Source organism: Asterias rubens, chromosome 11, assembly GCF_902459465.1.
Source record: "Asterias rubens chromosome 11, eAstRub1.3, whole genome shotgun sequence".
Taxonomy (NCBI): Eukaryota; Metazoa; Echinodermata; class Asteroidea; order Forcipulatida; family Asteriidae; genus Asterias; species Asterias rubens.
The window spans coordinates 9,516,824-9,588,282 of record NC_047072.1 but is presented as its reverse complement, the minus strand read 5'-3'; the positions used below and the strand labels follow the sequence as shown (position 1 = coordinate 9,588,282).

The following is a 71,459-nucleotide window of genomic DNA, read 5'->3' as shown; positions in this document are numbered from 1 at the left end:
TCCACAGCACCAAATTATTTCTTAAAGCTACTTTCGCGTACACCCACTTCAGATGTGATAATTCAATTTCAGTAATAATAGGCCCTAATAATAATAATAATAATATCAAAGTTCTTATACAGCGCACGTTGCACGTATAAAACAGGGTACTCTGACAATAATCTGGCACTGTATTTGTAAAAAGAAAAAAGGTAAAAATCTACTTTCCTGAGGTACATGTATCATGAATTTTTTTTGTTTTTTCTTCATGTATGGCTGATTATGTTTCTGTTGGCAAGGAATTTAGCTATCCAGTCAACACCATTTGCTTTTAATCATCAAACTCTGAAATAGGACAAAAGGCAGCCTCCTTTTTTATGAATTATTGTTCGCAGTAGCTGGATACAACAACTTTTTAAAGATTTTATCTTGGAATCTTATTTAGGGAAAAATATAACAGAAAACACACAAAGTAACAGTGAATTAATTTTCAATTGTTGGTGGGGAGGGCAGGGGGGGGGGGGGCGGTAATATCTTTTATGCCTCAACAAGGGTTACATCAGCATTTATCAAGGGTGTGTGGAATTCTGAATGAAAAAGTTTGGGACAAAATAATATTCGGGGTGATGACTTTGATTAATCATTTACCTTGGTCAAGGATTTATCACATTTAGCACAAATTTGACCCCAAATTATTTGTTGTTTAGACAAACTGAACCAATCCTCGGAGTTACTTCTTTAGGCTTTCCTACATGTTCAGGTGTAGTTGACATTAAATTTATTCTTATTTGTGTCTATAGTCAAATCATTATTCAGTCTAACTTCGGTCCTCTATTAGGTATTTAGAAGTAAGCTAAGGACATGGTAGTTTGGGTGCTTTTTAAAATACAATAAACAAAGTTTTCTTATCCAGTGATCAGTACTGGCTGGCATGAATGTTTTTCAATTGAATCTCATATTCCTTTCTTGTGAAGGAAAGTGAAACAGGCAATGTCCTACCTCCATGATACATGTATGTCCTAAAGGTAAACAAGTATAAAATCAGTTTTAAGAAAAATACAAGTATGAACACTGACTCCTTCAAAGATTTTGTTGTGTCTTTTTACAATTAATTTTTTTTAAAGTTTAGGATTTTAATTAATAACCTGAACATCATTTTACCATGTCTTTAGTTATCAATTCTTAGTAATGTACCTCATATAGTTTAAATACAATTCCAAACGTTGAGAAGCCTCAATGATATTGCTTTGACAGAAAATGGACTATTCCAAACAAACTGATATCACCATGAATTCCAGCTAAGCAGTAATATACTTGCTGAATATTTGCTTCAACCCCCAAGAAGTGATATTTGAAACTGAGCAACATAAAAATTAATCAGCTTATTGTTGTTTTATTATTGTACAACATTTCTAGAATGGGCTTTTGAGGGATACCCTCAGATACCAATTCCATTTAGTAATTAGATCAAAACAATAAACTAAAACTTTCACTTGGGCGGTGGGACCTAGCTTGTTTTACCGCCAGTCAGTGCTAAAACTAATATAATAAATAGTTGTTGAATGTCAACACACAAACAAATCGAATACCTTAATTGGCCAAAAGAAAAAACAGTCTTGTTAATTCTATAAAAAAAAAATGAAGAAAAAAAAAACGGTTATTAATATTATATGAAACAACTTAAGGCAATTAAAAATTTTGTAAAAATATCTTTTGTTTGTATTTCCAAACAATTCATTTTTCACTACCTTGTGTTTATTACATCCACCTTGAATTGTTTGTGTGATGGCATTCTTCTAAGTCTCTCAATGGAAACTTAAACCTTTGGTAAGGCTGTGAAAACAATTGAAGAAACAGTTGTTGAAACATCAAAGTTTCTCATTTCAATTCTTCCAAAACCTTCCTATACCGTTTTGACAATTCAAATGTTCGCTTTCGTAGATGAAATAAACGATAAACTATAGATGCCGGTCTTTGATAACAAGATAAGGTACGCATTTAAAGACTGACACAAGTGTCAAGACCTGGACTCGAACCCATACTGCTGATCAGAAACACAAGCGCTAGCATCCAATGTGCTTGACTGCTGCGCTTCATCTACATAGTACACACGTGTATACAATTAGCTATAGTTGTCGAACATAAGACAACTCTCACTCCAACATAAGACAACTCTCACAGTTGAATGGTTGAAGTGATTGGACAACTTGCTGAAAAATATTAGAACAAGTCTGGATAGTTTTTGAAGATCAAGGTCACATCTTGCCGCTTACAGTCCAGAGAATTATTCTGAAAGCTGTTGTTAGCAATGACTTCAATGTTTAGGATATATATCTGGTTGAGTACACTGAAATGATTTGTTCTGAAAGTTGTGGTTAGCAATAACTTCAATGTTTAGGATAAACAGATCTTGTCATGCAAAAAATAATAGTTTACCCATGGTTTAAGTTTCCTGTTTGAGATTTTTTTTTGTGTGGCTTGTCCAGTACAGTGGAACTGATAAGGAATTTTATGGAGGGAATTTATCATGCTTCTCCACCTTTAATTACAATTATACAAGCATGGTTTCAATCTTGATTTTGAATTGTATAATTGTCAAAGAGCCAAGGAAACTTGACTCTACTTTTATCAAAAGTCAAATTCCAGAAATCGTAAGCATCAAAAACAATCTTCGACACAACTGAAGTAATGTTGATTGAAATGTACATAAATTATAAAATGAGAAAGTTGGTTCCTACAATCGATGGTGACTGAGCATGTGATACATACACTTTAGGTTATAATAGTCAAAAACAAATTATTTTTTTATTTTATTTTTTTGGTGATAGTTATCAGACACTTATGGTTAACGAAAAGAAAGTTGATTATTTTAAGAAATAGGTAGTAACGGAACTCAGATCCTCGTGTCGAAGTTTATCGGGATAATGAGTCAAATCTCTGACTAAAAGTTACAAATGGAGATATTTAGAATGGTCTCTTTACTGCAAAGAGCTAATATCCTCAATGAAATCAATGTGCAGTCAATAACTGGGCTAAAAGAATACAACGCCCGGCTGCAAGTACATGTAGTCTACAAACAAAATGAAATGAGGAAAAATCTTTAACTGGACTTAGATTTTTGTGGCGAAGGTCATAAAAATAATTAGTTCATTCTTAGATTCATGTACATGTAGACTACATGAAAAAGCAGAGTAATGTACAAGATATGGTAATAATAATAGTCAATTTTTATATAGCGCTTTATCACAGCCCGAAGGGCGTATCAAAGCGCTTCTGACATTATTACCCCTGGTCACTGGGCCATATTATTTAATATGATGAGTATACAGCCGGTGCTGCGAGTTACTGCGCTCAAAGCTTAGCATTCACATGAACCATCTCTGCCCTCTCACTGGTACCCATTTTACCTCTGGGTGGAGAGAAGCTTACGGATGATCAGTATTATTGGACTTAGATTCTTGTGGTGATGGCCATTGGAATATTTAGTCTGACTCCTTACTGCTCTACTCTGTCTGTGTGTCTAAAACCCATGAAGGTTTTGCACAGTTACTTTTTTCTATTAGATCATGATTAGTTTTCTCCATCCAGAGTGGTAACTCGTCGCATAATTCACACTGCATATTGTTTGATAACTATCACCTTAAATTGCATAGATTAATTGTTTTCTTAATCAGAAATGTTTCTGTTTTTCCAAACACACTTGATCTTAAAAATTAAGGAGATGTTCACATGAAGGAGCAACTAACACATTACTCTTGTTTTTGCAGCCAGTTTTTCAGGGGAGGGGAAATGAAAATAGATGACAAATGAAATGTAGAATTTTAGTGAATAATGAGACAACTACTATACGTTGTCTCAATAAACTGTTTTCACTGTACTGCACATGCCTCAAAAGACAAACCACTAAGTTAAGAAGTTTTTTATTATCAACTCTTTCAGTGCTCTTAAAATGTATCTTGCTAAGTGATACTGCCCTTTAGTGTGTATTATGGGCTGTACATGAATGACTGAGGACACTTGTTAAACAGGGCTACAAAAATTAGATTGAACATACGATAATACATGTAGCTTTCTGAACACATAAGCTAGAACAGTACACCTGCATGTACAACCTTGGCACTGAAAGAGTTAAATACTTTTTAGAAATGTAATATTATAAGCTATGTATTATTTGCAAATCAGGCTCGAGTTAGATTGCCACATGCATATTGGAATCTGAACATAAAGATAAAATAGCGTTCAACTACAGTTCTTGATTCAAATTTATTCCAACCTTTACAGCTCTACTTGTACGAAGTTTAATAGAACATGATTTCTTTAAGATTCCCTTGAAAAAAAAATTGTTTTACATATCAGTTTTACGTTTAGACTTCTATACACACTTTTTTGTTTGTCATAAGAGAGAAAATAAACAATCTCAAAAAAGAGCACAAACAAAAATTACGGCTATTTGTAGGAATGTAGAATATTTCTTAACAAGCATGCAGATTATTAATTATTATTATTATTAGTGCTATCCTGGTCACATGTTACTAAGGGACTTTGTAAGGGTAGCGGGTAGCAGGAGCTACTTCAGGATTGACACTCCTGCCCACGCAATGTTACAGGTCCACTTTCCCTCGGTGGTTCCACCTGGTTGGGCCCTACCCAGGGTAACGGGTATCTTGACAAGCTCATCACTAAGCGTTAAAGACTATATTGTTGTATTGGTTACAGAGCTACACAACTACTAATCTCATGGCAGATGTACATTTACACACAAAAACGCAAAGAGCTCAGACAACATGGATTAAACATTAAATCGCTATCTGATTTTAACTAGTCAGACGGGCCATGGATCATTTTTGAAATGAGAAATCTGACACTACCTCTGAAACTGTTCCAACCAAGGAAAGACTTGCCAATGATGCTGCAGTACAATGACCTACTTTGTACAGTGCGATGCACAGATGGAGGGTTAAAAATGTATCCCTTGCTAACAACTGTTAACAGCAGCAGTGACAGGATACCTTAGCTACATGTACCTAATGTTGCATTTGATAACATGGATGAAAGAAAAACGTTCACTTCTACCGAGAGAACTTTAATCAACTACCAAAGGAGAACTTTCAGACTGCAAACTGTTGATGTCAAGGAATTGGAACACATTTGCTAACCTCATCACAACTGCTAAAAAAAGCAAGGAGATTGTTACTAATTTCAACCCTTCAGAATGGAAGACTTGGAAGGGGCTGAGATTGGACGGTATTAAACGATCGAGAGAACTGTTAGCCATTTATCAAAGGAGACTCTCCAGACTGCAATGTGTTGATATCAATGAATTGAAAGGTTTTTGCTAACATGATCAAAGCTGTTCCAACAAGCAGACGAGACCCTCAATTCTGTGAATGGATGGATTTGCAACAAACTTTGTTAAAAGAGCTTAACAGAACTTCAATCAGTAACCGCAACCCTTCAGAATGTGAGACTACATGGTTGTTGAATGGTTTCATAGAATATCAATAGAACTGTTCATGCTATCATTCACCAAAAGGAGGCACTTTAGAGTGCAACATGTCGATATCAAGGGATTGAACGGCTTTCGCTAACATGATCAAAGCTGTTACAAAAATCAGAGGCAACCTTCAAGACTGTGAGTGGATGGATTCGCAACAAACTGTATCATTGGAGCTTAACAGAACTTCTATCAATAACCACAACCTGTCAGATTGTGAGACTGCAATTGGATGGTTCCTGTAGAGTGGAATGAATGAAGAATTGCTCAGCTTCACACCAAAGACTGCATTGCATTCCATCAATCCATCCAGAAATATTGTAATCATAATGAATGCATGTGACTGGGTAGCAATTAAAATTATTGTTAAATTTTGAAAACTCTTTCATGCACCGACCGGTTGCTAGCGACAGGTTTAAATCTCTTCAGAAAATAGTAGATCTCACGGCCACACAGTTTTTAGAATAAAGAGAGGTTCGGAGGGTTGCTGTTTGCAATTGCAAATAATGGACAAACAATTGATGAGTCCATATGATCAAATTATCACTAAAATAAATGGTGCATGAAAGGGTTAAGAAATGTCTTTCTTTTAAAGGGAATCTAATTTTACTGCATAAAAACAACATCCAACTCCTGATTCCACCAATTGAAGCCTTGATTTAAACTTTCTTAAATTCTGTTGTAACCCATGGTGGGAAATATTTGCTTGAAATTTAAAAAATGACAGTTTTCTTCACAACCCACAGTAAACATGAGGTGCAAGTTTTTTCAATGAAACTCATTTATCTTTGTGCATCTTTGTGCACATCTATGCAAGTACATTCCCTTTAAAAGAATTATATGCCCTAACGTTGGATTTACAGGTAGACTGAATAATAGTATTGATTGACAAAGTGTTAATTTTCTTGAAATTGAAGTAATTCGTTTGGATTGGTTCGGTTTGTTCCCAAATTACTCGGTCCGAAGAAATCAAATTTGAAATGCAATTTTAAATAAATGAATTGAATCATTACGTTGATTGTCATATCCATGATAGAACTATGGTGATAGGTCTTATAACAATGCACTTGGGGAAATTTGTAACTGTTTTATATTGAAAAGAAAACATTGCAATCATTCACAGGTTTTTTCTTTAAATACTTAATTTCCTTTGATGGAACACTCTTTGCCTTTCAGTTTCAAAGACCAAATTTTATCTCAGTATCCTTTAAAATAACACAGTTTTGATTGCCAGTCTCTTTTGAAATATCTTGAATTTCCTCTCTCTGTCACGCTGAAACATGATCCTTTTCTTTATACTCACTGAATGGTGATCTGAAAATGTGATCTATTCTATCACTTTGAATCACAGAAATCAACATCATTTATTGAACACTCCTTGCCTTTCAGATCCATATTTACCAATAACCAACTTAAATATCCTTGGAGCATGGATTGCCATTCCCTTTTGAAATGTCTTGAATTTCTTCCCTCTCCACTGAAACAATTTCCTTTTTCTTGAACGTTGATCTTGTGTCTATGCCACTTGGGTCATCTTAATAAATGTGAAAAGTCATGCCAGTAAACAAAGGAACTTAATTTTTCCTCACAATATGAAACAATATTACTTTTGTTTTGGGAAAATTTTTATCACTTTCAATCACAGAATTCAACTCACCTATATTGGAAATTAAGATAATTTCTTTTGATCAAACACTTCTTGCCTTTCAGCTCCATCATAGACCAAATCTAATATTTCAACTTTAGTATCCTTTAGAATTACAAAGCTTGGATTGCCAGTTCCTCTTTTTATTATCTTGAATTTCTCCTCGGTCGCACTGAAACAGTTCTCTAGTGGCGGATTGTTGATCTTATGTGTACACGTATGCCATATTTGGAAATAGGAGAAGTCACGCTAATGAACATAGGCCTACACCTTTTTTCACAATGTAAAAACAGTTCAGTTTGTTTAAAAAATAAATTATCACTTAAAATCACATCTGCCTACAATGGAATTTAATACAGATAAATTTAGCTTGTTGTTATGATGATGCCATCTGTCCTCAATTCCTGCCCACTTTCCCAAACTCCATCTGTTAAAGTTTTTAGAAGATCAAAACACACACAAAGAATTGCCTCAACTTTGTCAAATAATCTAGTCAGCTTTATAATTATGATATTAGGATTCATCGAATCCTGTGATTGTTATTGATATGTTGCAATGGTTCAAATTAGCCAAGGATTGTTAAACTCAAAACATGTTATAATGGAAGACTGCAATTAGATGGTTTCATGTTTTTAATATCGGGGGCTCCATATCTTATCCCCTAACTTCTGTCATTTATAAAACTTTGTTCATTAAAAAACCTTTTTCATGGATGTTGATTTGAGGATCGGTTTTATAGAACTTCTTTGGCAATGAAATATTTGTGTTCATCCACAGCATCTACTTCATCCACAGCTGTGTATAGTACTGCTGGCGCGTGCCCGTATCGTACGGCAATTTTTTTACATGCCGACTCGTAAACATTAACTGAGTTGGAGTCTAGCCAAGCTTCTTATGAATATGGTAATTACATACTGGCCAATCACAGCGCGCGGAATATTGGTTAGGTTTGGACTTTGGACCCGCTCTATTGTATTGCACATAACACTATGTGTTGTGTGCATTGATGACTGGCGGGCGATCGATCGATGTTGGGCCGGTTAATACTTACTACACAGAGTACCATTTAGTTATGTGCGTGCTATACATTTGTATGAACGATTGCGATCACGATCGCGGCCACATATAAAATATTGAGATTTGTCAAACCACTGTACAAACCTAAAAATAAACTCTCATTGCTCGCGGCGAGTGTTACTGGAGCAATATTAAACTCGCTTTTGAGTCTCTTTTGGTGTTCCAGGGGCGAATTAGCCCCTGTACCCTGATAATATCATTGAATTTAATGGCATTCGTTAACATGATCAAAGGTGCTACAAGACCCAAACTTTCCCAAGGTCCATCTGATGGAGTTTTTAGAAATTCAAACCAGTTGGTCTTACATTGTATACTTTGGTCAAATAATCTAGTCAGTCTGAATGATATGGTTTTAGAATTTAAACATAGAGACACTAGTTATTATGTTATTGATATAATTATTGCATTGGTTCAAATTGACCAGGGCAGGGTACAGGAATGTGATACTCAAACAAACTAAAAAAGACTGCAATTAGAAGATTTAATAGAATATACCCACAGAACTGTTTTCAAATTCCTTGATCAAATGTGTTAGAAAAAGTTGACTTCCCAAGCTCTATCTTATGGAGTATTTAGAAGTTCCAAAGACTGAGGATTGCCCTCATTTTAATTAATTACTCTGGTCAATGTATGCTTGATATGATTTCAGAATTTAAGCCTATAAAGAAATTAGTTATTATGTTATTGACCGCAAAGGTTTAAATTGGCCCTGGCAGGGTACAGGATTGTGACATTCAAACAAACTAAAACATGTATAATTACATCACCTGAATGAAATGCAAAGAAGTTGAAACCCTTATTTCACCAGTGACTATTTCAAACAACTAAAACTTTAGCAACCAATCTTGCAGAACTATGAGAAGAGATAGTGGATGTTGTAGTTGATAGTGGATATTGTTGAGAAACATATGATTGTGCTACTTTCATACTAGGGCATTCGATTGAAGTTTCTGAACTTCCGAAGCGAATTGTTACAACAAAACTAGACTGTACCCTGCCTTTCATTTATTGAATCAACACGAAAGTCTAACTCTTGTAGCTTATATTGTTTGCAGTGAGCTGTTGGTATAGATGAGATGGATCAGCTGTGGATGGATCAAACCTTGATCATCGATGTCTCATCTCACTTGTCCGGATCTTCAGTGAAATCTGCAAAACGACCTCCTCTATTCTACACTAAACAACAAGACATTGTGAGAGTTTTTCATACGAAAGAGCAAATCCATGGCAATGGGGGGACACTCAGATTCATGACACATCTCAGTTTAAAAAAATGTGATTTCAGCTAACACTGTTCAATGAATTGTACCTCATTTTGATTCTCAATGTTTGACTCTCCTGCTTATCAGCTGTCAAGCCCTGAGAATATCCAACAGTATTCATTCTGGTTGTATACACCGATGTGTGTTAGCACTGTATACTCGGAGTCAGTACTTTCCCGAGTTCTGTGATAAAATTGCAGGCATATTACTCGGGTGGGATTGGAACCCACAACCTTTGCAGTTCTAGAGCAGTATCTTACCAACTAGACCACTGAGATTGCCATGTATCTAACAGTGTTATACATTGTTGATTATGTGACACCAACAAGTTTTGACACTTAAAGAGTTCTGATTGTCTGACCCCCATTGACATGGATTTGCTGTTAGTTGGTTGGTCTGATTCACCCTTGAAGAGGGTAATGATTAAATGTCAACTCCATAATGCCAGGCACATGGTATGAAAGGCCTTAGATTTTAAGGTTATGTTGATGCCAAAACCCAGATACATGTTAGTAAGAATTCACATGTATTTTATCCAATTCCTAAAAACAATGGAAGTATTACGGCAAGAGATCTTTCTGAGATGTTGACTATAACCTAGTTAATATCTGACTGACAAAAACTGCAACAGTCTCCAATGACTAATGCTGTAACTTTGTTGTAATTTCTGTTCTGGCCAAGCAGAATTTATAACACAAAGCAAAAGAAAAAGTTAACAATTACAGTCATATTGTCATTATAAACTAGGACCTTGGAAGCAAACTTGGAAATGTTGTTATGGGGTTAAGGCTTATACACTCTCCCCATGTGCCTGGTTGTAAAGCCAAAGTGCAGCATCAACTATATTCTTTCCAAAATGGATATTACTCTACGTAAGTCCCTCAGTAAAACCAGTATATGCCAGCTTTGAAGAAAAAAGAAGCATTCATGACCTACTTAACAGATACACACAGGAGTGTGAAGATCTCGAAACCAAGGTTAGATACAATCCTGCAACCTTTGCAAGACATTCATAAAGAATTATCAAAACTTGACATTCATCATGTTAAGTGTACTGTTCCAACCAAAGGAGGAATTAAGCAAAGGAGGAATCAAACTTGTCCTCTTGCTCTAGCAATACTGTCTACTCTAAGTTTCAATCTGATTCAAGAACAGCTTATTGACAATACAAGAATACGTGTTTGATGCTGGTAATTTGAGTACATGTACTTACTACTGGCAAAGTTGCCTCTTTATTCCAATGTAACGATGCTGCACTTTGGCTTTACACAAACTACATGTTATTTAAAGGAACGATCTGACATTGAATTTGAATTTAGTTTGTATGGTTAAATATAACTACTTTGAACTTAGCTTTAGAACTGTTAATGTTTATCATGATATAATGTACACTGGCACATCATACTTAAACTCAAATAATTACCTTAATTAATTTAGGCTAATTAGCCTAAACATTGATACACTGTGTAGAAATAGTGTGGTGAACTTATCTGGTAGACAACATTGATTAACTTGAATCCCAAGCAGTAGTTGTGAGCAACTCCCAAGCAAAATAATGTACATGAGTCCAAAACACTTAAGCTAATGCATTGCTAATGGACAACATGGCCAACAGTTTTGCAAGAAACAACAGAGCACTATAGCTGTGCAAAGTACATGTACATCTACATGTAATAGACATGCCCACAGCTCATGTGATATGTGAAAGTAACACTTGAATCAAGCCTCAACACAATAAGCCTAGTCATATATTGACATGTACCTAACTTGATTAGATACTGTGCTGTATCATTCCTCTCACTGATTGCAATATCATAATGAGTCAAAGCATTCTTCAAAAGATGCATCTAATAGAAATATTAAGATATTTCAGAATGAACAGGTAACGATTGCAGTAACTCTCATTGTCGACCACCACTGACTGCAGCGCTACAAAAACTGCCAAATAGTATTAAGCTGTCCCTATGAAAACGGTTCAGCTGAATAGATAACCAATATTGTTTTCTGAAACTATCAGTTTTATATGAACTGAAGGTACACACACTGTCCATACAATGTAGATGAAAACCGATGAAAACTTGAAGACAAAAATTGTGAAAGCCTGCATCTTAAAACACGTTCTCAAAACAGACTTTCAGATCAGTTTACTTGAAAGACTTGAATATACATATCATTTGAATTTTATTTGACCTTGTCATGAAAGAAACACTTTAAAGAACCAGTGTGTGTACCAAAGTTTAATATGATGTGCCAGTGTACAAAGTGTTTATAATGTAATAAAAAATGTGTATGCTGTTTTATTTTACCCTGATAATAATACCATTATTTGAAATGACCCGGATTCCGGGTCAAATTTGAAATGACCCGGATTCTGGGTCATTTGAAATGACCCGGATTCCGGGTCAAATTTGTAATGACCCGGAATCCGGGTCATTTCAAATGACCCGGAATCCGGGTCAAATTTGAAATGACCCGGATTCCGGGTCATTTGAAATGACGCGGATTCCGGGTCAAATTTGAAATGACCCGGATTCCGGGTCATTTGAAATGACCCGGATTCCGGGTCAATTTGAAATGACCCGGATTCCGGGTCATTTGAAATGACCCGGATTCCGGGTCAAATTTGTAATGACCCGGAATCCGGGTCAAATTTGAAATGACCCGGATTCCGGGTCAAATTTGAAATGACCCGGATTCCAGCTCATTTGTAATGGTCATTTGAAACGACCCGGTAAAAGAGCGGTAGTTGAGAAAATTCACTCAAAATTCATTTGATTTTTACTCAAAACCTGTGAGATGGTTTTTCAAGGAAGCGAAAGATTTTTATATCAGTGGTGCTGGGGCCAAGGATACGGAGTGGATTGGACCGATTTATGGGGCTAGCATCTATGGAGTATGGGTGGTACAATTACAACAAGTCACAAGATATTCGGTGTGGTGAGGAAATTTTGACAAAAAATAGTTTTAAAATATCCAAGATGATGGGATAATATATGCTATGCCGACTTCATTCAATAACTTTTTTACTTGTTCAATAAATAAATTATTATACCTGGCAGTTCGAACTTTCATTGCTATAGCACTTGCTGCAAGTTTTGTTTACAAATTTCTTAATAGACTGTTGCCCACCAATCACCCTGATAATAATACCATTATTTGAAATGACCCGGATTCCGGGTCATTTGAAATGACCCGGATTCCGGGTCAAATTTGAAATGACCCGGATTCCGGGTCATTTGAAATGACCCGGATTCCGGGTCAAATTTGAAATGACCCGGATTCCGGGTCAAATTTGTAATGACCCGGAATCCGGGTCAAGTTTGTAATGACCCGGAATCCGGGTCATTTGAAATGACCCGGAAACCGGGTCAAATTTGAAATGACCCGGATTCCGGGTCATTACAAACTTGACCCGGATTCCGGGTCAAATTTGAAATGACCCGGATTCCGGGTCAAATTTGTAATGACCCGGATTCCGGGTCAAATTTGAAATGACCCGGATTCCAGGTCAAATTTGGAATGACCCGGATTCCGGGTCAAATTTGAAATGACCCGGATTCCAGGTCATTTGTAATGGTCATTTGAAACGACCCGGTAAAAGAGCGGTAGTTGAGAAAATTCACTCAAAATTCATTTGATTTTTACTCAAAACCTGTGAGATGGTTTTTCAAGGAAGCGAAAGATTTTTATATCAGTGGTGCTGGGGCCAAGGATACGGAGTGGATTGGACCGATTTATGGGGCTAGCATCTATGGAGTATGGGTGGTACAATTACAACAAGTCACAAGATATTCGGTGTGATGAGGAAATTTTGACAAAAAATAATTTTAAAATATCCAAGATGATGGGATAATATATGCTATGCCGACTTCATTCAATAACTTTTTTACTTGTTCAATAAATAAATTATTATACCTGGCAGTTCGAACTTTCATTGCTGTAGCACTTGCTGCAAGTTTTGTTTACAAATTTCCTAATAGACTGTTGCCCACCAATCACCCTGATAATAATACCTTTATATGCACGGGACGGCTAGGTACCAACCAAATGTTGATGAAGCACAAAACTTGAATATTGTTTCGAACTTACCCAACGAAATTCTGTCCATTTCTCTCTTCAAGGTCTACAGTCTATCCCAGTAAGGACTTGATGCTTATTAGATCGAAGTTATATACATCAACAAAGACGTAACCGAAGGAATACACGAATTATTTCGCCTGAACTCCGGGATCCAATGCAAAACAACAACACATGGTTCCTCCAAGCTCTGCCTCGCTGCCTCTCGCGTGCTCTTGTCACTCAGCAACAAGCACGCCCTCTCGTGATTGACAGCCACCACGCTTTACACGCGTCTTCATTCATAATATTGGCGCCACGATAAACAAAACACCTTGTTTGGCACTAACTGGGATTATTATACCAGGACTGCTGCTTTCTTTTTATAGATAATCTAAGAATGGTAATGTTAACAATTTTGTCCCTGCCCACATTTTTCACCACCTAGAAAGTCCTACTGAATGACCCTATAAAGTCATCAAAATGTGTTTACGTCGTTTCGCAAGATGACAACAAACATCAAAACGGGTGAAGCTTCTTGGACTATTGAACCATGGAGGAATAAACATGCAAACTGAAGTAAAATGCAAACCTAGGGTAATGAGAATATTGTGATTGACTGACTGCATCATGACCTTTTGGCCTACCTCTTAGACTAACTTTGGTTGAAGACGATTATGTAGACGTCTTTAAAATCAGATAAATTATATGAAATTTTTAAAATGAAAATAATTGGTAATAATAGAACATGATATTTAAAGGCAGTGGACACTATTGGTAATTACTCAAAAAAATTATTAGCATAAAACATTTCTTGGTGATGGGGAGAGGATGGTGGTATATAAAACATTGTGAGAAACAGCTCCCTCTGAAGTGCCATGGTTTTGGAGAAAGAAGTAATTTTCCACGAGTTTGATTTCGAGACCTCAAGTTTAGAACTTCAGGTCTCGAAATCAACCATCTAAACGCACACAACTTCGTGTGACAATGGTGTTTTCTTCTTTCATTATTATCTCGCAACTTTGATGACAGATTGAGCTCAAATTTTCACAGGTTTGTTATTTTATGCATTATGTTGAGATACACCAACTGTGAAGGCTAGTCTTTGACAATTACCAATGAAGAATGTAGATGGAAACACAATTTTCAAACAATAAAAAAGAGTTTAATTATTTGGCTGGGGTGCCCATTGACAAAATTCAGGTAGCCTGAACTATTATTTTGCAGACTCATCCTGTGATTCAATGCGGCACAATAATACACTTCAAAGACGCCGCACCATAGCTAGACTTACTACACTTGACAAAGAAACTCACTCCAAAACTCCATCCAACCATGGAGGAAGAATGCAAAACAACATTAGTAATCTTCGCTGCAACCAAGGAAATAGACAAACAACTCGTCCAACTCAGACTCTAAATTATAACAATATCTCACCAAACAAAGACCGACTGCTACCGTTTACTCCTTCCTTGTGTTGTATCCGATAACATTACCAATCTGGAACTCACTCCCACCACAAGTTAAATCAGCCCCTGACGCCTATAATTTTAAAACCCTCCTTGAAAACATAACAATTTGAGAAGGAGCATGCATGAGAGTCTGCACGTTTCCAGTGGCGGCGGTTTGTGCAGTACAGACAAGTCAAGTCAAGACAGTGTCATTTATTTGGTAAAAAATAGCCAGGGGAAGGCCTAAAACATTGTATATAATAGGGTTGTGAAACAAAGCTCTGAAACTTGGGAGAGGGTGGGGGGGGGGAGGTGGTTGAAAGAATGTTCAAAGAAAATGTCAAATAGCTTCATGTATGAAACATTGCACTTAAAATGTTGTTTAATAACACTTAATTTCAAACACCAGTACCATGGTACCTCAATAACAGTTATTGTATCATTATTCAGCTCAGCCTATAAGATCATTAATGCATTATTAATTCCCTAGTCAAAAGGTCTTTGTATAAAAAAATTCCTATATATTTACAAATAAATAAATCAAATTCCACAAGCAAACGTGAACTAAAGTGAACGTTTTTTTACACAATTACTTTTGAGACCACTCTTGATCAGTAAAAATAATAAATAAAAAATACACTAAAACACCAATTACACGTTCAAAAATAATAACTTAGTCAACACGTTCAAATAGTTGGTGTTATTATTTTTGAACGTTTAGCTGGTGTCATTATTTTTTAATGTGTGAAAAGCCCCTTAAAAGGGCATTTGTCACGTTTTTTGAGAAAAAAGTCTAGTTTTGAGGCAGTACTGTCACAACAGGATACAATTGCCCAAGTTTTTCTCACCAGATATGACAAGACCAATTTTGGCCCTAATCACAACCGAAAGGAAAATTGTCTTAGATTCCTGGCAAGTTTATATTTTGGGGTCAAAAAATAGGGTAAAAATGTTGATTTTGCAACTCTCATGCATGAGGCGAAAATAGCACAAGGGTGAAATTTAAATCAATAAATTGTTTTCTCAAGGAAAACCAAGGATGATACTTTGTAGTTACATAAAAGGTTTTTTGAAATAATTTTGCATTAAGGTGGGGTGGAGCTGTAAACATGAGCTAAAAAACAGTTTTCAGACCCCAAAATAGGCCTAACTTTGTTGTGGCAAAAAAAACCCACAAAGTATAAACAAAATTAATTTGTTTCACCGTGAGCACATACTGTCAAATATTTACCCAAACTGACTCTAAATTACGCATTTGTAAAGCAAACTACTTTGAACAGCTGCTGTTTTTGTAAAATCTTTGCTCTTAAGTTTCAAGCTAAGCATATAATGACAAGAAGTACTTAACTTTTTTTCCACAGAAACTTTCCTTTAATGCAGTCATTAATGTTGCAAAGCCAAATACTAGATATTTCAAATTCTTCAACTAGAAATGATTATGTCTTCAATTCACGAAATCTTGATTTTGTTCCTGCTTTTTGTCGACAGTCAACTGAATTGGCTAGCATCTGCTTAGAGCAAAAGCATCACCTTGTTTTGAGTATTAAAACAAACGTATGAACAGCATGGCTTTTTAAGCTCAGTGTAACCATTTAAAATAGTTATAAACAATAATTTAAAGGTAATGCTTTAAATAATGTAATTTGGCATGTCAAAATGGCATAAGCTTGCTCTATGACTGCCATTTCATACAAATGTTCATTTAAACAGCCGCAAGTGGCTTTGCTTAAAATATTCAAAGTGATATAGTATTCAAGTATTGTATGCAATCGAGGACAATAATAGCAGAATAGAATCATAAGGTGAAATGGAACATTCCAGATTTCAATAAGTGATTATGGCCTGCATATTGTATGAATTAAATGCATCTTATACTTTTGGTATATACATGTGCCTTACAAGTAGATCCTTGTCCTTAAATATTTTTCATATTTTGCATAAATGTTTAAAGGATTTGGGTACTTTTTGTTACACAAAACACAATGCCCACAGATTTACCTTAAAGTTACATCGTTTGAAGATAATGATACTTGCTGAGGTGCTTTAATTTGAAACAATGTCACGAAAATACGTTTTACATGCTAAAATAATATTCGCAAATGTCCATTAAACTGTGTCCGGACAACCGATCTCTTAAAAAGTTTTGTATCCATTAATTACAAGCAGCTTTGTGTATCTTTACACAATAGAAAATAAGATACAGAAATGATGAGACGGGTTTGCTTGATTGTTTAGACGATCTTCCCATCAAGGGAACTCAACAAACTCCCATAAGGTCTATGAATATGAATTTCACAAATCGAGAAATTGTGATTCAGTAACTACACAACAATATTTATTCCAGTCATTATAAAATCAGCGGTTAGCTGGGGATTCGAACCCACGACCTTTTGATTGCAAGGCCTGCAGTCTGACCACTTGACCACGGTGGGTTTGTACATTGGTTACAGAGGAGATCCAATGTCAAATTGAGTTTTTGTGGTGCACTCATTTTCCAATAGATAGAGTCCTCATAAACAATGGAGGGAAAAAATTACAGCCTTTGGCTCAATCCTTTTAGACACGTTGTTTGGTTGAACAGGGCCCAATTTCATAGAGCTGCTAAGCACAAAATTTGCTTAGCATGAAATTTCTTCCTTGATAAAAACAGGATCACCAACCAAACTCTATTTGTTGCATGTTGCTTCTTACTGGTATTCAGCTGTTGTTTGCTTGTCCTGAAAATCACATGTAAATTTGGTTGGTATTCCTGTTTTTTAAGGGAGAAATTTAATGCTAAGCAATTTTTGTGCTTAGCAGCGCTATGAAATTGGGCCCTGATGTGTGACCTGTTTTACATGAAGGGTATTAAAGTACCATTCTGTCAATGGGAAAGAGGGCTTCTTGTCTCGCCATATACCTTATCACAATACTCAGTACACGCGCGTCAGGCGTGGAAATGAGGTGCATGCTGGTCTAGCTAGCGATCCAGGTAGACCAGCATGCTGGTCTAGCTAGCGATCAAGGTAGACCAGCATGCACCTCATTCAACAGTTAGCACTTGCGCTAGGGGTATTTGAGAAAAGGTTTATAATAGGTAGATGGTTTTATGCTCTCTACTTTTCATATATAACTCTATGGCTGCTAACGATCATCTCCAAATCTATATCTATGTTTACTCATTGATACCTCTACTCATGGCTCAGCTTTCCTCCTCTGTGCTCTCACTGCTAGAGCCCGACTCACGCGAACGTCTTCGCTCTGAAATCAAGACAACAGTCACAATATTAATCAAAATGAAAACAAACACAAGTTTTCCCGTAATTACAAGCTCTCTTTAGATGTCTATTTTCAAACAGTTCGTTGGACTGTTACAGACAGGGACAAAGATCGCTGGAATCAACATTCAAAGTCAATCTTACTATGAGGGATTATTGTCTAATTCCATATCCAAACCCATTTCCATTTGCTGACAAACATTCACTTCATTGGACTGAATGGCTGCCACAATTGGCGGCCACATTGTTCTAATCATCGAACTAAGCTCGAGATTCCTGGCTTACGGCCTAGGGGACAGCCAGGGCCTAATTTCACAGAGCTGTTTAACAGGAAAATATTGCTAAAACAATTTCAGCTTAGCCAAATAAGCAGGGAACCAGTCACAAACTGTGCAAACAACTTGATACTTAGCTGGTAACCCTTTTACAGTAAGCAAAATTGTTTGACGTCTAGTAAATTTGTGTACTTAAAGGCACTAGACATGTTTGGTAATTGTCAAAGACCAGTATTCTAACTTGGTGTATCTCAACATATGCATAAAATAACAAATCTGTGAAAATTTGGGTTCAAGTGGTCATCGATGTTGCAAGAAAATAATGTCAGAAAAAAATACCCTTATTGTAAAATCGTGTGTGGGGTGAACTGGTCAAGAGAGGGCCACAGTGATTCCCTCCCAGCCTCACTTTGGTTTGGTTACATTGATATCAAACAAGATGACTAAATAAAAGGTTAGGATGAGGTTTGCAGCACCATGTTGATTCTCTTTTGAGTGGTGGTTGACAACTCAGAGCAAACTGATTGAAATGTCGAGTTGTGAACCACTGGTTCTTTTCAGAACCAACACTACTCAAAGAGATTCACACATAGTACTACCCAAATCTCACCCAGTTATACTCCTACCAAGTTTCAAAACCTACTGAAAAATAACAGGGTTTTTTTGTACGGTAAACAGCGCCATGTACATCATGCCTGGCAGACCTGAGCGCTCTATAAGAGGCCACTATTATTATTTTGCGTATAATACATACCAGCCCTGAGATGGTTTAGAGATGCTAGCATTCTCAGCATAAATGACGGTGGTACAGTGATGGTATCTCTAGTTTCATCTAACATCAACTCATTGATTCTCATAACCTGTGATGAGAGAGAACACACAATGGGATTAAGCCTACAGGGCTTGAAATAACCCACAGCACCCACAGCTATTGTTGTGGTGCCCCCTGTGCTTTTGCTGTGGTGCCCTCTGAAAGGTTCCAATACAACCTTCTCTGTTCCCCCTAGAAGTAACCCTTACCAGAGGGAAAAATGCTGCCCCCTTCAACAGCAAAGTTCCCCAAGGACCACTCCCAAAGGTCCACCTCGAAACCCCACCATCTTCCACTGTACGCTCACTTAGAGCAATTGCTGTTGGTCCTACAGTCCTCAATCAGTCCTCAACCATACAACTTCCTGAATAGAATATGTAAGGGTTGGGGTTTTAAGTACAATACAACATTTCGACAATATCAACTTGCGAGTAACGTACATGTCTTAGTGCTATTTTAGGAGATCCAGCATTTGTTGCACTGACACAACGGTTTCAATCCTGAAGCCAATGACTGCTGTGATGGAGTAGAGAGGCAACAAATCCCACTGTGAACGGCCTGGGCCCAATTTCATAGAGCTGCTAAGCACAAAAATTTGCTTAGCATGACATTTCTTCCTTGATAAAAACAGGATTTCCAACCAAATTTCCACAAGATTTTCAGGATAAGCAAATAACAGCTGAATACCAGTGACCAGCAATGCAACAAACAAAAACATTTGGTCGGTAATCCTTTTTTTAACAAGGAATAAATTTCATGCTAAGCAAATTTTGGTGCTTAGCAGCTCTATGAAATTGGGCCCTGGATGTGATTTCTCTACAAAAATTGGTTAGGTGGCTCACTTGAATGTGATATTGGTAGGGATATCCAAGTCAGTCACCTTACCCTTTTTTTTTCTTCGAGAAATCACATCCAGGTCGTTCAGTGTCCATCTCCTACTCTGTACATGTACACTGTATAGATACATACCTCAGCCGCATCGTCTGGCAAGTGAGCCATCTCTGCTGTAGGTGACCATAACTTGACATCGTAGTCTATTCCACTGGTTGCCAGTACTATTCACAGTAACACACAATGAAAACAAATAAATAAACACTTGTCAACATCACATCTGGATAGGCAACCAGAGACCTAAATCCCACAAAAAAAGTAATCTGCTTACCAGATTAAGAAACCCAGCCAAAGTAACAGTTTTAATGTATCATTTGTAACTGGTAAAGCTGTTAAGATGAAAATAATGCTTAGCAAATTTCTTTACTACGCAAAAAATTAGTGGGGCACCAGTTGCAACAATGTTAACTTTAAGGAATTTTGGCTATTAAATAGTTTCTGTTAAACAATATTTTTCTGTGCTTAGCAAGTTTTTATGCTTACAGGCATAAAATCTGTTATGGTGAAACGTTCACTGAGTGGTCTAGTGCGCCTTGACTCAAATTCTATTAGCTTACTTCATCAGAGTGTGGGTTCCAATCCCTGTAATGACACTTGTGTCATATTGTTTAACCTCAATGAGATATCAAATATGAGTTATTCTTAGCAAAACAGAATAACAAATCTTGTGAAGTATGGTTTCATTTATGTATAGCTAGAGAAATTTCTCCTGCTTTGGCTCTGATATTTTTTAAAATTCTAAAATGCAAACAGCTCCCCAATTGTGCTTTTTCCACTATGCGGTTTTTAAAACTGTACAAAACAAACAAGCAACATGCCCGAAATTCACTCACAATGGTCAAATGGATGAGGCTGTACGCAATTAACAACGTGTTTGTCGCCCTCGAGCAGCATAACTAGCTCAGTGGTGTGACGATCCCAAATAAAGATATGGCCACAGTCAGAGCCACTCAGCACGTAGTCACTGCCCCAGAAGTTAGCTTGCTTGATCTATTTGGTAATAATAATAATAATAAAGAACACTTAATAGAGCGCCGGTATCCGCCTCAGGAAGGCGCTCATGGCGCTTGAGGAGAGAAAGACAAATTAGGACTGAGGATTGTGCGAGTATGCTTGTTTGAACAGGTGAGATTTTAAGTTTGTCTTGAATGTTGTGAGGGATGGAGATGATTTGACAGTCAGTGGGAGTTGGTTCCACACCCGGGCTGATGCCACAGAAAATGACCTAGTGGAAGTCTGATGAGCTCATTAGAACCGGTCTGGTGTGTGCTGAGGTGTATGGGTGGATGAGGTTGATGAGGTATTCAATTGTAGACAATGATAGGGGATTGTTAGTGTTTCTTTCAACATGTACATGTCCATGCAGAGTGGTCAAGTTCACCACACCCAAGCTCTGGTCAGCAGCAGAGTGTTTGAATCCTGGTCATGAAAGTTGTGCCCTTGAGCAAGCCATCTAGACTGTTTTTGAATGTAGAACATTCTGCTCTTTCAGCCAGGCTCCTAGTGGATGGTACCCATACCTTCATCCCTATGGACTGTGAAGGGGGTAACCCTGTTTCAGCCCCAGGAGTAGCTGACAATGTGCCCTTGGTGACCCCTTCACAGTCCATAAGGATGTAGGCATGAATATCATCCACTAGCAGCCTTGCTGGTAGAGCAGAATACACCACCAACTTACATGTATGGTCAACTTATGATCTACCCAGATATGGAATCAATTTGTAACTCACCATAGTTCTGGAGTTCCTATGACCTTTGTAGACCATCTTGAACTCTGGGGTCATGACGTTACTCAATTGTAACTCCTCTCTCTCTTTGGCTTCTCGCTTAGCTCGGATCAGCTCTCGGAATCGAAACTCGCTCACGCTCGGTGTGCGGGGCCTCCGAACCTCTTCCTCGTTACTGCAAATAAGAATTTGTCAAAATCCTCAGAGGCAGGCATAACCTTGTCTTACAGGGTTGTCCACAGTTTTTGAAGGAGCAGGTGAAAAAATTTAAGTAGCCGGTTTTGTCAAAGGACTGAGCAAGCACGAAGTGCATTGCCCTATGGCGTGAGATGCTCTGTGGTGAGATTTGAGCAATTTCTGGCTTCATCCATTGAATAAATTTTTTCTTTGAAGGTCACCACTTTTTTTGTTCCATTTGACTTGTTAATCTGCCAAAGCATGTTGCCCTTATGGCATGGGGTGCAGGGCTCGCAAAGGGCCCCGGAAAAAGTTGGATTCCAGATGCTCTGTGGTGCAATCTGAGCAATTTCTGGCTTAATCTTCTCAATTTGTTTCTTGTTACATGAACTCCTGAACCTGCCATAGATTTTGATTTCATTCAAGTATTTTAATGTTTTTCATGTCAATTTGGTAGGTTTGTTGAACACATGAAAATTGTTCCCATTGGATGGATGGGGTAACTTGATGCCAGCGATTCCTTTCACTGGCTAATTATCTTTTCCAATTTTATTTTGATCTATAATCTAAAGTAGTAGTCACAGCCTACATGTATTTTCTATACCCTCCGCCAGGGTAATAGTTCAATAGCAGGGCAGTTCTTTTCAGAACTGAGAAGTCTCCCGAACACCCGAACATCTACTCCGCGGTAGTAGAAAAAAGCAAGACATTTCTCTAAGAACAAACTCTACCTGGCAAGTAGATACACACATGGTGTTACCGCAAACCAAATATATATATAGATTAAAGCCCACACATAGTCACACACTCTCACGCACACAGCATCACATACCTCTCATGACGTGTATGTCTTCTACGTCGTGTTGGTCTTAGGACAAAGTCATCGTCACTATCGCTCTCACTACAAGTGATAGATCGACTCTCAGGCTCTCTATCAATACAAATCACCACAATAGAACAGCTGTCAATCTATATTACAGGGGATCTGTGGAAGTGTCGTGGCCGAGCGGTTAAGAGCACCGAAATCAAACACTGGTGTTTCTGATCAGCATAGTTTGGGTGCGAATCCTCAGCCGTGACACTTGTGACCTTAAGCAAGACACTAAACCATGGCTTTGTCCTTCGCGGATGGGATGTAAAGCCGTTGGTCCCATGTGTTGTGTAACGCATGTTAAAGAACCCAGTACACTTATCGAAAAGAGAAGGGGTTTGCCCCGGTGTTCCTGGCTGTGGCTGCTGTATGCGCCGTAGCACCTTGTAAACCCTTATAATGTGCTAAATAACAGGGTCTCAGAATTCATCACTGCATTAACCTATCTTTCTGAAAGTTTGTATATACTCAGCGCCTTGAGTACCTTGTTTGGTAGATACGTGTGCTATATAAGACTTTGATATATTATTACATTATCTGTCCATTATATGTTTTCCTTCATTCGCTGGCCAGACGCCAGACTAGTACTTCCGCTTCTTAAGCCTTGGCGAATAGTGATATTTACTACTCGAGCCTCAAAAAGTTGTGTCTTCGACACTAGTGGCGACAAATTTTTAGTTACCAAGGTACATTGCGGCATATTGTTTGCCGCAGGCGCAATATAATAAAATTCACACTGAAAGAATTGAAGGATTGTGTCACTGATGTTCGATTGTGTTTCGTAAGTGAATTATGTTGTCATGAATAGTCGTGAGTGATACAATTGGTTCACCAAGCAGGAAGTTGCGACTACTTTTGTAGTAGTCGTGGCAGCATGACTAACAAGGTAGTTGAAAAACGGTAGTCGCGACTCGGCTAAGCAATAAATAGTCGCGACTTTGGCACTAGTCGCAATAGTCGCCCAGGCTTACCTGTTATTGAGTAGTGCACTAGATTTTTACTGGTCAGCATGTATTTGCAAGAACGTTTTAACCAGATCTCTCCTTTTATCCAATCAAGCTTTCCATTTTGTTCTTCTAACAGTAGTTCTACCTAGCTAGTAAACCACGTTTGGAGCTTCCAAATTTGTTGATTACAATGTGGAAAGATTTCTGCAGAATCAGGGAGAGTTGGCGGTTCTGCACATTGTAAAACCACAATGGAGGGTTACTGTTATAATATTATCCCCCCCCCCCACAAAAAAAACCCATGCTGGTATACTGGTATACACAGAACACAAACCTGAACGTGAAAAAAATCCCTCTTTCTGGCCAAGATTACTGTGGACTTACTGTGCGGTAGACGCTGATGCTCCAGCACCTCGTGTCGAATCTAACCGATCCTCGGGGACAGCTTGAGACGCAAGATCCTGACAGGAACTGCTTGTTGGGAGATGTGCTGGTGGCGGGGTTCCTGCAGGACCACTCACACTCACACGGCGCTGGCGTTGGTTCGCTGTGGTGAACTGACCAGTATGTCTCTCCTGCGTTTATCAGACAAGGTAGAGAGTGCATTTTCAAATCGTTGGACTTTTCCATTGGCAACTCTTAAGGGTCATCGATACAAGCCCCATGGGTTTCTAGATGGCCCTCCGCTCAATATGTATTATTTTCTTCAAGGCCAATGTTTTACGACATAAGTTAATAATAAAATAAAAAATTAAATTTATTTTGCTCCAGAAATCGATCAGAGAGGATTAGAGTTGAAACCTATGGTTCTTTTCATAACCACCCCAGCTCAATTAGAGACTATCATTACAGTGTACATGATGGTGTTACCGGAAACCTTACATCAAATTTCCACCATGCAGAGTTTCAAATCCTACTTAAAAAATAAATACAAAAAATTCCCAGGTGTCCTTTTAATTTTCAAAATTTTGACACCCTGCTTTATCATTCATTTACTGGCCGCAGTATTAGAAGTAAGGGAGCGTATATTTATAATTGATAAAAAAAAAAAGGCAATCGATTACACATGATTATGACTCAAAATTTACACTGGACCACAGGTCTGTGGCCAGTGATTTCCATGTTGGTCCAGTAAACCACTGACAACCAAATCCAGCAAACTCGTGTTGTTCGGTTGAATTACTGACCTGAGGGTTAGTATCTTCCATTCTTTCTCTCAGAGCAAATATCTCCGACTGTCTCCTGACAGGATGATTCTGATTTCCCTGATCTTGTTCCTGCTGCTGTGCTACTCTTCCCCCACCATGGCTTCTACTCGTGCTTGCCTCTAAACAAGCACCTTCTCCAGTTTTAGGAAGAAGCTTAAGAGTTCCATCCTTTGGTTCTGAGACCTGACTCTTGCTCTTATCCAGTGTCTTTTCTTCTGAAGTTTTGTCCAATTCTAGTTTGGGGTACTTCTCACTGCTGGGTCTTGCCTCTGAGCAATCGGTGGTATCACGTTCTGGTGGTGGGCTGATGTTTTGTGGTTGACGACTCTGCTTGTGTGCCAGATTCTCTGCACCACTGGATTTCCTGTTGGCGAGTTCATCACCATCTGAATCACTTGAGCTGGAGCCGTCTTCAGATCCATCCTCGGTGACTCTCCTTTGTGTTTTGCTGTTGCGCTTGCCACGTAGCTTCCCAAGCCCATCCGGAGCAACCGTATCTAAAGCAGGGTCATCCGTCAGGCTGCTCGAGGACAACGAACTATGCGTGCTCCTCTTCCTTTTCTTAGAGTCAGAATTTCCATCACTAGTGTCCATAATTTCACCGTCAGCATCTTGTGCTGCTGGACAGCTGTCAGTTTGTGAGTCTCTTATCTGCATACATGATTGCACACTGCTTGATATTGCACTGATTCCCTCTGTTGATGATGAGCCTTCTTGGAGGATCTCTCTGTCGCCAAGTATCAGTCTTTCCGATTCCGTTTCATTCTCAGGCAATCCTGGCGAGGAGATGCACATCTCTGACGATTCCCCCTGCACAGCCGGGGCAGCATCGCTGCCGACAAGTTGCGAGGAGGTCGTGACTTGGTCAACTTGAGTAGGGCTGATCAATGGGTTGGGGCTCTCATCGGGGCCTGGCTCCTCAAGGCCTGGCTCCTCCGAACTGGCGGAGCTAGGTTTCTTGTTCATCATTCTGGACGTCATGCTGTCCTTCAGACGTTTCTGCATGGTTTGACTGGCTGATTGCTCTTCAGTTGATGTACTCTGAAGAGAACTGAACCGGGAACTCTGAATATGACAAAATTAAAATGACTGAATTTAGAGCTAAATACATTTGGTTAAAATACACATCGTTATTTAGCACCCTTCCCTTCTCAAAAACAAACATGTTTTTCTAAATGCTGAGACAGGAGAGACAAAAAAAGGGATCCTGGGCTATATGGCAGTAACAGATTGAATGGCTTCTGACTGGCTCCCCTGAACAAAGAATCTTTGTGATTTGTGATAACAGCCCCAGATACCACTCCCAGGCCTGGTGCACTTACTGTAGGTTGTGCTGTGGCTGTTCCAGGCTCACTGGCTGAAGCTGCAGCTGCTACCTCTTGGTTACTGCCCTCTGTTGAAGCAGTCGCAATACGCCTGGCATGTGAGGATGTAGAATCGTCCAACCAACGTGTCAACATCTCAGACATCCGCTGAATGATGGTCAGACGAGGCTGGGACTCCGCTGAAATATACAAACAGTTAAGAAAATGTTACAGATAAGCAACCGATTAGGTTTTAGTCCCGCCCAAGCCTGCATGCTTCAACGACCCAAGCTCAGCTTATCCAGTTCTTGCCTTCGCGCACCACCAAGCCCAGAACTTAAGCAGCATCCAGCAACAGAGTCTAGCATTCTCATGAAGACGATCAGAGCATACTGATCGAAACGTTGAGTTGTAACCACCAACACTACTCAAAGGAGATTCACATGGTGTTACCGCAAATACTTCCACCTTGTACTAATCATACAGACACCAACCTTGTTCTCCTCTCGGTCTGGCTTTGGGTCCGGTATCGGACCAGTCTCCGCGTAGACGCAGCCTCTTGATTGGATTCACCACAGGATTCTATCAGCAAATAGTCATTGCATATCATTAATTTCATCCATAAATTTGATCTTGTAAAAATAACTACTAACTGATAAAGGTGATTGCTATCAGACACCCATAAAGGCACCTGGGTGAAGAAAAGCCAATTAGGGTTATTGTCTTGCTCAAGAACACATTCATCATGTCCACCCTTCACTATGATTCAACTTACTCAAGAACTCAAGGTTGTTCTTTCGAAATGTCATATAAATGTTCATTGCTTACTATCGAGAAAATGCACAGAAAACTTTCCAGTGTGTTTTTCTATGGAACTGTTAAATTTAAAAATGGAGCTGATCAACTGAAAAGTTTCATGGCTGTTCTCTTAAGCATCATACACTTGACCCTCAAGGTCTGTATAAATACCTCATCGTCAGCGAATGAGGCGGCCCCGCTGGCATCTCCCCTCGCCTCAGACGCCCCTTCCTGTCTGGCGAACGCAATCTCCTTCTTGTAGGCATCGGTACCGAAGAGATAGATGTAGTCTGAGGAGTAGCTGACTAGGAGCTCGTTGCCGCTGGCCGAGTACTGCAGAGAGGTCGGACGATTGTACTTGTTCTGGAGATGTGGCGGGCAGAACCGGCAGAACATGCCCTGGATACCGCGGCCGCTGTAGTTGCCTGATGAGTAACCAATTAAAAGTAAGTAACATGTCAATCAAAAATAATCATAAATAACTTGTATAGCGCCTAAATCAAAGGTTTGCTCAAAGGCGCTGAGGCACAGAAGAAATAAAAAGTCATTGATGGTAGGCCTCCTGAAACAAGTGGGCTTTAAGAAGTGCCTTGAATGTGTTGAAGAATGTTGTGTCCCTGATGTGATGTGGAAGTTTATTCCAGAGTTTGGGTCCATATACCGTTAAGGCTCTATCAGCAAAAGTGATGTGACTTGTTCTTGGCACTACAAAGTATGGTGAACAGGAGCTGTTTGAACGAAGGAGTCTCCGTTCAGTGCCAATTTGCAGAATGTTCATGATGTAATGAGGGGCTTGTTGACGTGAAGGCCTTGAACATGAGAACGATGACCTTGAAGTTGATCCTTTGTTGGATTGGGAGCCAGTGTAGTTTGACGAGTTCCGGGGCGATAGAGCCGTACTCGCGAAATAAAAATGGTTATAGTTAAGGGAGCATCTCAAAAAGTGGAGAATGTTCTAGGTGTGCGGGAACAATCCTGTAGGCTTACACTGTACATGTTTGCCCACAATCAAGTGGACCCCCAGAACATTCTGCTGGACTCTGTGAATGCCACAATTTATAGGAACATTCATAGATCAGGAGTTCGTTCCACTCGCGCAAACGTTGCCAACAGTTGCGCACGTTCGCCAATAATTTTAAGTGGAACGAGTTGTGTGCCGCCACCGTTGCCGAACGTTGGCAACTTTACGTGAACATACTTCTGAGGTGTTGGCGGACAAGCATACGGTATTATTTAGTTGTCACAAACATAATTACATTGTATTTTCGGTGGATGATAATGCAGGTTTAAAATAACAAAGTTAAGAGGACTATTACAGCAAAAACAAAGTTAAAAAAAAACTATGTACGGTGCGCACCATCTTCATTTCAGGGTGCGCCATATTGATATCGCGTAATGCGCACCAATCGTTCCAAAGACAAACAACAATTGCTTGAACAGTTGCGATTCGTTTGCGCGAGTGGAACGCACCCCAGGCGTGACATTTCATCTTTGAGAGGGCAATCTTTGTGGATAATAAGGGTTTTTATGGTGATGGCAATTATGCATTTTACCTGTGGACCTAGTTCCCAGCATCCTGCGATCGAAGACCCGTACTGAGCTATCAGAGCACCCGACTCCAAGCTGGTAAGGCATGATTGGATTGACGGCTAAGGAAGTAACAGCACGACGACAGTTGATCAAAACATCCTATACAATGGAGAATTCAAATCATTATATGAATCTCATACTATTCTTTAACTGACTGGCATGTAATGTGCCGTATCTTATATTTGAATAATAAAACTGGGTGACCACAACACAAGCAATGGAAGGCCCTTTTCATTTTACTTAGGGCTCTTTCATTGGAAAATCTTGAAGTGTATGGGAAACTTTTGAAGGAGCACCAAGGCCAAGGGGCACCAAGGCCAAGACAGGGGCAACGAAGGCCATGGTCTTTGTGTCCTCTGTGAAACTCCAGGCCTGACATCATAATTTAAATTGTATTGTAAGTGCATAGTGGGATTTGTGATCCAGAATGCACTATGAAAATGTTGTTATTATAACTGTACCTCTCTGCATTCATCCTTTAAACATCTACTCTTTGTGCGCAGATCAAACCAACGAACTGTCCCGTCTTCTCCACACGACAGAAATGTGTTTGGATCATTTGGTATCGTCACTACCTGTAGTGTGGGATAATATTATAAGTCTTGAATCTTTATTCAATTCTTATCCAATATGTGTGGTGTTCACATGTTGAAACAGTAAATTTACAGTATGCAGTAGGGCTCAATACACAATTCAAAAACTGCCCTTTAAAGTTTGAACAGAAGAGACCAGTTAAAAAGATACACAAAGTTTTGCACAGCCAAGCGACTACCGGGTTGTTTATGTTTGTTTGTGTTGTGACAAAGCAATAATAATGTATCAATGTATCAAGGACACATGTGTAATGAAATACTTGATTCTTGGCAATGCAAGTCTAAGTCCTGTGGTCTAACCACAGTGACAGTATTCAGTGCCAGTGTTGCAAGAGATTATGCCCCCACCTGCTCCTGTTCGACGAATTGTGTAGATATTTCGTCTGATATCACCCTCTTTTGCATAAACTTCATCCAGCCCATGATAAGTTTACACCATTAATTAGTCTTCCCTGGTGATGAAACCTACCATACCTCATAGGCAGTGCCATAATGACAGTTAAATATATTCTGTCCATGCTGTGCTGTATTCTCCACATTGTTAAACGAGATCTGACCATCGCCGGAGCAAGAAATAATCTGAAACAAACATAACATGCCGTTCTTTACTAAGTGCTTTACCTCACCCAGTTGACATTTATATTTTGCAGTCTACAGGAATGTACATGTAGAGCTATGTTTTGAGACGCCCTTCCGGTGTACACTATACAAGTGCTATTATTATTATTATTATTATTGTTATTATTATTATTATTATTGTTATTATTATGGCTGCAATATGAGACCCTCACCTTAAAAAGGGCTTGAAAGGTGATCGACACAAACTGTCAATCTGCAGCAATTACTAAAAAATGAGTGACCATAAAAACTTGCTCGGCATGCTTGGTAAAGCACTGCAGCTGTTGATAACGTATTACATTTTGAGAAACAATTCTCTTTAAAGGAACGTGGTTTTAGACAGAGGGATTACAAAAAGAAACAAATCATAAGGCCACATAAAAAAAATGTAGCCCAAGTAAATATTTGAAGAATTGTTCTTGCTTTGCCAACATGAATAAAAACTTCTTTAAACATCTTTTCAAACCTGTACATTTTGAAAATATCAGCTGAAAAGGTTGTTTTTTATGATCGGGGTTTTGACTGGTCGGGCGGGGACGATCAACAATTTTCTTTTATGGCCTAATGAACATTTCTCATTATTGTAGGCCCCTATTGCCGATTATTCTTCCTGTGTGAATTGTGCTTATTAGCTACCTCTACATGTACTGTATAGTACTTTAGCAGCTCTATAAAAATTGTGTAATGTACCTGACTATCATTGCAACACGGCATAAACTTAGCACTGAAGATGTTAGCTCGGTGTCCAGAGGCAATGGTAGCAAGTTTCTTGCGAAGGTAAGGGTCGGTGATACAGAGCTGTTTATCATCAGAGCCAGACAAGATTCTATAGCCGCTGTCATTCCAGCATATGGTATTCACCTGAACACAAAGTATAACAAATAAAAAGTAAATGTTTACTGTCAATAATGTAAAATAAAAAATAAATATTTTAGTTTGGGTAAAATTCCAGCAAGTTTTAGTGACCACTTAAACCATTCAATAGACCCCTTGCATTGGCCGCCCACGCTGAAGTAGATCAGTGGAAATGTGTAAGCGTGAACACTAGTGCAGTCATTGAGTCACTACTATTTTATTCCCTTATTCAAAACCACAGTTGATGATAATGAAAGGTCACACAGTAGGAGGGTTGAAAACATGAAGAATTTCATAATCCATACTTACACAACCTCGATGAATATCAAGTTTGGCTTCGATCCTCAACCGCTGCATAAAGTTTGGACTCCCTTTAGAATTAGGGGGGAAAAAAAATCAGAAAATATATCAGACTTAAAACGAAACGTAAAAAGTAGGTCCGATACTTTGACAGACATGATTGGGGCACGAGACTTCGCAGAGGAAATTGCCTTAATTGTATGTCTACATGTATGCCTTGGTGCCCCTTGAAATTTAAAAATAAAATCCCCTAAGTCTCTTTGTAGAAAGTGTAGGCAAGTAGAATACAACATATTTGCCAGGGAATGTACTGTAACGGCGCCCCACACTCCGAAAATTGTGGCCACCGCCAGTTATGAAATGCCACTAAATAAATATAGTTGTCTTACGACACAAACAACTTAAATGAATGCACACGCAAAGTTTATAGCATTCCACGGTAATTTAAATGATTTTAATAAATGTTTGCACTATCATTGTGGTCGCCCATGGGAGGCAGTTTACTTGTAACTCTCTGTGGCAAAGTATGACCAGACAATCTTCCCAAAAGCAATATCATGAATTTGAAGTTGAAGCAATCTATAGGCTAGCACAACATGTTGGTAAGTTTATATTTGCGTTGATTACTCGGTAGGATCCCTAAGTGAGGATGTCAGGCCAAGGGTGCTTGATTGTTGGTGTAGTAGTGCAGATCAGACACAAAAGAGCTATCAGAAAAACAAAACTGAAAAAACTGAAGGGGTTTGGTGCTGAAGACAAAACTGGAACTCAACTGGTGCTGGACAAAGTGCAAGTAAAACCTGGGCTGAGCACTGCTTATATAGACTTGATGCAACTCCTCCCCTGATGATCAAGTAATAAACACTACACAGTGTGAGCGTGCACTGGTGTGGCTGTGACTGTGTGACTGTATTGTAGGCTACCGTCTCTGTTTATATAGCATGTTTTTTTTACACTCATTACAAACAATTTTACACGAAATTGAGGCTGAGGATTAATTATTTAGTTAATTAATTAATTAATTAATTAAACACCAATTCGTGTACATCACCCCACCACAACAATAAATAGTAATACTATACTCTATAGTAAATGTAGTGTCAATGATCCCAGTCCAACAAGCAACACGAGTGTCAGTGAGTGGAGGTATGAAAAGGCACTGTGAAAGGGTATTCCTGTGAAACCCCAATATGTGTCATGACACTAACAGTACACATACAAGTCACAGCACTCTACTCTACTCACTCTAGCTAGGCTAGGCCTAGGCCTAGTAAACCATTGACAGTAAACATGGTAAACACTGACCCCCCCCCCCCCCAAACACCGTAAAATAGTACAGACAGTAGATTACTCTGCTCTTATTTACTATCACTTCCATTTTTCACCAGGGGCAGGATACATGTACTATGTTGTTGGCTCCATAATTAACCTAGTAGTAGGTAATAGTAAATTAATTGAATTGACAATTAGGCCCTAATGGTTATTTGTTGAATCTTTACCGAGTATTGCCTCTCTCGTCGTTCGCTCATCGTTACAACCCAACTCTCGTCGCCTGTTGATACGGAATAACTTTCTTCTACCATCCATGATGTCAAAATCAATGACGTTTCACAACATCGTCAGGTAAATTCCATGTATGGCTAGAAACTACAAAGTGCAAATTGCAGCTGTCTGAATGTCCGACACAACCAAATGACATTGGATGTGTTGATGACTGAGGAAAGTTCTGACAGTGACAGTGACATTACCTTCTATTCAAGAAGAAGAAGACGGGTGCGACTTCATTCACTTTTTCTGTTTTCGTTCTGATCTTAGTCGGGTTACAAAGGTTAGACTTCACAATGTCCTTAGGTTAGTTGATAGACACGTCTATGTGCAAGACTGATCTGAAGTGTGCCATTTGTGGAAAGTCAGCCCAACTTCGGATAAAAAATAAAGGCGACGCCAGAACGTATACAACAAAAGGAGTTTATTTTGACTGTGCCCGTCGGGCGCTTGTATTGCGGAAGCCAAGAAGCGTATTGATTTAATAATGACTGTCACGGGTAAGCAGGGAATTTTGGCTTGACCCAATTGCATAAAGCTGTTTATTTACATTTGTGTGCTTACTGTTTCAGAACAAATCTGCTAAGCATAAACGTATTATTATTCACCTTGATTTTTCAAGATAGAGCAGGGCCCAATTTCATGGCTCTGCTTACCGTAGCACAGAATCGGCGCTTACGGAAGCAGGGAATTCTGTGCTTACGGCAAGCGTATTTCACGGGTTAGCAGCGAATTTTGGGTTCTGCGCGTGCGTACTCCGCGTTACTAGGCATTCTACGCTTACAAGGCTATCGCAGAAATTCGGCGCTTGCATAATAAGCGCCTAATCGTGATCGTCGGCGCAGAATTCGGCGGTAAGCAGAGCCATGAAATTGGGCCATGAACAGTTTCAAGGCGCAAGCATCTTCGCCATGGACTACTAGCTTTGTACACATCACTCAAAATCAAAACAGCAGTTCAAAGAATCTACACTGATCCATGGAATCAGGCGCGGATCACGGGGGGCAGGGGGCACGTGCCCCCCCCCCCCCCGGGTACAAACAAAAGGAAGGGGAAAAAAGGCGAGAGGAAAGATGCCTCTTCATTTAAATTTTCTGTATCAGAATTATGCACAAGCCCCCAACAATATTTTGTGGACAAACTTTTCTGCATTATTTGTATTACTTTTAAGTCATTTCAGATGAAGTTAAAGGGTCCAAGAAATGTCTCTGAGAAGGCCTTAGATTGCACCTGAGAGCATCTACGACATAAAAATTTCCCGGGCCCTAAATTGCGGGCCCGGACCCCACACCGTAATGGCGTCACGCTTCGCGCTCGCAATTTCAGATTTGATAATGCCCCTGCCATATAATTTTATCTGGCAATAACCCTGCTTGCAACACACGATTATCGGTCGGATGGGTTAGCCGCCCACTTATATTCATGGAACAACATATTTTTTAGGCATTTCATCGCCCATCACGAATGTTATTTAACGTCAGCGGTAGGCTTATTATTATCTTTTAACAAAAACGCTTGCCGATGATGTACAGCATAAATTCAGTTTATTGTCAACAAGAAGGAGAAGCATCTCACTGATAGACTCAAGAGATGTGTGTGATTAAAACTTTCTAGGTAGGAGTCCCCTTTTACTGTACATAAATTTTCCAGTAAAGTTAGACGACTGATATTGATCAAAAAGTACTATTTCTTGAACTCTGTATTTAGGCACACGGAGGCTTGATTTTTCGGCACAAAAACCACGTGCAGCCGGCCCCTGGACCCCCACCTATGGTTAAAACACAGTTATTATCCTAGATTTACTTTTTTCAAAGCATGTTGTCCTCGATCGGCCTTTGAAACGGCGAAGAATGATCGTCGGTGTTAGCCCCGTCTTCCAATGTGGCGGACATTGCAACAAGAAAAGAAGATTGTTGATAGCATCTCACTCATTTTCCATTTCATCGAAACACACAAACCATTTTCTTAATAAATGATTTTGCTAAGGGAAACATGCTGATGACAAAGTCAATACCTACACAGTCGCCCCCTACACAGGAGGCATCTGGCAATAAATTTTGTAAAATATAAACTTTACGAGATCCACTCTGTATGTTAAATTTTCTTTTTTCCAATCAGTCAGCCCATTCATGTAAAACCAATATTAAATTGTCTTTCCTTGAGGATAACGACAAACATGCCTCTACTACGAGTTACTACGAGTCACAACGTGATTATTATCCTACACAAGTCACACTATTGGTGGCGCTCTTTATTGTTGTATTTTATGAGCTCAGAAAGTTTTGCCACAGTAAAATTTTGCGAGGGTAATGTTGCCAGCCTCCAAAAGTAAAAAAACCAAAAAAAAAACCAGGCGAAACACAAACATTTTACCAGAGAGTGTTTGTTTCTTACACTCGCGCTCAAGGAGGAAGGAAATTAGAATCTCACTGCAGTGTATGTGATTTAGCGCAGACTGGGGTTGTTCAGAGTTGGGCAGTTCGTGATTCGTAGTTGGGCAAAGCTTCAAATCGCTGTTCTTCCTTGTCTACCTACTTGCTGACCGGTACCGGGGTTCAGTCGTCGTAAGTATTGTGTTGCAAGACGAAGACGTCAAACATTTAGGGATTTTCCCTACATAATAGGTAGGCAATTGTTTCCGACAATGGTTTAGAATGAGATTTTGCTTTTTGGTTACAATCAGTGAAAAACTGACAACCGAATACGGACATTTCCCCGTCCCGGTGTATGCATTGTTGGCATGGCATTGATGATTGCTTGCTCTGCAGTCTGCTGTATTTTCAATTTCAATTTGCATGATTTATCATGTTTATTTATGATGTGCTTGGTGTGGGTATGGGCTTGGTGTTTGGGATTGAGGGTGGTCATAAAAATAGAGTGTCATTTCTTCATTATGCGTGATAACGTACCCTCCTCCCGACGGCCGCCAGGAGGAGGGTTACGTTATCGCCTACAGGCTACAGTCATGTGCAGTACTGTGATGTGTACATACATGGGATGGGTGGTGGGTTGCACCTAGACCCAGTAACTGGGGCGCTGTACTCTCCTTTTCAAAATTTTGTCATTATCGAATATCGGTCGTATCATGGTCGTACTCCTCCTAGAACTATTTTGGTTTCGTTCTGCTATGGTCTCCCGTTAAGGAACCAAAATAGTTCTAGGAGTACCACCATGGTCGAACCATGGTCGTACTGTGATTATGACAAAATTTCAAAAAAGGAGTACAGCGCCCCAGTTACTTGGTCTAGGTTGCACCAGAGATTGCACGTAAGATTCATGATATTCACAATAATTACAAGACTCCAGATGAATAATATTAATATTAAAAAAAAAGTATTGGAAAAGTTTCCGTATGGCGCCACCACTTTTTCATTCGATATGAAATAATATAGAATCTAATTAACCTCAATGAGATATCCCTTTTTGTAAAATTGAGTGAAAATGTGGTGGCGTCATACGGAAAGTTATCCAAAGTATTAATAATAAAAAAGAGGAAAAAATGGGAGTAGTTTCGAGGTTAGTGCTGTTTCTGTTAGTGGTGGTACTCTGTGTGTGTCTATTAAAATGTCGGTTCTAATTTTGGTCATTTGCTTACTCTGTACCGAGCAACAACTATTTTTGTATTTCAGAAATGTACTTTTCTTCTTTATCACAAGTAACTACTTTTGACGTTTTCAGATAATGGCGGTCAGTAGACAGAGCTCACTGCTCTTCCGCAGGTTTTTGTTCGGTCAGAGAGGATTTACGAGTGCAGCGCCCTCCGAGGCAAAAGCCATCACTCGATTCAGTCAACTAGATGCCAAGATTGAGAAAGCATTACCAGCTAAATGGCAACCAATATGGAACCATCCCGCAGGTCGGTGGTAGGCCTAGTCTGTGGTTAATATTCTGCATTCATAAATACCCCAGACAGTTTCTCTACTCCTATTTGTGGAGAGCGCATCACGTGGGGGTGTTTAAACCTTTGATAAGTTGGAGCTAGCTGTTTATAACAAGTTGGGCGCACAATATTATCACGCGTAACGAAATTCATAGCTATAGTAACAGCGCGTAATCTAAGCGCGCACGCGCGTAATCTAAAAGCACACGCGTACACACAACCCATGCGCATCGAACAGATTCTGCACACAAAGTTTTGAAAAAAAATATTTCAAACCTTGAACTTTCAATTGTTAAAGTGTCTATAACTGTATTTTTTAACGTTTTTTAACAAAAGGGCATTTATGAATGGGAATAAAAGAGTAGTGACTCATTCTTAAACGTCCGTTTAAAACCTTGCAGGGTCGTTGCCGCACGAAAAAGGCCCTTCACACGGCCACCGACCCTGCCGGCTTTAAACGGCTGTTGAAGAACTCGTCGCTACTAAGCTTAGTCGCTACCCCTGTTTTCCCTTAGTAACGGATCTGTTTTATGCCATCACATTTACCTTTACACAGAATACACTAACTCAATAGCCAGGGCAATGATATTATATCTCAGTCCCAGGCATACACTAACCAGACATTTCCTTTTTGTATGGGGGGGGAGGGGGACACGCATAATTGGGTAGGTGGCTATTGATTGTATCATTCAAACTATTCATTTGTGCATTTTTTTTCTGATTAAGCAGACTAAACAGGGTCACCGTCGGCTAATTACCCATCATAGCACAAAATGCTAAAAATTAACTGCTTTTAATTGCACGTGTACATGTCAGGTACAAGTATACATGTATACAGGTTTTGTTATGCCTTGAGTTTTGTCTGCGCCTGCTAGTTTGCACTTCAACTACTGTACAAGAATACTCAACAGGAGTTTTCTGCACAGTAAGAAGATGATGTTGGTCGGGGGGATGGGGTTGGGGGTAAGAGTTGTTGGCCAAAATCCAACAACCACACTGGGGCTGCATCATGTAGGTACATTTACTTAATAGATGTATAAGCCATAGCCTGTACAGACTTGTAAAACCAATAGGATACATTTTTAAAGAATTTGGGCTCGACTAGAATTTTGAATAAAGAAACAGATTTTGAGCAGATAAACACAAGTGTGAATCCTTTGTTGTTTGTTACAGGACTAAAAACAATTCATTTCTGGGCACCGATGTTTAAATGGGTAAGTGTTGGAAATTTTATGTCAGATTGTGTATTCCTCTTTTAGGGTTTGTTCTTCCTGCATGGACATAACCGCTCCAGATTTTCTCAAAGGGCGACTTCAATTTGGAATGGAATTTTCACATGTTAGTTTTATTTGATTACATCTACATTTATATGGAATTAAAACAATCAAACAGTTCCAAAACCCAAGTGGAAGACAAGGGTAACATCCTCTAAGGAGTCAACACTAATTATTTTTATTGTTAGTTTTAGAGTGACAGCCTTTTGAATTCTCATATCAACCATGATGTGTTGTGTTTATTTTGTTTGTCTCATGGTTCTTGTTTCAGTGTTTAGTCATAGCAGGATTAGCGGACTATGCCAGACCAGCAGAGAAGCTCAGTGTGTCTCAGTCAGGAGCTCTAGCAGCCACAGGTACGTGTCTCCAGATGTAGCTAAAGACAAAACACAAAATCTGTTGGCGCGCGCACGCCCTATACAAACAGACCAGGCCTGAGATCTATCACTTTATCAGCACTTAAATACGCTTCTTTGAACACGTTTGGCCAGTAACAGGGACAGGGCCTTTTCCAACATAGCACCAAGACTCTGGAGATCATTTCCTGAAGGCCTCAGACAAATGCACAGCATCACTCTCTTCCAGCAGAAACTTAGACACAACTGTCATGCTTGCTTTCCCAACAATTTGACGTGTTTTTGTAATGCTGCATGATAAATATATTATGTTAAACACTTAAATGGGTATTATAATTGCAAACATAGCTCTACACACCTGTTAACAAGTATAATGAGTGCATCGGGACGCCCTTCAGAGGTAAAAAGCACTACATATAAGAAACAAGCAATATCTGTAAAGACAGTTACTAGTCGAGCACTCCAAATTCTAAAAGATCTTTAACAATATATATAATTTCTTTTTACAGGTGTGATCTGGTCCAGGTACTCTATGGTAGTCATCCCTAAAAACTGGAATCTGTTTAGCGTTAACATCTTCTTAGCTATGACAGGGATAATGCAATTAGCAAGAATTTATAGGTAAGTGGAAATCTAGTTCCCGGCAATCTTGGTGGTCTGGTTGGTACAAGACAGCTGCTCTACATTGGCAGAAACCGTGGATTCAAATCCCACTCAATTAATATGCCTACGTGATTTTTTTCACAGAAATTAGGAAAGTACCGAGTATACAGTGCTTACACACACATTGTTCCTGTACCTGTCCTGTTTTTAAATGGTGTTATTATTATCGTTTGTTTAGCGTTCACTGGATATGCACATGTATTTTTGTGTTTACATTGTCTCTGCTTGCGCCTTGAACATCTGTAAAGATTGATTTGGCGCATTACAAATACCTACTATTATTATTATTATTTATTATTACCACTTTGTAAACCCTTACAAAATGGCCGAGCAGGTTAGTGCACTCAAGTCATCAACTGTGTGTTTGATTCTCGCTCATGACACTTGTGACATTGGGCAAGACACTTACCTATAATTGCTTCTCTTCACCCAGGATTAAATGGGTACCTGTGAGATGGGCAGAGATTCGTATGTAGTTCTTGTGATTGATTTAGCTTGGTGTGCCACATATATTGGCTGCATACTCCCTAGGGAGCTGAGATGGTTTAAGGAATGAAAGAAAATAGCTGTGACCAGGGGGTAATACTGTTGGAGCGCCATGAGCATCACTGAGTGACGGATGCGAGCACTGTAGAAGAAGTCACTGTTATTATATATGGGTCACATAATTCACATGTAGCTCTGCATTAGTGACCAATTTATCCAGGCAACTTATATGCAAAGTGATGAATTTTGTCTGTTTTTCTTGTTAACTTCTCAGGCACCATCAAAAGGAAAAAGAGAGAGTTGGCGACCATCCCTGCCCCAGAATCAACAAGAAGTGACTTTCTTCAAATATTTAGGGGATAATGTAGTACAAAAACGGTTAATTTTACTTGGAAATTATATTTATCATTAATATCGAGTGAACCAGAACTATGGATTTGATTGGTTTGGAATGGTGAAGGTTTTATGGGTTTTGTTTTCTAAAGCTATCGAAAATCAGATTTAGGTGTGTATATTATGTTTGTATTGTTTGATTGTAATGTATGTTTGTTAACCCTCTACTCTTTGTAACATGTTAGCGTGCCGTGGCTTAAAGGCACTGAACAATTGTTAGCATAAAAACTTACTTGGTTACAAGCAATGGAGAGCTGTTGATAGTATAAAACATTGTGAGAAGTAACGTAGATTTTGAGAAAGAAGTAATTTCTCACTAACATATTTGAATTGAGTTCAAGACCTCAGCCGAGGTCTCGAATTCAAGGCATCTAAAACACACAACTTGTGCGAAAAGTTCAAATTTTCACAGGTTTGTTATTTTATGCATTTGTTGAGATACACCAACTGTGAAGGCTAGTCTTTGACAATTACCAACAGTGTCCAGCCGTCGATTTCACAAAGAGTTAGGACTCGTCTTATCTCGAGTTAGGATGAGTAACTCGTCCTAACTTAGGATTAATCTTAAGGTCTGCATGCTACAGTGCAGGGTTGGGACTCGTCCTAAGTCATAAGATTAATCCTAAGTTAGGAAGAGTTTTGTGAAATCAACGGCAGTGCCTTTAAAGCATCGAACTCAAGTTCTAATGGCCGAGTCATCAGTCTGTGCGTTCCAATCCCGGTTGTGAGACTTGTGTTCTAAGGCAAGACACTTCACCATAATTGCTTCTCATCGCCCAGGAGTAAAGGGATATCTATGAGGGCACAGAACAGTGATGTGTATGATGCTGATAAGCAACCTGTGCGCCATATTGGTTGCCGGTGCTGCATACTCCAAAGGAGTTGAGATGGTTTATCATGAACATCATGCATTGCTAATTAGTTGAACCACAGGGTCACTTTGAACAATGCTGCCTATACATTTCTAGTAGAGCCTAGCTTGAAAATTTAACAGCAATATATCGTACAAAGTATTTTTTACGTATTTCACATACGCCTATTCAGTATCTAAACTTTATACAGTTTTTTTTACGTGAAAGTTTTCATTTCTATGTTTTGAAAAATAATGTTGTTGGAATGTATAAAATACTTCCGATATAGGTAATTTTTAAGTTTCAGAATGTGATAATTTATGATTGCTGTGAGTTTATGCATAAGCAGCCCACCTGTAATCAAAGTGCATAATGTCTAGTTCCTTCATACTGTTCTTTCTATAGTCATGATGCCAGTTACAAATTCAGGTACCACACTACATGTAGATGGCGGTAGACTTTTTCTTAAGCAAGGGGAATCTGAATATATTTATGTCAAAGTCTATGAAAGTAACTGATACCATGAACTGGGTGTTGGGGGAGGGGAGGGGAGGGGAGGGGGGGGAGGGGAGGGGAGGGGAGGGGAAGGGAGGGGCGGGGAGGGGAGGGGAGGGGGGCGGGGTGTACGACCCGTGTAAGGGTCTGACACACCTCACCCTACAAATAATCTTTCTCAGTTAGCATTTTTAGCCTTGAAGTAGGACGAGGATGTTCAGACTAAAATTCAATCATTTTGCAAAAGTCATTAATATATTTTTTTGGGGGGCAGTCTTTTTTCTTTTCTTTTGGTGGGGAGCCTTCCGAGCTACGGCCTGGTGTCACCCTTGCAAAGCAATTCCTGTGAACAAGAACGGTTATTTTAATAAGCCTTTTAGAAATATGGTGGAAACAATGCAACAAGGTTTGGGCATATGTGTCTGTATACACCCAAACCAAATAGTACACTCCTATCGCGTCCGCCATACCTCAACAAGGCTTAAGAGATTCTTACCATATTTGCCAAGAGGAAAAATCCAGAGCTTTACCATCTTTTAAGAAAAATGGTTTACTTTGTAGAGGGACTGTAGTCCTTGGACTGTTAAATAAAGTAGAGGAATTATATTTTTAATAACTCTAAATAAACTGAGCGTAAACAAAGAGAAAATGTGTTTTTCTTGTGTTATTATTTCAGATTAGAAACGACAATTGTGAAGAATACATTTCGGGTGGAATAATTATGCAGTGCATGATACATCAGATAGAAAGTGGTACAATATCTCCTTCCCTTTTCAATATGAGGAACAAGTTCTAACAAGGGGCCCGCTTTGTGGCTCAAAATTTTGGAAGCTCAAACTGGCAAGAGGTCCGCTGCATCAAATGCTTTTTTTGATTAAACATATAAGCTAGGCCTAATTTCATCAAGGTGTAGCCTACAACCTTTAATACATCTATATAAATACGAAAACACAACAGCTTGAGCAATTTGACATAAGTTTCTAAAAAAGCAATATTTTTAAAAAGTACTGTGTGACATTCTACTACAAAAGCATGTGGCGTAATGCGGCTGAGTCGTTACAGGCAGTGGACACTATTGGTAATTGTCAAAGACTAGCATTCGCAGTTGGTGTATCTCAACATTATGCATAAAATAATAAACATGTGAAAATTTGAGCTCAACCGGTCATCGAAGTTGAGAGATAATAATGAAAGAAAAATATCCTTTGTCACACGAAGTTGTGTTCGTTTAGATGGTTGATTTCGAGACCTCAAATTTGCTTTGACCTTCGGATGGTACATCCAGCTGTAAGTCTTACGACTAGGATGTGTAGTGTTCGTAAAAGAGAACACTGATCGTGGAAGGGTAGGGTTAACCCATAGAGCTATATATATTGACTTAAACGCTAACTTGCTTCGCGTTTTGAAGCCACCCTGAGCGCAGACATGTTTGATGTGTTGTGGACTACAGAACGATTTGCGTTTTAAGAGAACACACATTGCCGCGATTTTTTTTAATTCGTCATGTGCGCTTTCGTACGCGACTGCACATCCGCGCTACGAAAAAAAGTAAGTTCGACTTGATTGACGTACTATAAAAGTACACGCGCCTTGACGCACATGACACTCGCAGTTTTGTACGCCCATCAGCAGATTGTGCGTTCACATTTGCTGCATTTTTTGGTTCTATGACACATACAAAAGAACAAACGCACTATCATGCAAATGGCCGTACAATTGGCGTACAAATTTCAAGCTTTTGTATTGGTTTGTACATAAACATGGCTGCGCCCACACTGCTTCAAAACCTTAGTGCGTGTATAACGGGGTGTTAGCGCTCTAGTCAATGTAATAGCTCTATGGGTTAACCCCAGTGTTTCTGGTACATATAGCCCCGGCTTGTTACAGATTTCCTCAGGCTTATGAGCTACAGTGATTAAGTTCAGTGATTAGGCATCCTTTCTTATCAGATACATGTAACAATAAAACAAAGTAAATATTTCAGGACTGCCAACACAAAAAGTACTGGCTGGCGAAAACATAAGTAAAGTAGTACTATTTACTACCAGTGTAACAAACTAGTAAGAAGTTTCTATCAGGTCTAAAAGCTCAATGGAAGCCTCTCTTGCCCTTAGCTTTGGTTTCGTGTCTCTTCCAATACTGAATACATTAATGCTTCTTCAATCGGTTCAATCAACACAATAACTACACATGCACCTTTGAAACTTTGAACCTTTGAACCGAGATGTCACAAATATATATCTAGTTATATAAATGTTGAGCTGACTTCAATTTTGGCATGATTGAATGATCTCAACTTTTACGCTAACTATTATACTAGTCCATTCACCATAGCAGTACCCTGTATTACAAACATTATTAATTATTTGTTAAATAGCTCAGTTGGTTAGAGTGGCTAGCACGTTAATCTGGAGATGGCAAGTTCAAAGTTAGTATTAAATTTGTCTTTGTTCAATCCAACTTTAACGCTAATTTCAGTATAGTTTTTTTTTCAGACAGGTAGGCTGAAAATTGCAAAAGAGGTTTATAGTTTTACTAGTTGAGACAAATAAAGTAATATTCAACTGCAATTACAGATAATGATCTCTGATCCAATGAGACATTCCAGCGCAAAAATATACATTTATTATTTGAAAGAATAAAATTGCTGAAGAATTGCAATTTTCAGCCGTGTTGGACACAGCCCAGGGATACTGACCAATTAGAGACATACCCTGTCTTGTCCTTAGAAAGATGGTTTAGGAGTCGAGGGAGTGTGATCCTTCAGCAGGGAAAGTAGAACAGCCTGGGTAGAAATCAAATAATTATAAAAATGTTAAGTTATAAGAAAACCTTATGTTGCAGTTCAAGACATCAATCAATCATCAGATGTTTTGTATAGCGCAATCATTTTAAACCAACGGTTCTTTTCAGAACCACCCCAACTCATTTAGAGATCATTACATGGTGTTACCGCAAACTCTTCTATATCTTATCTCCACCATGCAATTTTTCAAATCCTACTTAGCAATCATTTTAGCTGCATTTTTAAAGGCACTAAGCACAGTGGAAGAACAATAAGTACAAAAGAGTTCTCAGAATTTCATGTGGAGATGACAAGTGCAATGGACTTATTGTAAGGAGATTCAAAGAGATGATTCTTAAAATGGACTTTTGAATATCATTAAGGGGTCAGGTGTACAGAGTTGATCATTCCATAACTTTGGTGCACATACAATATTACTTAAAGGCAGTGGACACTATTGGTAATTGTCAAAGACTAGCCTTCACAGTTGGTGTATCTCAACATATGCATAAATAACAAACCTGTGAAAATTTGAGCTCAATCGGTCATCAAAGTTGCGAGATAATAATGAAAGAAGAAGATACCCTTGTCACACGTAGTTGTGTGCGTTTAGATGGTTGGTTTCGAGACCTCAAGTTCTAAACTTGAGGTCTCGAAATCAAATTCGTGGAAAATTACTTCTTTCTCCAAAACTATGGCACTTCAGAGGGAGCTGTTTCTCACAATGTTTTATACCACCAACCTCTCCCCATTACTTGTCACCAAGAAAGGTTTTATGCTAATAATTATTTTGAGTAATTACCAATAGTGTCCACTGCCTTTAAAACAATAGTATACCTTTTCTTTCATGTAATCATGTCTGTCATAAATGATACTCCTGGTGATGAATTATCAAAAAGAAGTGGAAGTGTGGAACTTATTGGTAAGAGCGATGTTATACGGCAAACAAACTATAAAAATTACACCTCACACATATTCAAAAGGTAAGGTGGAACAGAGAGCTTCCCCACCACATCACAATCACTGTAGCAAGACCCTTCTCTTTTTTTGTACACAAGCGTTAGGGTGTTTTGGCATTTCAGATCTTTCCAGTCCTCTTTGAAAGGGTTGAATAATAACACCCTTATTTTGATTTATATTAGAAAGATCTTTTGTGTGATATGATCGTAACAGGTCTTACCATGACAGTCCACTTCCTGTTTTCCGCCTCTGGCCACACAAGGGAGTTTTTACTATAAAACACCTCATCGTCAACCTCTTCCGGTTTTCTTGGCAGGCAATGGAGAAAGGTCCAATCCTTCACCATCACATCCGTCATCTGAAAAAAAAAAAAAAAACTCAGTCGTTACAACACACTGAAGCTAGTCCTCATACAAGTATGTATATCATTATTTTAAGTCTTTCTATTCTTATTGCCAGCATTTTCCATCGAGCTGATCAAACATTCATCTGCAAAAGTCATTATTGAATGGTCAAAGAGTAGGAGGGTTGACTTTGTACTGTTTAATGCATATTATATTTCGAGGTGGTTTAGTTTGCCATTAATGGTGTCATCACAAACCTTACTCACTTAACATTGGTAGCTCTAAAGGCAGTGGACACTATCGGTAATTGTCAAAGACTAGCCTCCACAGTTGGTGTATCTCAACATATGCATAAAATAACTAACCTGTGAAAATTTTAGCTCAATCGGTCATCAAAGTTGCGAGATAATAATGAAAGAAGAAAACACCCTTGTCACACGAAGTTGTGTGCGTTTAGATGGTTGATTTCGAGACCTCAAGTTCTAAATCTGAGGTCTCGAAATCAAATTGGTGGGAAATTACTTCTTTCTCAAAACTATGGCACTTCGGAGGTTTCTCACACTGTTTTATACCATCAACCTCTCCCCATTACTCGTCACCAACAAAGGTTTTATGCTAATAATAATTTTGAGTAATTACCAATAGTGTCCACTACCTTTAAAAGCTCCTCAAAACAACAATATCTGAAGTACGGCATCCTACCTTCTTTGTGACTTGATAACCTTTGAAAGCCTTCAAGCGCTCAACCTTCTCTTCTTCCTGGCCCATGCTAATCCAAGTGTCAGTAACAACGATGTCTGCGTTGTGACAGGCTTCCATTGGGTCATTGGTGACAAAAACCTCAGTGTTTGCCTGCAAAATAGAAAGGGGTGCTCTGTCAAATACATGTTGAGAAATATTCCTGGAGGGCTAAGCAATAAGCAACGGACTAGCTCATAAGCAATAATTATGGACAACTGACTAGTGTTAAAAATACATGGTGTGGAACCATAGAGTTATATATACGAACTAGAGGGCGCACTGGCCTATATACGTGCTCCGGCATGCGCGCAGGCGGCCATTTTCTAAGTTGACAAAACTGGCATGCCACAGCGTGTGATTGTGCGGCCATTTTGTCAGTTGAACAAAACAGCATCGCGTAGCGTTCAAAAAACACAAACTCCAACGTGTGTTTCATATTCAACACGCGTACAGAATGGTGCGTGCGTGTCTCGTTGCGGTCCCGTCGCGTTTGTGCAAGAAGCATCACCCGTGCGCTCTGTAATTCTTATATATAACTCTATGTGTGGAACATAACTGCAGGTCTAAGCAGTAAGTATACCGGTACTAGCTCTGTGAAATACATGTAGTGGAATATTTTTACAGGACCAAGGAATGTATAACTGAAGTGAATTATGGTGTGGAATCTTTCTCTAGGGTCAAGCAGTACAAAATAATAGATTGAAAACAATTATACAGACTAAATAATAGGATCAAGATAGCATATTATATCATTAACAATATTAATATAAAAAATATTGACAGTTACAGCAAAACTCAAAGCGAAACAATCCACATATGAAAGTGCTGAAGAGCCTGAAGTAAGAAATATAAGTATGCAAAATAAAAAATATTTAAAACATAATTATCAACTGCAATGAAATGTGTAACAAGAACTTCATACATGTATGAAACAATGACACCAATGCAGTTAACCAAAGACTTCAGACACATGTACAAGAAGCTATAATGATAACACAGCGTTATGTGTGAAATGATTTACCTCCTTGGCGAACTTGACTGTATCTGCCATCACCTCAGGAAAGATTTCATAGCCCTGTAAAAAAAGAGTGAAAGCAAAATCAATTTAAGACTCCGATTAAACCCTACATCAACTCTACAAGTTGGTTCTACCTTTTCAGGATGCCGCAAGCAGTGCCATTAAGCAGAAAATACCGCTTAACAAATTTCTTTGCAAAGCAAAAACTGAGTAGGGCACCACTCACAACAACGTATTATGATGTCATTTTGACTGGTAACCTGTTTCTGTTAAGCAATACTTTTCTGTGCTCAGCAAGTTTTCGTGCTTACCGGGTTTATGAAATTGGGCAGAGGTCATGTCCTGAACACTTTCCACTTTTCAAGCTTGTGTCAACCCCGGTCAGTGACCCCATAGCACCCCTAGATTTAACAGTTTTGCAACTCACCTTAGGCGTGGCCAACTTGAGGTTGATTCCTAGGCGTGGTGCTGCCATCATGATAGAATGGATGATATTGTTTCCATCACCAACCCAGGCTAACGTCAGCCCACTCAGTGACCCATAATGCTCCTAAAGTCATTGTGGAAGAAAAAGAGTTAAGATTTTTGTTTATAATTTCATTTTTTCTGTAGTAGGACTACAAGAAATGTACATTTCATTCCTTCATCAATGATTCATTATACAGATTTACAAATTCGCGGCATAAACCGAATCGCAAGTAAATTTACAAAATGGATATTGTTTTGTCCATAACCAACCCAGACTAACGTCAGCCCACTCAGTGACCCAAAATGCTCATTGGGGAAGAAAATGAGCTCACCTTTTTTAGGAATACAAGACAAAGTACAGGTTGGCTTCATTGTGCCATTTGCAAACTTTTTAATGCGATTAAAAAAATTGAGAAGTTTGGGATTGTCTCCTCATTAAGCCCTGACTTCATAGGTCCTCCTGATGAATCTGCCAATATCCTCCACTCTTTGGCAACTCAACACCGCAATGTTTGGACTTGCTGACAACGATTGGTATGCCTGGCCCAGTGTTGCTTGGCAATACTTCTACTACTGCAGGACTACAAATACTCTGCAAGTAGTTGTAGGATGTAAACAATTAATCTTGAAGGTAAGTTGACTGCAGTTTTATTACTGAATCTCTTACCTGTAATGTTAACATATCAGCTAATGACTGCAATGGATGATAGATTTCTGACAAGCCGTTAACTATTGGCACAGAGCCCTCCTCTGTTAATGTAATCAGGTCCTCATGACGATAGACCCTGGCGAATATCAGATCTACAAAGCCTGACAGGACTCTACAAAACAAACAATCACAAACAAAAGTGAGTTACATCCTTTATCATTTCAAGAGACAACTTACTTTAAACGGGGGACTGAAGTAATGATCAGGTCCACATTTCATAAAGATGTTCGAAAGGCAGGAAATACTGCTTGAAAAATTTCTTTGCTAAGCAAAAATGTAGTGGGGCGACAGTCACAACATTGTTAACCTTATGTAAATTGGCTGGTAACATGTTTCTGTTAAACAATACTTTTCTGTGCCTAGCAAGTTTTTGTTCTTACAGGCTTTATGAAGTTGGGCCCATGGCAGGGCCAAAATTCATGGAGCTGCTTAAGCACAAAAAGTAGCTACGTGTATGTATTACAAAATGACCCTTAAGTATACCAGATTAATTTACCAGCCAAACTACAAAGGCCCAATTTCATGAAGCTGTTTAGCAGAAAATGCTGCTCGTTGCTGAGCAAGAAATGAGTCGGGCACCGGTGGCAACAGTATAAACTTCATGCAATGTTGGCTGGTAGCCTGTTTCTGCTAAGTTTTCTGTTCTAAGAAAGATTTTGTGCTAACAGGCTTTATGAAATTGCGCTCAGGACACAAGTAAAATTTTATGACTGGTATCATGCTCATTAGCAGAAAATTGTTAAGCAATAATTTGCTTCAGACCTAAGGGGCCTTCAATACCACTGACTGGACACAAGGGAACTAAATTGAGGAGGACAAATCTAGATAGTGGCATCAAAGGTCTTAACTTACCTGGCTGTGTCTCTCAGTGACTCATTGACTCCAAGGTGTATATCATTCTGAGTAAGAAAAGATGGATGGCCTCCCAGGGCTGCAAAACCTACATCAAATCATATAAACAAAATCACAAGTTATAATCTAGTATTCAAGATACAACCAGGGAAAAGAAAACATAGCTCTTTTTATTTTAATGTGGTTACAGTTTTGCAGTCGAGAGGAGCAAATAAGCCTAAGCTCTAAGTCTCTTCATCAAGGTAAATCTAGGTAAATCCAGGTAAAACAAAACAAAAAACAAAACAAATAGTAGCCTTGCGGGAACAACCGTGTGTAAAATCTCTTTTGAGGGAGTGTTGGCTCTGAAAAGAGCCGGTGTGGTCTTGCTGTTTCGAACAGAAGTCAGTATACTCTGCTCGTCTTTAGGAAAAAATGAAATAAAATAAAGTATACCCGTCTCTGATGACATCCTCGTCCTTGTACTTCTCTTCTCAAAGATCAAGGCGGCTGCTTTACCCACAAGAGGCTGGTAAATCTCCCCACCCATCTTGATCCTCTCCTTCAGGTCCGCTGCCGTCCACAGTAGCTGCTCGATGTCATGTTTGTTGAAATCTCGGAGGGTCAAGAAGTGTTTGCCGACAAAGGAGGTCTGCTTAGGGTCTGATCTGGATTGAGTAGAATTAACGATGAAACTGATTGATAGAAGTTCTGTAAACTCTTTTGTCTTAAATTTTTCCTTCACTTTGCGAAGCGCCTCAGAATAGACAAGAATGAGGGTACTCTACCAAATAATTTCTGATGACTGATTGATTATTATTATTATTTATTTGGCATTAAAACTCATACAAAATAAAAACATTTATTGATTGATTGATTGATTGATTGAATGATTGATTGGTTGATAATGGAAATTGTTAAATGTTTCTACTTTTAAACGTTTAATCCCTGCAGTCAGCACATGCTGATATATTTTAATAAAGTCCATTTTAAGCACACGACTGGTCAATGCCATGTTATCCTTAAATCAGGACAATGTCACACGCCCTATAGACAGAGCGAGTGTCAGTTAACAGGGGTCAGTAGTTTATCATAAATATGTACAATTATTATAGTTATTAAAAATGTTCTTTATTTAATTATTTGTGTTGTTAATTTATTTTGTGTTTTTAAACCTGAGTATTAAACAAAAAAGTCTAGATTCCAGTAAAAGTCTAACAAGATTTAAAACAAATTCAAACAATTATTACACACTCAAGTCATAACAACATTGTAAAATGCAAGAAAGAACAAAAATCATGGTTATTTTCCCCATAGAAAAATGACAAATACGAAATAGGGGTAAGGACAAACATTTAAATTTAATATGTTTTCAAACAAGACGGACTCCTGGTCTAGTCATATGTAAAGTACATGAACATGAAAAAGCGTCTAACTGCATGCCAAGCAATTTCTTGCACTTTTTGTTTGACTGCCATACTTACTGTCCAGCAATATTTCCATGCATTGCCGCAACACAAACTCGTTTCTTCCCCAGTCCAAGAACACCACTCGCTTTGCAACCAGACTGTAACACAGCAGAGGTTAGCCGAGAAAATGTTCCAGCTGCCATTATTTGTTGAATTCCTCTTCTTCGCAAAAAATAAAGAATGTTTTTAGACAACCAAACACAACAACCACTCTGTAGTTTTTTGACAACCAGCCAGCTAGACAGTGCATGTGTGTGTGCGCGCGTGCGCGTGTGTACAACGTTATTGCATGCAGAAGACGACGATTGATGAATGCCAGTCAACTCGTCCCACCCCATCAAAGTCGCCCACTTCAAAGTCGCTCCGTGTGCGTGTAAATATAGGTTTAACGGGGGCGACTCTGTCAGGGCCGACTTTGGTCGAGGCGAGTTTTAGGAGAGATGACTTTGTTTGGGGCGACTTTGGTCGGGGCGAGTTTTAGTAGGGGCGACTTTGCCAGGGGCGACTTTGAGAGGCGTGAGTTAAACTTTTAGGAGAGGCGACTTTGTGGTGACCGGATTTTGATAAAGGCGAGTTGACTAGTTTCCGTTAGTAATTAATTAGTCAGCACCCATCGGAGTTATCTGATATCTTTCACCGGTGAAGAAGTCTGGGTATAGTGCAGAGAGGAGCATTATGCAAAATGGCGACTGACGACTCGGACGTGCCAGGTAAACAAGGTTATATTTTACTTAGTTACCGCATCTCATGGTTTGTCTTTTGTACCAGAAATTGTGTCGATTTAATGCTGTATGGTGTGGCATCATAGTAATTGTTTATTTAAGGAGTAGATTTGGTCAGATCCTTGTAAAAACTGAAATGAAATGAAAAAAAAAAAAGTGCTAAAAAAATTACTCACTAATCTGATTCACAACTGCATTGTTAATGTTGTATGTATGTATGTAGCTAAATTGCACTGGACACAGTACACACAAATATTGACTGACACAACATCAGGCAACAGGGCCAGGCGGGATGTAAAAAAGAACAATTTTAATTTTAATTTATAACCTTGTAAATAAGAACCTTTTTAATTTTAAGGCATATCAACGATGTTTGTAGTACTAGTAGTAGGTGTATGCAGTATTCAGTAATCCAGCATTTCATTTTTCAATCATTACAACGAGGGACATGAATTGTGTCCGTGATGATTTAAATTGTAAAAGACATTGTCAGATTGTTATTATTTGAATGTAATTTATGAATAATTGCCATTTTTAGAACTCAATTATTAAAGCTAGAGCTGGAAATATTTTTGTGTTTTTCAGTGCACAATAAATGAATTTAATTTCAATACAATATTTAATAACATATACCTCATTGTGATGATATTTTCTTTCGTTCGCCTAGCAACTGGCGCTGTCTTCACCTTTGGTAAGAGCCGTTTTGCTGACAATACTGCCAATAAGTTTTGGATTCGCAATGACAAAGTAATCCAGGTATCATGTGGTGATGACCATACCTCATTTGTTACTGGTAAGTTTCAGGTTATTATTGTAAGCATTGCACTATACTATTTGGTCAGCCCTGGTATACACTGATCCATCAGGCTCCGCCCATGGCGCATGTGTGAGCAAAAACATGTGAGCCTCTCCAGTGATCAGTAAAAAGTGTTGAAACATGGGCGTGACACGCGAGCTTGCACCTGTTCTTATAAGACAGTTTCTTCATTCCTATTGGTCGAGAGCAACGGCTGAAACAGTTGTGCCACATCACACGATACGCGCGACGCGCACAGCACTCCCTTATAAGGAGTTGTTTACCCGATGGCCTTACCATTTCATAGCTGGAGGGGTGTTGTGTTGAAAGTAATCATTGAACAATTATAATTTTTGCATTTATTTTACTTTTTGACCAAAAAGTGTTGATGTTTTTGACCGAAAAGGTATTTATGAATGGGAATCAAAGTGTTTTGAATCGGTTTCCTCTTCACCACACATTGATTCCCTTAATTAATAGTCTTTAGTCTTTAGTCATAAGGAGAGAGGTGTTCAAGAACAAAGGAAAATGTTTTAATCTATTCATACGTTTAGTTTAATATTTGAAAGTAAATAAAGAGATTAGCAAAGCGTAGCGTTACAAGACTAATGCAAGAGATGTTAAGAATAATGCAGCAAACAATTTCCCTTGCATAGCAGAGCAAAATGCTTCGCCAAATGTATTAGTTGCTTCAAAAAAAAATCATGATTTGCTACTCAATATTGGCATTTTAGTGTGCACACAAAAGTTAAGTTTAGTTTTGTTGCTATGCCACTTGAACACGCATCAGGGTGGATATGTGCGCATTACAAGTCTTATTATTGATTTTTGGGGTTGAACAAAGAATTGACTAGAGTGGGATTCGAACCAACGACCTCCGGATTAACGTGCCGGCGCTCTACCAACTGAGCTATCTAGCCCTATATTGGCGGTGTCCCTATTTTGTCAATATCTTTGTTCGGGGGTGCCAGTCAGAAGCCATACAACCGTTAACTGCCGTGTAGCCAGGGATCACACCCAAATTACGATACAACCTGGGAAGCGGCAGCTAGGGGATCACCTTAAGGGGATGCGACTTTTTGTTTCAGATATCAATATAAACCACAAGGGAAACTGACTGGGTAAATTTGTAAATGATTTTTGGGGTTGAACAAAGAATTGACTAGAGTGGGATTCGAACCAACGACCTCCGGATTAACGTGCCGGCGCTCTACCAACTGAGCTATCTAGCCCTATATTGGCGGTGTCCCTATTTTGTCAATATCTTTGTTCGGGGGTGCCAGTCAGAAGCCATACAACCGTTAACTGCCGTGTAGCCAGGGATCACACCCAAATTACGATACAACCTGGGAAGCGGCAGCTAGGGGATCACCTTAAGGGGATGCGACTTTTTGTTTCAGATATCAATATAAACCACAAGGGAAACTGACTGGGTAAATTTGTAAATGATCCCTGGCTACACGGCAGTTAACGGTTGTATGGCTTCTGACTGGCACCCCCGAACAAAGATATTGACAAAATAGGGACACCGCCAATATAGGGCTAGATAGCTCAGTTGGTAGAGCGCCGGCACGTTAATCCGGAGGTCGTTGGTTCGAATCCCACTCTAGTCAATTCTTTGCTCAACCCCAAAAATCATTTACAAATTTACCCAGTCAGTTTCCCTTGTGGTTTATATTGATATCTGAAACAAAAAGTCGCATCCCCTTAAGGTGATCCCCTAGCTGCCGCTTCCCAGGTTGTATCGTAATTTGGGTGTGATCCCTGGCTACACGGCAGTTAACGGTTGTATGGCTTCTGACTGGCACCCCCGAACAAAGATATTGACAAAATAGGGACACCGCCAATATAGGGCTAGATAGCTCAGTTGGTAGAGCGCCGGCACGTTAATCCGGAGGTCGTTGGTTCGAATCCCACTCTAGTCAATTCTTTGTTCAACCCCAAAAATCATTTACAAATTTACCCAGTCAGTTTCCCTTGTGGTTTATATTGATATCTGAAACAAAAAGTCGCATCCCCTTAAGGTGATCCCCTAGCTGCCGCTTCCCAGGTTGTATCGTAATTTGGGTGTGATCCCTGGCTACACGGCAGTTAACGGTTGTATGGCTTCTGACTGGCACCCCCGAACAAAGATATTGACAAAATAGGGACACCGCCAATATAGGGCTAGATAGCTCAGTTGGTAGAGCGCCGGCACGTTAATCCGGAGGTCGTTGGTTCGAATCCCACTCTAGTCAATTCTTTGTTCAACCCCAAAAATCATTTACAAATTTACCCAGTCAGTTTCCCTTGTGGTTTATATTGAAGTCTTATTATTGTTATTATTATTATTATGCAAAATTGCTCAACAAAACAGTTCCCTAGATACGTAGCATAGACAAACAACTTTTTCTATGAACTCAAATAGATTACATTGATCTACTCAAATAGATTACATTGATCTATTTGATGTGTAGTGAGTTTTGTATATTTTAGTTTTAATTGTATGGTCTCTATTTGAGTGTTGCTCTCTTGTATCAAAGTTGCATTGTCTTTACAGCCTTTATTGTTTTATGGTGTTAAAGGCAGTGGACACTATTGGTAATTACTCAAAATAATTATTGGCATAAAACCTTTCTTGGTGACAAGTAATGGGGAGAGGTTGATGGTATAAAACATTGTGAGAAACGGCTCCCTCTGAAGTGCCATAGTTTTAAAGAAAGACGTAATATTCCACGAATTTGATTTCGAGACCTCAGATTTAGAACTTGAGGTCTCGAAATCAACCATCTAAACGCACACAACTTCGTGTGACAAGGGTGTTTTTTTCTTTCATTATTATCTCGCAAGTTCGATGACCGATTGAGCTCAAATTTTCACAGGTTTGTTATTTTATGCTTATGTTGAGATACACCAACTGTGAAGGCTAGTCTTTGACAATTACCAATAGTGTCCACTGCCTTTAACGCACCTTTTTTTGCTTGTAAACTTGTATATATCTACTTTGCTTATATATTTTTACGGGTGTACCGTTGCAATTTTTACTGTCATGGGCCCTCGAACAGGCTGGTCCTGGAGAGAGCGCAATATAAGATCAATAAATTATTATTATTATTGATCAAAATGCCTGGTTTGTCCATGTGATTGTAATATTTAATAATGAATTGGTTTTGTATCATTGCAGAGAGTGGCCGTATCTTTACATTCGGTGCTAACGAGTGGGGACAGCTTGGTCTGGGCCATACAAAATCAACAAATAAACCTGGAAGCATCAAAGGTATGTTTACTTCATGTCTCACAGGGCTCAATTTCAAGGGGGGGTGGGAGGAGACATGATATCAAAGTCGGTCAAAGTCGGTAAGATGGTCATCATTGGAAACTTCATTTGAAATAATTTAAGAAATGAGTAAAGCTTAGTTTTTTGAGAAATGAGTAAAACATAGAGAAAGGACTCTATGGAAAAACAATAGGTTTTGAGATGAGTAAAACAGTTCGATTTCAAGATATGAGTAATTAAAACTATTAATTGTTATCAATAAAAACTCTTAGGTTTTCAAAAATGAGAAAACAATTATTTTTTGAGAAATGAGTAAAACAATTTATTTTTGAGATATGAGTAAAACAATGAGTTTGAACAAAAAATCTACTGTTTTCTTGTGACTGTTGGCCAATTGAGCATAAATGTTGTTGAGTCACATAGAGTAGGGATACTTGTCTTTGACAATTTGCATGTTGGCCGCGCGCTTTAACATGTTCAATGGCAACGCACTGTGTTAAGTCAATAACGCTGCCCACTTAACTACTGTTAGATTAAAGTCCAAAGTGCTAATGACAACATGCTATTCACACATTAGGCCTATTACCTGGTAATCATAGACAGTATGTACATAATGTGTATTGTGTTTAATCTTCTTGCGTTTAAAACAGAATTGCATTGCTTTTAGATCGATGGACTTTACCTTACAGACACGACACTAAAGTATTGATTAAGCGTACAACATTCAAGTGACTGCATACAATTTTGACAAACAATCAAATGAGGAACTTTTTCTCTGTCATTTTAAAAGTTTGTTGACTTTGTGCCAGGTAGTTTTTTTTTCAAAACCTTGTTAGAAGAGTTTTATACTAAGCAACAAATATTGGGGAGCCGGTCACAAACAGCACAGGATACATGGTGTTTTGGCTGGTAGCATTTTTCTGCTAAGCAAGATTGCTCTTGTGCTAAGCAGCTTTTTTATTTTGGGCCCTGGGTTTTGGGTTAGCTTGTAGCTCAACTGTCATTGTTGAACCAATTTTTGCCCAGTTTGCAGTTTGTTTTTCTGTAGCATATTTTTAATTTATTTGAATTTATGTTGCATTTTTTTTTATTGGCCATGCAACTTTTCAGCTGATAAGCCAATGTTCCGTCCTTTTCTTTAATTTAAAAAAAACTATTATTATTTAATAATAAAAATGCCTATTAAGAACTTTTTTTCTTGGTTTTAACAATACACCATTTACCACCTTAATGGTCCAGTAACCATCCCTTTTTCCTTACCACTTTGCTCTAATTGGAGCGTAGCCACCCTGTGTTTGTAAAATGATAACTTTTTTTATCCCTTGCTCCTGGTTTTGGCTATACAGTACATGTACATGATTTTGTTTGTGCTTGTTTATGCTTAGACAAAAGTCCAGTTTGGATCGAAAGCTAAGGCCATCTTCCCCACTAGTTTTATACACAAAGTTAGTAGGGGAGATGGCCTTAGCTTCTGATCCAAACTGGACCTTCGTCAGAAGCATGTAAACAAATACAAACAAAAACATATCCATTTATTGCAACAGGTGGGGAGTTGGAAAAGATAAAATGAATATGGTTAGAACAAATGAAAGCAAAATACATACAAACTCAAAGGGATCACCATGAAGGGATACCGCAACGGAGAAATACATAAGTTTCTTTGTCAAGCCTCTTTCGTTTCTATGTCAGGTTTAAAGCATGAAGGAGTTGTATTGGTCGGGTGTGGTCGTCTTCATACCATAGTATGCACCAGGAACCACACCCTGTACAGCTTTGGAGCTGGAGGGGAGGGGCAGCTTGGCTTGGCCGGGTCTAGGAGCTACGAAACACCACAGCTGGTTCAAGAGCTAGCGGATGTTCAAGTGAAGCAGATTTCATGTGGGACCGAACACTCTGCCATACTCACTGGTAACATTGATGATGTTTTTTATTGTGTTTACACTTTTAAATCAAACAGATGTCATTGTTATATTATTACGTATATAAACACTGGTACTTAGTCAAAATAAGCAGGATCCAGTCACAGATGTGGTATGGTATTTTGGCTGGTAACCTTATTATGGTAAGCAAATTTTGTTGTGTTTAGCTACTTTTTGAGCTAAAGCAGCTGTGTGAACTTTGGCCCTGATCATTTCTGCTTAGCAAAATGATGTCCAAGAATTGTTCCTGCTTAAGCAGCCCTACCAAATTGTTCCCTGGATTTGGATGTCGGACCTTTTTTCCCTCATCCCTCATAACTATTTTTCAAAAATATTCTAAAAAATACTTCATAGTGTTGTTTACTTTTGATCCTCAGTTGATGGCAGTCTGTACATGTTTGGGAGTGGTTCCGAGGGCCAGATGGGACTGGATGATGTGACAGAGACTGAGGTCCCTACACCGCTATCCGTGGGAGTACCCATCAAGCAGGTGTCATGTGGTTACTACCACACTGCGTTAGTCACAGGTGGGTTTGCGGATTGAACAGAGACTAGTTTGTTTGTCCGTTAGGGTTTGTGTTCATTTGTTTGTTTGTGTGTTTCTCAGGACAACCATGTGGTTAAGTACAGCATAGAGCCATTGCCTAAACGGTTTCAATTAAAGTGGTAAACTGTGAGGTTGGTTTGGGTCATTTATTGCAGACAATACTAACATGATTTGGGCAGGGCTTCTGTGATACATTGTACTGTAAGTTTAAAAATGAAATTAAATGATAAGTGGAAACACTCATAAATGTGATGTATGTATCAGGCCTTAAACTTCGCTCTTGGAGGGGCACAGCAATTTTCCTCTCTATGAAGAAAACATAAATTTTTATATCTGTGCTAAGGGCACCACAGCAAAAGCACAGGGCACTACAACAAATGTAGTCTTGGTTCAGGACTCTCCTGGATATGTAACAAGAAAGCGCGCTATCACCCCCAACGCGCTATCAACCACGAATTCGAACCGCTATCACAGGAGAGTCTTGAACCAAGACTACAACAAATGCTGTGGGTGGGTACCGTGCGTTGTTTCGAGGCCAGATGTATCCACAGCGCCAGGTATTTTGTCACAAATATTTTTATTTTTTATTCTCCCTCCAGATGATGGGAAACTTTACACCTTTGGTGAGAACGAGTTTGGTAAACTGGGTCTGAGTGACACAAACTCGGCTAGCGTTCCACAGCATGTTAGCTTAATCAAGGACAGAGTACGACGAGTGTCGTGTGGGAATAGCCATACTGCTGCAGTCACAGGTAAGCTTACGTACATGTTTATGGAATACTACCATTACTACTAATAGATCAGTTCTTATATAAACATGTAGGCCAAGCACTTTATCTATGTCTTAAAGCACTTTACTCAAAATACCTATTTACATAGCACCTTGTAAAGGTTTACAAGGTGATGCTGCTTAATCTTCTGATTGATTGATTGATTGAATTTATTCGGATAAAAATACAGCAAGAACATACTCAAAATACAAACATGTACTTAACAACAGGAGAAAAGACAAAAAAACAAGATAGAAATACTGCAGAAAATTATCCAAGGATAGCCCAAAAAAGCCAATAACTTAGACTTATTTCCATTGGGGTCCTTGCATACCATGCCAGAAATACCAGGGCAAACCCCCTTCTCTTAGCAATAAGTGCAACTGGATTCTTTGACATGCATTTACATGTACACAAGACAAAAGATTTTTCGGCTTTACGTCTCGTCCGAAGGATGAAGCAATAATGGTTACGTTTCTTGCTTTACAATATATTTGCCAAGACTGAGGCTGGAACCCACCCTCTGCTGATCCGAAACAACGGATGTACATGTAATATTCAATGCGCTTCACCGCTCGATGTTTGTTCACCACACCACCCACTTTAACATTGTGGAATACTTGTTTTCTCTAATACTTCAAAAATAAGTTTTTGAGGCAGACTATGCTAGGATCATTAACTTGTTTTGCACTTGTTAAAATGACAGCTTCACACAAATTCTTTTGGTTGTTTTTCTCCCCCCATTGCAGATAGTGGTCACGTGTATACGTGGGGTGATGGGAGCAACGGTCAGCTCGGACACGGTCCGTCCATTCTAGAACTTAATGTACCTCAGAGGATAATGAAATTACGGGGAAAGAAATGTCGGGACGTTGTGTGCGGGGAGAACCACACAGCGCTCATAACTGGTAAGCAGCATAATTATATGTAGTAATGGGTTTTATGCATACACAGATGTTTGTAACTGTAAAACCGTGTATACTCCAAGTCCCGTGTAAAGAAATACACAGGCATATTACTTGTGTGGGATTAAAACCCATAACCTTCGCAGATGTCTTAACAACTAGACCACCAAGACAGCCGGTAACCCATAATCTTCACTGATGTCTCAACAACTAGACCACCAAGACAGCCGGTAGCTAGAGGCAGTACAAATCCTATATTTTGACAGCGGGTATGGAAACAATTCATTATTTGTGTTAGCTGTCTGACTTACAGGAACAAATTGATGGTTCTTAGAAGTTGTTCCTGGCATTACAAAAAAGTCTGCCGTATGCCAGATCAAACAAAAAATGGGCTTGTTAAAACGTCATCAGGGCACAATGTCATAGAGCTGCTAAAGTAGAAACTATTGCTTAACCACACATTCCTGCTACACAGAATGAGCAGTACACCAGTCGCAAATTGTACATGGTAGTTTGGCTGGTAACCTTATTCTGGTAAGCATACTTTTGTTGTGCTAAGCTACTATTACTGCCTTAAGCAGCTCAATAAAACTGGGCCCTGATGTGAAGTGGTTAACCGTGATAAAAAAATGAAGATCTTTTTTACATAGCGATTGGTATTAACTTTCTTGTTGCAGAGCATGGGTCTTTGTACATGTTTGGTGACGGTAGACACGGCAAGCTGTGTCAAGGAGATGAAAGCTTTAGTAACCTCTTCCAGCCAACTAAAGTCAAGAGATTCAAGGGCTTCCATGTAGAGCAGGTAGGTCCTCACAATAAAGCCCTTCTCACACTACTCAATTCCCCTGGGGCAACCCTGGGGCAACCCTGGGGAGTATCTGCCAGCTCTTTCACACTTAAATAACTTTACCCTAGATCTACACCAGCAAATGGGCATACCCCTGGGAATAGCTACCCCTGCTCTGGTGTAGGGGTACACGGTAAAACCCTGGGGCCGGGTATTCTTGAAATGTGCAGCCAGACCCAGTTGAATAGGGACCTAGGCCGGTACAGTGTGACAGTGCCAAGGAGGAACCATGAGGTAAACAAAATTCCTGGGGGCCTCACATAGGCTTTGTTTCAATTATTATGCTTTCAAAAACCATACTGCAAGGTATTGTTAGAGGAGGAAGGAAAAGAAGAAGACAAAAACAAAAAGGTGGGAAGATTATCAGAAGTGGCATACTTGGACTGTGGGCTTTTGGAGGATAGGAGTACGTTTTGTTGAAAGAGTTGGTTGCAAAGTCATGTGTCCAATGCCCATCATGGGATAGGCAAGCCCGAGGGTTTTTTATCAAACGGCTCACCAAAACCTCCTCAACTCCTTGGGAGTGGAACCAGCAACCAGAAGTGCGCACAGTCTGTTAACATTCAACATCCACACCAACAAACTTTTGGCTTTGCTAGCGGCTGGTACCCATTTACTCCTGGGTGATGGAAAGACACTTCCTTGCTTGTCTTCTCCCCATTGGGTTCTTTGCTAGTACAGTGATTAAGTTCACTTTTTCTTAGAGTCCTTGGCACCACAACCAGAACAAATGACATTAAACAGCTACTTGAGCGGAATGTTTTTAACGTACATGGTATTTAACTTGTTTATAATGCACTTGTTCACCATTTTAATGTAATTTTGATATGTGTACACTTCTGAATTTTTCGTAATTATCGATTAAAAAATCAGGCCCCAACCGAAAGGCTTTGAAAAACTAAAAACACTTCTGCCGTTGAGAGCGCGCGTCAAAGGACAATGCCGCTGACGTCATCTCTGGGAGCTAGCTTTGTTATGCCTCCACGCTGCAACAAAGCGGCTTTACAAATTGGAGGTCCCAGAGATGACGTTTTGAGAGTTATTACGTAACAGGGCTTTTCGCAAATCTCTTAGAAAAGCCCTGGATAAGGGCATTCAAAATGATTGTTTTTTTACACAATTGAAATCTTGTTATAGTCATATGACTCGATTTCCCTATTCTTTGAAAACATTTTAAGTGAATTTCAGCAAAGTTTACGACTTGACATATTCGTTCAAGCAGGTCTATAAATGATTCTTTTTATTGTGTTTGTTATTGTCGCTCTGTAGGTCTCATGCGGAGGATGTCATACAATCGTCAGAGCACGATGGAAAGACAAATCCAAAGGAGAAACTTCCTCGGATTCTGAAGATGAAGCGGACCCTCTCCGGTCCTCGGGTCATATGAAGAAAGGCTCGTTAGCGGCTACATTAGCTGGGATGGACTCAGTGGATCTTGGAGGGTCGCTGGACGGCTCAGCGAGGGGACGCAGGAGACAGAGAGAGGTAGGTCGCTCTAACAGATCACAACAGATTAAAAAAGGTCCTGATTCTTTACGCAGCAAGGTGTTTTATTAAAATTTTGTAGATTGTAGGTTGGTAAAGAGTCACTCACAGTTTACAGTTTCTAACATCAGGTGTTCAAGACATAAAGCTGCTGTTTTTAGACATGTTGAAAACATCTCTCGCCTACCACGCTGGCTCGGGCCTCGCCTCTTCTTTCTTCATCCTAGTTCTTGCCCCAATCCCATCTCAACTTTTCCTTGGAGCTAAATCAAAGGCTCCACACTTTTATCTTCCATTTGCAGATGTTTGCCTTGCCCCCTCTGGTTTGAACGCTCCCTCCACTTGCTTCCTCGAAGGCCTTTCTAAACCTGACACACAATTCTTCCCTTGCTAAATCAATAAGAATCTATCAAACTTTATCTTCACTTTGCAGACATCTCCGTTACCCCCACTGGCTCGGACTTTACCTCCACTTGGTTCTTCTAAGGCCTTGCCAACCCTCAACTCCTATGGTGGACACGGACGTAAGCTGGACCAAAGCTTAATACCAAATATCAAATATGATGAGAATGGTAGGTAGCACTGTTTAACATCTGTTTATTCATGATTGAAAGTTTCACTAACGTTCGGTCGACCATGCCAACCAGAGCGATTTCTTTATCAACAATGCTCTGCCTCTAGCTACTGGGCAATCTCGGAGGTCAACAGGGTAAGACATCTGCACTAGAATTGCAGAGGTCATGGGGTCAAAGAATTACTCATGGTTTAGTTGAATTACTTGTAACTTTTCTGTTCATTTTCCTCACCCATGACAGATGTCCAAGAGGAAATTATTAAGAAGACCGAGTTGAAGATAGTGGAAGCGTCACCGCGTATCACAAGAATCAAAGATGTTGACCCTCTAGAGTCTGTGAGTAGTCAAGTCACTGTCTATAATATATTAAGGCATTTACATTGGTATTAAATTTCGCTAACATGCTTTTAAAGCTTTCTTTTAACCATTTCAATCTTTCAAATAATACACCGCATGGTTTTTACAAAGTTTAATGAGTGTGGTAATATTACACATAGCCAAGCCATCCAAGCTGTACATGGGGAGAGACCTGCCAATAATAACAAGTGAAATGTGTAACATAAAAATTTGTTACATTTTGGACACATTTTGGTACATTTTGGACAGTCCGTGGCTAGAATACCTACCAAGTTTAACCTTTTACATGTTTTAGAGGCTGCAAGCAGCTTGTCCCAAACTTGACCTACTCGTTCTCAAACAAGAGCAAAGGTCATCGCAAGAGCGTATGTATCGCATAAACATTTCCCAATGTTTTAAATACATGTAGTAACAAAAAAGGCTATAATTCAAAGACGAACCCTAATTATAATATATATTTCTGTTTCTTAATAAATTTCCTGAAATTTTTTCTCAAAAACAGCCGAGCCAGAAAATCAACAAGATTAGAAATGTCTGGGCATTTGGTACAGAAATTAATAGTCTCTAGAAAGGGGTTGCAATTTACTAACAAATACATCATCACAGTGTCTGCTAATTTAAAATTGCCTTCATATTGGAGGCAGTTCACAGTGTTTGTATGTATAATATTAACTTCACCTCACATTCCCCAAGATGTTTTTTTAGTGCTACCAAACCTAGGTGTGTTACTGGCAGTACAGTAACCTGCAGCTGAAAACTCTAACTTTCAAACTCCCTGTCTTATCTATTTAAAATCATTTTTTTATTTTTGTCCTCTTTGATCGTAAACAGAGGCATTTCTCAGCAAGTAAATCCGTACGTGAACTCAAACCATTATTAGATGAGGCAAACGCTAACCACAAAGACACACAGGTAAAGCAATGTGTGAAAGATTGAGTTTACTTTAATGTTTTTTGCACTATTAGATCTATAGAAAAATCTTGTATAGTGACTGGTATCAAAGCACTCAAATTGGCCGCAAAACACCCGCACAATTTCATCTTCATTTACATGTACAAGAAAACTCCATAAAATAAATGCGAGTTTGGCAAGTCTGAACTGTACTTTTCTAGTGAGTGAGTGTGTTTACATTGTCATAATATGTGTCATTAAACTTAATGGATGAGCAATTAGCCTGCCTGGGCAGTAAGCAGCCCTATTGGCTTGTGCATGATCCAATCAAGTCCACTGTTCGGAAAAGGAATTACATGGAGATAACAGGTGTGAGTTGCTAGAAGAAAAATGATTTGTGCTTCTTGCCTCTTTCATTCTTTGCGCTTTACCAGAATGATCAAGCCGCAGATGCAGCCGCAAAATCAAACACTGCAGAAAAACTACCAAAAGGAAAAACTATGCTACATGTACATGTACATATTGGGAGACTCTTTGAAATGGTTCAACAAAGATTGCGGGCCCGTGGCTTAGGGATCGGTCTTTTGTTGCCAGAACATGCCTGATTGTTTTAGGCGCTCAAAAGCTTGCCTTGTACTGTGTGGCATAGGTACTCTCTCAAGTCTGAGTAGTTTGGTTTTTAGTTTCATTCATGATCAACTACGTGTAGCACTGAGGTATATGCATGTGGCCATCATGCCTTTGTCCATGGAATCATGCAATTTTGATAAGTTCTACTTTCTGTGTGACACAAAAAATTTGTCTTGTGATATTTTAGAAATGTTATATTTATACATTTGGGATTGATCTGCATTTGTTTGTTTTTTCATCTTTCATTTTAGGGCGGAGTAGATGAAGTGGACTCAGGACCACGAACGATAACCAAGGTAACTTGACAGAATATTGGCGATATTTTTGTCTATTTGCAAATATTTCAAATATGCCATTGAATAAATAAGTATGTTGTGCAATCTCAATGTAGCATGTCGTGGCAAAGCCGTACAGTTTGCCCACGCTCTGGTGTTTTTTCAGGAGCAGAGTGTGGGTTAGAAACCCAGTCTTGACATTTGAGCAAGGCACCTAACCATAACTGCTTCGTAAAAAGTTGGGAATGTAGTGCGATTGGCTCTATCAGCCATGCTTCTTGTGGATAATACCCATGCCTAAATCCTTTCTGACTTTAAAGGGGGTAATCCTGTTTCCGCACGAAATCTCATCACTTCAAGTTCCCCAGACATAAAAGGAAAATACTGACTGTTGGGAAGCGCCTAGAGCATCACTGAGTGATGGTAATGAGCGCTGTGTAAGAAGCTGTGCTCCGACATTGAAGTGACCATTTTAGAAATGGCTGTTAATGTTGGGACCCATCCATTCTACCATTATTGATTAATGCCTACATCTTTCAACAGGAGGGTATGGAGGTCACTGATCTCAAATCTACAGACAATGTGTCAAATAAGGGCGTAATAAATACCAAATTATCTCCGTTAAATATGGCAAAGAAACCAGAAAGTCATGATTCAGGAGCTGATTCTGAAGAAGACGATGATGATGATGATGATGATGATGATAGTGACGATGATTTGCCAGTAAAGCCATCAGTCAAAAGAAAAAACAGATTTGACGCACTACTTGAGGTAGAGTAAAGCAATGTGCCTCACTGGTGTGTGGAAGAACTAACAACTGAAGCGCTAAATTGGTTTGCGGTGGCACCATGTGATAATATTGTTGCAGTGAGAACTTGTTCTTGTGAGAACTTGTCCTGTTGTCGTGTCGTAGATTTGGAAAGTTTGATCAGAAATAGTTCATATCCAAGGTTCCTAGTCTACTCTGTGGCAGTAGATAAATAACAGTGTGTACACTTGTTTTAGTATTCGCTACCTTATGGAGAACGACGACAAAACGAAAATGGAAAACCAAAAGGTTCGCTGTAGGTGCTTTCTAAAGACTGGGGTTCTGCACAAGAAATTTTGTGTCCGAAGTTATAGGGGACAAGGGAAAGAAGAAAACAAATCTCCACTGGGATGTTGAATGGTTCAAAATGATTGCTGGAAAGTGTAGGAGGGTTGCAATAGCAAAAACTTCTAAAAATGACAAGTACATGTACACCGTTTTGTTGTGTGTGGTTGACACGTTGGTTATTAACTATATGTTAACCCTGCTAATCTGACCTTAATCCCTATAGTCATGGCAGTGAGAATGAGCTAACAGTTTTAACCCTAACAGTCACTTATACTTTAAAACTTATGCTTGGGTTAAACTTAATGCTCTGGTGTGAAGGGTTACCCTGTGACATAATTATCATCTCAGCTTGTCAGTGGCGTGTCATGTGTGTTGGCCGAGCAGTCTAGCACACCAAACTCATGTTCTGATCAGCAGAGAACGAGTCTGGGTCCTAGTCGTGTTAGTTGTGTGCTTAAGCAAGACACTTAACATGTAATCCATATTAGCAAACCCAGTGCACTTATGCGCGAGTGCACGAGAAAGGGTTTATCCCACTATTCCTGGTTTACTAATTGGCAACACACTGCGCCAGAGTGCCTTGTAAACTATTACACATTTGCTATCTTAAAAATGTTTCCGGCCTTAACACTTTTGTTGCTTTGTCCTATGGAATGGATGTACAGCTGTTTGTCCTGTGTGTTTAAAAATATGCACACTAACAAACCCAGTGCACTTATATCACAGCGAGAAGGGGGTTGCCCCCAATTGTCTTTGTACAAATGCCTAATTGGCAACAAATTGCGCCATTGTAAACCTTAACAAGTTGCTTTAAAAAGGATCTCACAATTCAAACCACAGCGTATCTGGCAGTATCACACACTGTGAGTTCTTTTGGCAAAGGCGCTATATGAATGATACTGATATTTGATTGAGGTTTGCGGTAGTACCATGTGTAAATCTCTGTGAGTAGTGTCGATTCTGAAAAGAACCGGTGGTTGACAACTGATCGTCTTCAGGTTGCTACCACAAACCTCAACAGGGCCCATTTTCATGGCTCTGCTTACCGCCGAATTCCGCGCTTACAATCACGATTCCCCGCTTACGTGCAAGCGCCAAATTTCTGCGCTAGCCTTGTAAGCGTAGAATGCCTAGTAACGTTGAGTACGCACGCGCAGAAGCCAAAATTCACCGCTAACCCGTGAAATACGCTTGCCGTAAGCAAAGAATTCCCTGCTTCCGTAAGCGCCGATTCTGTGCTTACGGTTAGCATGGTTAGCAGAGCCATGAAATTGGGCCCTGATCAACTACCTCCATGCAAAGTTTCCAATCCTACTTGTTATTGAGACTGATATTATTATAATCACAGCCATCAAGACCTGTCCCAGCGCCGCGGTCGAGGGCTCAAGCAAAGACAGTCTTAGATGATGAAGATGATGATTCAGAGGAAGATGAAGATGATGACGACGAAGATGACGAAGATGAGGATGATGATGAAGATGAGGTACCAGTCAAGAAAACAGAGAGTAAGGATTCTAATGTTTCGTTCCAAATTATCTTTCGCTCAAAATTATCTGTCAGTGATGAGAAATTTTGTACTACACTGTACTGCCTAAATTAAAAATTTTGCCTGGTGAAAGAATTGGCTGTTATTTTGTTCAGATGTCAAACAATTCTGCTCCTTGATCTACTTATCTAACGCTTTGGATAATGTTCAGAAGAGCTCCTTGAAATTTTGACTTCCAGCTGTTACATAAAAGATTTAAATCCTTCTAAAATGTACGTGTGGAATCCCCTTTCAGACCGTCTTGTCAACAATGACTCTGATCTTTAGAATCAAAATTGACCACCTACTTTGGCAAATGGCCAGTTTCATGCTGTAATCAGCAGCAACACCACAACCATACTTGATGTAATCATTTCATTTTATGAAATTCTACCTCAATGATACTTGAATTATGTTATTCCCATTGTTTATCTCTCTATTTGAATTGATCTTTCACCGTACAGCTAAAAAGAGTAACAGTCGCTCTGTTACGGGCTCTGATGACACAAGAGAAAACCAGACAAAAACGACAAAATCCAACAAGGAGAAAATCACGCAAGAAAACAGTAAAAAGAAGACACAAGCATCCGAGGATGAAGACGATGAAGAAGACGAAGACGATGAAGATGATGATGATGAAGATGATGATGAAAATGAAGGTATATCTTGCTAAACTATTTGCAAGACTGACTGCTCATAAAGCGTGGTGTGATGTTGCCTACGTTTGCTTGTTTGTTTGTTTGACGGGGTGTTTGTTTGTTTGTTTGTTAGATGCTCTTTCCGTCAAAGAAATTGGGCAAAGCTCCGACAAGGGGATATAAATACCAAGCTGGCAACAGCCAGACTCTCATACAAATATTGGTTAAACGTTTATGATTATGAATTGAAGTTCTGGTGCTGCAGGGTGGGGGAGTTATGTCCCAGTCATGGCACTGATGTCCCAGTCATGGCACTGATGTCCCAGTCATGGCACTGATGTCCCAGTCATGGCACTGATGTCCCAGTCATGGCACTGATGTCCCAGTCATGGCACTGATGTCCCAGTCATGGCACTGATGTCCCAGTCATGGCACTGATGTCCCAGTCATGGCACTGATGTCCTTGAGCAAGACACAGAAATATGTACATTTGCAATTGCCTTGTCCTTCTGATGCGGTCAGAATCTGTAGTGCACGGCTGTTGTGTACTGCACATCAAAGACCCCAGTACACTTTACATATAGAGGGTGTTTGAACCAGTGTTTCTGCGGGGAATCACTGCCTTGCAAGGTGCTACTTAAATGGGTCTCATGATTGTACCTGTTGTAAAAAGCAATGTGCACTTTGAGATGATTGTTGGGTGTGATCAAGTGCTCCGTATAAAAACGGGGTATTAGAGTTTCTTAAGTGCAGTAGTCAGATTGAGATGACAAAAATCTAGTCAAATTGAATCTCCGATGTTTGACTTGCTATTTGCCCATTCAGAAGATGATCAGACGTCAAAGGGAAAAGGGGACAAGTCTTCCAAGAAAGCGCCCAAGGACGATGAGGATGATGTAAGCGAAGAGGGCAAGACGGACGACAAGAAGCAGAAAGGAAAGAAGACAAAGAAGACGAAAGGAGAAGAGCAAGATGATGAGATTAAAGAAGAGGACAGTAAGGAGAATGAGGATGGGGAAGACGGAAAAACAACCGATGAGCCAAAGGTAAGGAAGGAAAAAAGCTTTGATTTGGGTAATGTTGCTTCCGGATCTAATGTACCAAGTAACTTATTTTTTTATTTTTTTAGTGAAGAATTCATCATTAAAAAAAATGAAATTTAGTTTCCATTGGCACATAAGAATGTAGCACTCATTATATAAAAAAAAATAGTTTATCGCCTACATACTCAAATAAAAAATCCACTCAAGTTTCTACGAGCCATTTTACAAAATATTCCAGTGAAAGGGAAAACCAGCAGTTAAACCTACAAACAGTTACTCCTATTTACGTACAGCTGATGTGATGGAGTTGGGGACAAAGGATTGCCTGTATTGAGTAAGGTTTGTAAGAGGAACACAAAATCTAAGACCGGGTGTATTAAAATCAAAGTGATTTAAAAAGGGATGTCATGAGATAAAATCATATATGTACTGTTCCTTTATTCAGAGCTGGCAGTTTTGGAAGAAGAAAGCCCCCGCCGGCAAAGTGGAAAAGTCCTCGAGCAGTGTCTCCAGTGAGGAGAAACCAACAAATCAGAACAAATCCAAGACCTGTTCCATTTTATAGCAGGTAGTCACTCAAAAGTACTGTACAGCAAAGTGTGGAGGAAGAAGAAAACCCCTAAAACAAACAGGAGTCTCCACATGTTCCACTAAAATAATAACAACACTGAAAGAAGAAGAAGACGGTATAACTACAACACTCCATTTGCTTGTTTTGCGTTACGTGATTTCTGTTCTCATAAGCACTCGCGCGGTCCGAAATTCGACAAATTCACCTGACATTACAATAATTTTGGATGCGCAATTTTGGGAGTCTATGTCCCTGAATTATAAAGTGTAGTGCGTATTAAAAGTGACGCGGCGCTTACACATAGTTATGAGTGGTACGCTGTGTGTGACGATGTTTCAAGGGGGCCAATTGATCACTGATGTCTTGGTACAAGACTAATGCTGACGTGACAAATATGTGTTACTACTAAAATAATGCCAAAGGTTTTTTTAAAATGTGTTTATGATATTTTGCATTTACATGTAGATAAGTTTAGCAAAGAATATGAAGGAAAATGTTATATGGGTGCAGATGCACAAACTAATTGTATAATAATAATATATAAATAGTTCAATTTTAAGGAGAGGTCGGGGCTTACTAAGAGGTCAAAGTTGAACAATTTCATACCCTTCTGTGGTATAGACCTTGTACATTTGACTTTGTTTTGGTGATCGCCTGTACATGTTTAATTTATACGCAAGTTGCAACACCTTGGTGGGGAGTGTTGGGGGGGGGGGGGTTGATTGCAGAATGCACCAAGGCTCTTATTCACGAAGAGCTAAGATTGATCTCAATTGTAATAGTCTCAATTGCTAAGCAAAGTGTCATGTCACGTAAATCACATGGTAATACTGACAACTCATCCTATGACGAGTCTTGGTGCTTTGTGAAATCGACCGCAGTTACATTGATGAAATCTGAAATCTATGTTTGTATCTGCCTTTTGAGTACATGTATGATAGAAAAAAAGAAAAAAAAGGGAATTTTAACAAGTTTTTACACAAAATACCAAAACCCTGAAAGGTAAACATAATACACTGTATGGTTGAAAATATGGTTTTAAAATAGAATATAGTGATCCACACAAATATACATTGTAATACCTCGAAGTTGTGTGTTTTGTAAACTTCGTTAACTACATGGCATCTGTTCCAATTTGATCAGGGTCATCTCAAAGAAGTTGCACAAAATAACGTTTTCTGAAAACTTCGGTTTAGATGCAAATTTCCTGAGAGTGGCTCTTGTTTTTTTTACATGTAACATGTACAACTGCATCACAAATCCAATGTGTATACTTATATTTGAGGGGATTTTTTTTTCTTCCAGCAGTGCACTTTTTTTGTCCCACGCCTTTGCTCCCATGTAGGCTACAACTTCATGTAAGTGTTCAAAGTAGTTGAGGTTTTGACGATGGCACTTTATAATGGAACAATTATCTGCTCATGTAGTTATAGTTTGTTCATGACTGACAAAATGTTAATAATGTGTGAGCATTATTGGAAGCAGTTTTTTTCATGGGTCACATTCCTGATTGGGAATTGTCAAAGACCAGTATCCATACTTGTTTTGACCCAATATACATGTATATATGAAATAACAAACCTGTAAAAGTAAAAGCTCAATTGGTCATTGTAGTAAAAACTATTATTTTATTTATTTACTTATTTTAATTCTTCGGACAAACAATAAAACAAGCACAGGCCGTCCAGGGAAAGGAAAAAGTAAAAAAAAAAAACTGTCATCAAAAAAAATGTGCCCTCCAAGACTTTTCAAGTAAAAGTATTTCTCGAGAAGTTTTTCACCAAGACCAACTTTCTACTATGTACATGTATGTCATGTATGTATGCTAGTCTGTGAACAGTTATATTTGCACTGTAACCAATGTCAGGCACACCCTGTAAGGGCAATAACTTTTGATGTTGTTCCAAGCAAATGTACAAGGTCTATACGTGTTTAAGGTTTTTTTTTTAACAGGCTGCATTTATGTTTTTGTTAGTTAATAAGAACTTTGTGTTATGTACATTTTTGCATTCTTTATAGTGAGTATTCACTTTTTAAAGGTGTTACTTTTTACTCAGAGCCTGCATTTGGGAACTTTAGAGATCATTTATTTAATTTTCCAAGCACATAATGACATAATGGAGGGGAGGGGGCGCACCCTGTCCATCTGGAGCACAAA

At 39.1% G+C, this 71,459-nt stretch overlaps 4 protein-coding genes across 10 annotated transcripts; 2 read left to right on the top strand and 2 right to left on the bottom strand.

The window, feature by feature from the left end:
• Window positions 1–17,723: 17,723 nt before the first annotated feature.
• On the bottom strand, window positions 17,724–32,975 carry LOC117296948 (DDB1- and CUL4-associated factor 6-like). 2 transcript variants are annotated; one of them, XM_033780052.1, is made up of 17 exons: window positions 32,686–32,975; window positions 31,196–31,257; window positions 30,722–30,892; window positions 29,888–29,992; window positions 29,282–29,395; window positions 28,784–28,919; window positions 27,402–27,655; window positions 26,927–27,014; window positions 26,451–26,632; window positions 25,108–26,193; window positions 24,305–24,495; window positions 22,935–23,033; window positions 21,929–22,100; window positions 21,032–21,188; window positions 20,277–20,362; window positions 19,251–19,356; window positions 17,724–18,204 (listed from the first exon to the last, which is right to left on the bottom strand). In XM_033780052.1, the coding sequence occupies exons 1-17, from the start codon at window positions 32,771–32,773 to the stop codon at window positions 18,146–18,148; spliced, it is 3,156 nt and encodes a 1,051-aa protein (XP_033635943.1). In that variant the 5' UTR covers window positions 32,774–32,975; the 3' UTR covers window positions 17,724–18,145. The 2 variants fall into 2 exon arrangements, with proteins under 2 accessions (XP_033635943.1, XP_033635944.1); XM_033780053.1 differs by lacking the exon at window positions 22,935–23,033.
• Window positions 32,976–35,225: 2,250 nt separating this feature from the next.
• LOC117296682 (mitochondrial pyruvate carrier 4-like) lies at window positions 35,226–40,050 on the top strand. Of its 2 annotated transcripts, none has more exons than XM_033779713.1 (6): window positions 35,226–35,295; window positions 36,410–36,587; window positions 37,785–37,825; window positions 38,157–38,241; window positions 38,751–38,862; window positions 39,665–40,050. In XM_033779713.1, the coding sequence occupies exons 2-6, from the start codon at window positions 36,413–36,415 to the stop codon at window positions 39,726–39,728; spliced, it is 477 nt and encodes a 158-aa protein (XP_033635604.1). In that variant the 5' UTR covers window positions 35,226–35,295; window positions 36,410–36,412; the 3' UTR covers window positions 39,729–40,050. The 2 variants fall into 2 exon arrangements, with proteins under 2 accessions (XP_033635604.1, XP_033635603.1); XM_033779712.1 differs by having other exon boundaries at window positions 35,249–35,355.
• A 3,206-nt stretch (window positions 40,051–43,256) lies between these two features.
• On the bottom strand, window positions 43,257–50,715 carry LOC117296981 (ornithine carbamoyltransferase, mitochondrial-like). Its single transcript, XM_033780088.1, has 9 exons — window positions 50,470–50,715; window positions 49,442–49,653; window positions 49,007–49,094; window positions 48,113–48,266; window positions 47,405–47,527; window positions 46,981–47,034; window positions 45,921–46,070; window positions 45,095–45,232; window positions 43,257–43,914 (listed from the first exon to the last, which is right to left on the bottom strand). Exons 1-9 carry the CDS (start codon window positions 50,595–50,597, stop codon window positions 43,855–43,857), a joined length of 1,107 nt encoding a protein of 368 aa, XP_033635979.1. The 5' UTR covers window positions 50,598–50,715; the 3' UTR covers window positions 43,257–43,854.
• A 421-nt stretch (window positions 50,716–51,136) lies between these two features.
• Window positions 51,137–70,879, top strand: LOC117296886 (X-linked retinitis pigmentosa GTPase regulator-like). 5 transcript variants are annotated; one of them, XM_033779987.1, is made up of 18 exons: window positions 51,137–51,164; window positions 51,844–51,969; window positions 55,136–55,228; window positions 56,918–57,136; window positions 57,525–57,674; window positions 58,294–58,446; window positions 59,214–59,372; window positions 60,047–60,171; window positions 61,486–61,701; window positions 62,135–62,273; window positions 62,517–62,611; window positions 63,464–63,544; window positions 64,405–64,449; window positions 65,065–65,199; window positions 66,873–67,029; window positions 67,514–67,708; window positions 68,513–68,733; window positions 69,176–70,879. In XM_033779987.1, exons 1-18 carry the CDS (start codon window positions 51,137–51,139, stop codon window positions 69,293–69,295), a joined length of 2,457 nt encoding a protein of 818 aa, XP_033635878.1. In that variant the 3' UTR covers window positions 69,296–70,879. The 5 variants fall into 5 exon arrangements, with proteins under 5 accessions (XP_033635878.1, XP_033635876.1, XP_033635877.1 ...); XM_033779985.1 differs by having other exon boundaries at window positions 64,972–65,199; XM_033779986.1 differs by lacking the exon at window positions 63,464–63,544 and having other exon boundaries at window positions 64,972–65,199.
• The last annotated feature ends 580 nt before the right edge of the window (window positions 70,880–71,459 follow it).

What these genes read in the sequence shown, in the direction of transcription:
- LOC117296682 (XM_033779713.1), top strand. Translation starts at nt 36,413, where the DNA reads ATGGCGGTCAGTAGACAGAGCTCACTGCTCTTCCGCAGGTTTTTGTTC. An exon ending in GGGCACCGATGTTTAAATGG is followed by an intron (nt 37,826 to 38,156) that starts GTAAGTGTTGGA and finishes TTCTTGTTTCAG; the next exon opens with TGTTTAGTCATAGCAGGATT. An exon ending in CAATTAGCAAGAATTTATAG is followed by an intron (nt 38,863 to 39,664) that starts GTAAGTGGAAAT and finishes TTAACTTCTCAG; the next exon opens with GCACCATCAAAAGGAAAAAG.
- LOC117296886 (XM_033779985.1), top strand. Translation starts at nt 51,137, where the DNA reads ATGGCGACTGACGACTCGGACGTGCCAG. An exon ending in TGACGACTCGGACGTGCCAG is followed by an intron (nt 51,165 to 51,843) that starts GTAAACAAGGTT and finishes TCGTTCGCCTAG; the next exon opens with CAACTGGCGCTGTCTTCACC. An exon ending in GACCACGAACGATAACCAAG is followed by an intron (nt 64,450 to 64,971) that starts GTAACTTGACAG and finishes ATCTTTCAACAG; the next exon opens with GAGGGTATGGAGGTCACTGA.
- LOC117296948 (XM_033780052.1), bottom strand. Translation starts at nt 32,773, where the DNA reads ATGGATGGTAGAAGAAAGTTATTCCGTATCAACAGGCGACGAGAGTTG. An exon ending in GACGAGAGAGGCAATACTCG is followed by an intron (nt 31,258 to 32,685) that starts GTAAAGATTCAA and finishes CTAATTCTAAAG; the next exon opens with GGAGTCCAAACTTTATGCAG. An exon ending in TTGATATTCATCGAGGTTGT is followed by an intron (nt 30,893 to 31,195) that starts GTAAGTATGGAT and finishes CTTTGTGTTCAG; the next exon opens with GTGAATACCATATGCTGGAA.
- LOC117296981 (XM_033780088.1), bottom strand. Translation starts at nt 50,597, where the DNA reads ATGGCAGCTGGAACATTTTCTCGGCTAACCTCTGCTGTGTTACAGTCT. An exon ending in TCACTGAGAGACACAGCCAG is followed by an intron (nt 48,267 to 49,006) that starts GTAAGTTAAGAC and finishes TTTGTTTTGTAG; the next exon opens with AGTCCTGTCAGGCTTTGTAG. An exon ending in CTGATATGTTAACATTACAG is followed by an intron (nt 47,528 to 48,112) that starts GTAAGAGATTCA and finishes CAATGACTTTAG; the next exon opens with GAGCATTATGGGTCACTGAG.